The 64,885-nt window shown below is 47.0% G+C and overlaps 4 protein-coding genes across 4 annotated transcripts; 2 read left to right on the top strand and 2 right to left on the bottom strand.

Annotated features, from left to right (window-relative positions):
* Nucleotides 1-21,462: 21,462 nt before the first annotated feature.
* On the bottom strand, nt 21,463-27,796 carry LOC119356308 (probable protein-S-isoprenylcysteine O-methyltransferase). Its single transcript, XM_037623251.1, has 5 exons — nt 27,466-27,796; nt 25,676-25,919; nt 25,341-25,469; nt 25,075-25,183; nt 21,463-21,920 (listed from the first exon to the last, which is right to left on the bottom strand). The coding sequence occupies exons 1-4, from the start codon at nt 27,683-27,685 to the stop codon at nt 25,093-25,095; spliced, it is 684 nt and encodes a 227-aa protein (XP_037479148.1). The 5' UTR covers nt 27,686-27,796; the 3' UTR covers nt 21,463-21,920; nt 25,075-25,092.
* Nucleotides 27,797-32,712: 4,916 nt separating this feature from the next.
* On the top strand, nt 32,713-40,295 carry LOC119356306 (dual specificity protein kinase YAK1 homolog). Its single transcript, XM_037623249.1, has 18 exons — nt 32,713-33,482; nt 34,163-34,362; nt 34,887-35,040; nt 35,117-35,226; nt 35,315-35,384; nt 35,459-35,541; nt 35,640-35,721; nt 35,820-35,860; nt 36,025-36,147; nt 36,360-36,504; nt 36,591-36,690; nt 37,398-37,486; nt 37,740-37,814; nt 38,259-38,333; nt 38,445-39,217; nt 39,294-39,452; nt 39,648-39,892; nt 39,974-40,295. Exons 1-18 carry the CDS (start codon nt 33,303-33,305, stop codon nt 40,051-40,053), a joined length of 2,784 nt encoding a protein of 927 aa, XP_037479146.1. The 5' UTR covers nt 32,713-33,302; the 3' UTR covers nt 40,054-40,295.
* A 385-nt stretch (nt 40,296-40,680) lies between these two features.
* Nucleotides 40,681-43,462, top strand: LOC119356307 (alkylated DNA repair protein ALKBH8 homolog). The gene is made up of 6 exons (XM_037623250.1): nt 40,681-41,191; nt 41,285-41,371; nt 41,920-42,045; nt 42,224-42,508; nt 42,827-42,892; nt 42,983-43,462. The coding sequence occupies exons 1-6, from the start codon at nt 40,769-40,771 to the stop codon at nt 43,040-43,042; spliced, it is 1,047 nt and encodes a 348-aa protein (XP_037479147.1). The 5' UTR covers nt 40,681-40,768; the 3' UTR covers nt 43,043-43,462.
* Nucleotides 43,463-43,727: 265 nt separating this feature from the next.
* On the bottom strand, nt 43,728-46,695 carry LOC119356305 (pentatricopeptide repeat-containing protein At3g22150, chloroplastic-like). The gene has a single exon (XM_037623248.1). The coding sequence runs from the start codon at nt 46,636-46,638 to the stop codon at nt 44,236-44,238; it is 2,403 nt and encodes an 800-aa protein (XP_037479145.1). The 5' UTR covers nt 46,639-46,695; the 3' UTR covers nt 43,728-44,235.
* Between the last annotated feature and the right edge of the window lie 18,190 nt (nt 46,696-64,885).

The raw sequence follows: 64,885 nt of genomic DNA, 5'->3' as shown, positions 1-64,885 counted from the left end.
GAATCTAGTCCTCCGCCGCAGCGGTGGACCTCACACCCTGATGGATCTATCTTCCGCACCTTGGAACCCCCAATTGCCAACTCACCACTTCACCGGAGCCGCTTCAGCGACTGGCTTGTCCACCGCTCCAGATCTCCTTGACCGCCATCATGGTCCACTGCACCAGATCTGCTTAACCGGCACCCTCGTCCACCATAGTGTAGGTGTAACGCCCCGTATGTAACTTGCCATATTTGTATTCCAACTCTTGCCATTTTTGGCTCTAAGTTATGATATTCTCTCGTGGTTGGGTTTTGTCTTCATTTTGCATTTTGTCCATGTCATGCATCTCATATCATGTCATCCTGTGCATCGCATTGGCATACTTGTTCATCTCATGCATCCGATCTTTTTCCCCGTTGTCCGTTTTGCGATCCAGCACTCCTATGTCCTCCGGTGCCCGTTTTGCCTCTTTCTGTGTGCGGGTGTTAAACATTCTTGGAGTGGACCGAGATTTGCCAAGCGGCCTTGGTACACTACCGGTAGACCGCCTGTCAAGTTTCGTGCCATTTGGAGTCCGTTTGATACTCCAACGGTTAACCGAGGAACCGTAAAGGCCTCGTGTGTGTTGCAGCCCAACACCCCTCCAAAGTCGCCCAAAACCCATCCAAACCCCCTCCATCCTCTCGGCAGTTCGATCACGATCGCGTGGCCGAAAACCGCACCTCATTTGGACTCTCCTAGCTCCCTCTATCTATAAATAGGTGCACTCCTCCGAATTTTCGGGTCCAAACCCTAGCCTCTTCTTCCCCGCGCCGCTGGACACGTCCGGATCGGACCGGACGCGTCCGCCCCGCCGCCTCAGCCACTCCCGTGCCGCCACGTAATTGCCGCCGACCCGCGCGCTGCAGAGGCCCGCCGGGCCCAGATCCGGCCCCCGCGGGGCCAGCCACCGCCCGCCTCCACCGCGTCCTCGCTTCGCCGCCTGGTCGCCCGCGCGCGCCGGCCGCCGCCACTCCACGCTGGCGAGCTCGCCGCCCGGCTGCCCCGGCAACCTCCGTCGCCCCGCTCAGCCGAGCCATCACCGGAGCGCACCCGCCGCCTCCGCCGGTCCCGGTCGCCGCGCCGCTGCATCGTCGCCTCCCCACTCCGGCGAGCTCCCGCGACGCCGGCTACCCGCATCCCTCAACTCCGGCGAGAGCTCCGGCTGCCTCAGCTTCCGCGCGCTCACATCCAGATCCAGAAAACCTAGGGTTGACCTCGTATTTTTCCTAAGTGTGCAACATTTTCATGCACTATTCATCATGTCATAACTCCGCATTCATAGCTCTGTTTTGGGTGTGCCATATATCAAAATGTTCGTTAGGATGTCCTCTTCATTTTGTTCCATTGCACCATGCTTGTTTGAGTCCATCTTGATGCCCGAATGTCTGTTGCAAGAGTGCTATTAAATGTTAGTTCATGATTCTTATCAGTTTATGAGCATTTGTCATTTTTGCCATGATTATTGTGTGCCTCCTATGGACTTGAGCCCTATATGTGTTTTGGGCTATGCCATGCCATTTTTACAGGGGTGTATGCCATGTATTTTTTTTATCAATGTGGTGACTAGAACAAGCATGCAAAGTAGCTCTCGTGATGTTGCTGATTTCAGGGACTTAGAATTTCACTAAGTCATTTCTCTGATGTTATTTTTATGCCATGTATTCATGTTGATACAGAGTGATCCATGCCTCTTTTGAGTATATTCAGTAAGGATGATTTGGGCATATGGTTATGCTCTATCCATCCATGCCCTTGTTTTCATTTATGGAGTGCCCTAGCATGACTCAATCTTGCTCTACTTTTGCTATAAAATGTTCCTGGCAGATTGTTTACGTGTTAATCAATTTTGCCAAGGTTGTTGTAGTTGATTCATGCATGCTATGAGATTGTTCTTGCCATATTTAGCTTCTTGATCATGTCTTCTTGCTGGGTGTATGCTTAGTTTGTCATGCAATGCCTTGTGTTGAGTGCATCGAGCTCGCAAACATGCCTACGTAACTCTGTTTTTGCCATGTCCAATTTTCTGCCAAGTCTGAATTTGTTAACGAAACTTGCTATGTTTACATGGGTGTCATCTTATCTTATGATCCTTTTTGGCTTATGGTCAGTAAGGAACTTTTGTTATATGCTTTGAGTAGATTCATGCCATGCCTTTGTTTGCTATGATCTGATCCTGTAGCATGTTGTTATCATGCTCTAAATATTGCTTTCTGATGTTAATTCCTGACATGTTAGTATTTTCACTAAGTCTGTGAAGCTGATATCTTTTGCACTTTTGCGATGCTTGTTTGAACCTGCTATTGTGTGATTTAGCCATAGCTCAGTGTTCATCTTTTGTCAAGCATCTTGAGTAGACCACTGCCATGTGCTTTGTTGCTATGTTAGAGTGCAGTAGCTTAGTTTCTTGTTGCATTTTAAATGGCATCGTGCTGTTAATCGCAAGATAGTGCCATTATTGTTTTGCTTGCCATTTGCAAACCGTGCATCCGATTCCGGTGATCTTTATATCGATTTTGACCGAAATCAACTCATCTTTCCAGCGGCACACTTGGTTTTCCAAGTTGAGGCCTGGTTCAATCTTTTCCTTCCGGAGCACGTATATGCATTGCATATTACATCCCGCATATCATGCCATGTTTTGCATCATGTTGCTTGCGCATTGCACCGTGGTTGATTGTGGTTTCTTTTGCTTGTGTTATTGCCTTGGGTAGAGCTAGGAGACGAGTTCGTGATCGAGGAACCCGTTGAGTACGCTTACGAGGATCAAGCTTACGTCAACTCGGAGAACTTTGCAGGCAAGATGACCATACCCTCGAAATCACTTCTATCTTTGCTTGCTAGTTGCTCGCTCTATTGCTATGCCTATGCCGTGATACCTACCACTTGCTATATCATGCCTCCCATATTGCCATGTCAAGCCTCTAACCCACCTTGTCCTAGCAAACCGTTGTTTGGCTATGTTACCGCTTTGCTCAGCCCCTCTTATAGCGTTGTTAGTTGCAAGTGAAGATTGGAGTTTGTTCCTTGTTGGAACATGTTTATTGTTGGGATATCATTTTTATATCTTGTTTACTTTAATGCACCTATATACTTGGTAAAGGGTGGAAGGCTCGGCCTTATGCCTGGTGTTTTGTTCCACTCTTGCCACCCTAGTTTCCGTCATACCGGCGTTATGTTCCTTGATTTTGCGTTCCTTACACGGTTGGGTTATAATGGGAACCCCTTGACAGTTCGCCTTGAATAAAACTCCTCCAGCAAGGCCCAACCTTGGTTTTACCATTTGCCACCTAAGCCTTTTTCCCTTGGGTTCCGTGGACTCAAGGGTCATCTTTATTTTAAACCCCCGGGCCAGTGCTCCTCTAAGTGTTGGTCCAAACTAGAGCCCCTTGGAGCGCCACCTCGGGGAAACTCGAGGGTTGGTTTTTGTTGTACGGATTGCTTATCCGGTGTGCCCAGAGAACGAGATATGTGCAGCTCCTATCGGGATTTGTCGGCACATTCGGGTGGCTTTGCTGGTCTTGTTTTACCATTGTTGAGATGTCTTGTAACCGGGATTCCGAGTCTGATCGGGCCATCCTGGGAGAAAGAATATCCTTCGTTGACCATGAGAGCTTGTGATGGGCTAAGTGGGGACACCCCTGCAGGGTTTTGAACTTTCGAAAGCCGTGCCCACGGTTATGGGAAGATGGGAATTTGTTAATATCTAGTTGTAGAAAACTTGACACTTAACTTAATTAAAATGAATCAACCGCGTACGTAGCCGTGATGGTCTCTTTTCGGTGAAGTCCAGGAAGAGAACACGGTTTCGTGTTATGCTTGAACATAAGTAGTTCAGGATCACTTATTGATCATGATAGCTTATCGACCGTGCCTTGCTTCTCTTCTCGCTCTCATTTGCGTAAGTTAGCCACCATATATGCTAGTGCTTGCTGCAGCTCCACCTCACTACTTTTGCCTACCCTTAAGCTTAAATAGTCTTGATCGCGAGGGTGTGAGATTGCTGAGTCCCCGTGACTCACGGATTACTTCCAAAACCAGATGTAGGTGCCGATGATGGCATTACAGGGGATGCGACTGAACTCAAGTGGGAGTTTGATGAGGATTCAGGAAGTTACTATGTTTCCTTTCCAGACGATCGGTAGTGGAGCCCAGTTGGGGTGATCGGGGATCTTATGCATTTGGGGTTGTCTTTATTTTGGTTCCGTAGTCGGACCTTGATTGTATTATGGATGATGTAATGCTATATTTATGTATTGTGTGAAGTGGCGATTGTAAGCCAGCTCTTTATCTCTATCTTATTCAGTACATGGGATGTGTAAAGAGTACCCCTCTTGCGACATGCCTACTATGTGGTTATGCCTCTAAGTCGTGCTCCGACACGTGGGAAATATAGCCGCATCATGGGTGTTACAATAGGCCCTTCACTGACTCCCTCGTTCATCCCTTCGATGGCCCTTCATACAAGCCCTCGTCCATCGCAACAGATCTGCCTCACCGAAAGCACTGTACAACACGCCCGCTGAAGCCTTCGTCCACTGCACCGGACCCGCTCGACGGACACCATATTCAACTCCACCGGCCCTGCTTTACCGACGCCGCAGCCTCATCAGGTTATTTTGATTTGTACTCCCTCAGTTTTTCTCTTTATCATGCAACTTTTCACTTACCACAGATGAGCTTTCTTGTATGTCGACGGGCGCCGCAACCATAGCACCGGAGCCGCTTCAGGGATGGCGACAACCGGCCCAAACTCAACCGCAACACGAGCACCATTGACGATCCTTAGCTATCAAGTATGCCAACGATACCCATACGCCACCGAGGATCAGGTACTATTATCCAACGGCCGGCGCCTACGTTCACTTTCTTAGCATAAGCACCGCACCTTTGAATTTCTTCAGGGCATCATTCAGTTTTTCATGATACGCGTTATTCTGCTTGCACCTGTAGGGCCATACTTCTGGCAGTGAACATGTCACATGTGCTAAATTACATACCAGTGCACATATAGTTAATATGCTTTAGTTTTGTCCTAAGTATTACTGTGCTTCCTAGATATTGCTGCCTACTATTTTACTTCTTGCATGCCATATTTATGATAATGGTGTTATTCTGATGCCACATGTTGGTTCCATCAGATTGCTTCATGTTCTCTAAGCTTAATTACACATCAGCAAACTAGCATGTGGTTCCGCTAGTTTTTGTTCATTTTACCCTACATTTTCTGATGCTAGCTATTACATCACTGCTCCGAGCCTCTGTTCATTACTTTTTTGTGTGTTATTGATCTTCCCAAGTTGCATGACTAATTTGATGCTTCTATTAATTATGGAGCTGCCAACTCCATCAAGCAAAATATTTGTTCTTTTGGGGCTGGCACCTCAAACAAGCATAAAAATATAGGGAAGCAGATATATTGTCGTGTATGCACACACCCTTCTTTCATTAGTTTAGATGAACCATTGATGATCAATTCAAACCAGTGCATGTGATTAAAATTAATTTTACCTAAATAGAGGGTGCGGAATAAACTACAACAAGTAGATTTGCAACCACGGGATGCTGACGATATCTTCAAAGAACATTGCAACAGCAGCGAGGCTTCACAGCAACATATGGTAAGCCAGTGTGTTTTAGTACATGTGAAATGTAATGCGTGTGGGCTGCTTTCTTGGCTTGTGCTCTCAACCTATAATCCTACAGAATAACAAATAGTTCAGTTGTCTGCTTTGCTATATTGCTTGATTCGAATGCTTGTTTGTTACTTGTTACGCTATACCTGAGTTGGCCAATATGTCAGCAGTGTATGTTGTACTATCGTAAAGAAATGCTTGCCTAGTTCATTTGAGTCCTTAACTTTTCCTTTGAACTTCATCACAAGACTGTCTTCGTAGTTTATATGAGGCCACACTGTTAAGTGTTTTCTCAGATTATTTCAACTGCTTAGATGCCTTGGCAACGGTGGTACACTCCCTTTCAACTAGGGATGTCAATTGGGTCCCATTTAATCCCGATTAAAGTCCACTAGTGGTATGATAGTTCAAAAGAGTTTTTTGTTTTTTGAGGAAAATGAACCAGAGAGCTAGCAAAAACTAACTAGATGGGACTGGCGGATGTCATTTATTTGCCACTTATATCCCTAGTTTCATCTTACCATTTTAATTTCTTTTCGGCTGATGCTGCTTCAAACCATTTAAATATAGCTTGCCATGCTCGGCAATAATTCGTATGTCGTTTACCATGTAAGCTTACTGCCTGGATCATGCGATAACTATCTCTTACTTATGTCCAGCGAAAACCTTTCAGGATGCCGTTCACACTAGGACACAATGTACAACCCCAGAATCTATTTGTGGAAGCAGTGCACCATCCATGTTACCAGATGGTAGCAGTTCAGAGGCAACACCGCCAGAGAGCAGTCTGAGCACATATATTATAGTTCTCGAGGCTCTACTAGAGGCAGAAAGAGATGGTGTGGCTACCATGAATGAGGTAATCTTTATCTTGAAGCTGGAAATTATGCAATTAGCTACACGCATTATGCAAGCAACCCAAGAATTGGAGGAAGTAAGAATGTTGCATTTGAAGACGAAGGAGGTCCTGCTGCTTCTGCTATCTGAAGCACAGGGTAATCCCAGTTCTTCTTTAGATAGCAGTTGAAATTGTCATTAGATTATTGTAATGATCTGAATTTTTTAGGCGAGGTAATCCTCAGTAGTTGTATGATTGACATAAGGTGAACTATTTTTCATGTGAGCATATTGTATTGGATGAAATAACTGTTTGACTCAAAGTGTATCCAACCTACTAAATTCAAAGATCATGGCATTTCTAAATCATAATCATATATAAAGGTGGAATAAATCTTTGTTGTGGTTTTAAATAAATAAATAACAAAACGTAGAATTATCTGTGGATATTCGTAATCGAATAAAAATTGGATTTGGATTTAGTTGCCAGGGCCCAGGGCAAACATGAATGCTAATTCTCCCAAGTTTTGAACAAAGTGGCTAAACACCCACTATCATTTGTGGGCTGCCCGAAGCAAGTGTTTGCGAGATGGAAATTACTTTCTACCCCTGACACTTGACACCTTATCGACCGAATTTGCACTATTGTCGATAGTGGTAGACTAGTAACTTTAATCAGACGTGACACGGCGGCCTCTGAGCCCATTCAGACATGGTGGGCGCCAAACGTGGGTGGCAAAACACATTTGATTCAAGCTTGTCTGAAAGACATGTGTCTCTCCCTCCATTTCCCCATTCATCCACGGTGGGCGGCAAAACAAACTCTCCTCGTCTGAAATTGATGTAGGCTAATATTTTAAATAGGGGCAGATGTGTAACTTCCCTCAGACGTGACACAACCGCCCTACCTGTCAGCCCCATTCATACACCGTGGGCGCCAACCGTGGGCGGCAAAACACCCTCTCCTCGCCCGAAATCATTACCGGCAAATATTTGGGAGATGCGAGATTACCGTCCTATCCCCAACCGACGTGATGTCCGAAATTTTAAACGGGGGATAAGTTCGTAACTTTCCCACATTTCAGACAAGCACGTCCCAAAGTTTGAGATCCCCCCTCCCCCTCCATTTCCCCATTCATACACCGTCGGTGCCACGACAACCTCCCCACTGCGGCCAGCCTCCTCCGTCCGCCACCCCATCCTCCACCTTGCCGGAGCCGCTACCCCTACCCCGTCGTCCACTGCAAGAGATGGACGTCTCTCATCCACGGCGCCGGACCAGGATCCTTTCATCGCGTCGTCTCGCTTCATCGGCGCCGTCGTCCACCTTGTCGTTGCCGCTCCTATGACCGCCTCGTCCATGGCAACAAGATTTATCCCCCGACCCGGCTGTCTGCCATCTAAAGTCTTCTTCCCCACCGCCGACAGCCATCGCACCTGCAGCACCCTCAACGTATCAGCAAGGGCCTACACGGCGTCACAAGAGAGGTGGTACTCTTCCATATGTGCTTAAGTTATTGATCTCACCCGGAAAATAGATCTTAAATTGTTTACTGTACTTTTCTTGTCCGTACCAAATCGTAGTGGCTAGTTGAATGCAAACATTGGTTGCGAAGTAGCTTTGTCCGGTTTGCACCTTCAGATCCGCCATGTCACGGTCACTATACTTGTAAAGCTTATGGTTTCCTCCCTTTATATTCACTACCATCATCGTAGGTGCTTCACTGCTTCGTGTCGTGCTAGCACTGCTCCTCAAGACCTCAACCCATCAAGCGAAACAACATGCCACTCATAATTCCAAAGCTTACGTGTTGAAATACGAATCTGATATGATGCTCATATTACTAAAACAGAGAACGTTTAATCGCTCACCTAATGTTCCTATATTCGTTTTGAAAAGTATGTGCACCACCCACTGGTCCAGCTAGTTCCACTCTCCTGATTTTACTCTTGATGCTTAGGGTTTTCCCCTTTAATCTACTCTACTATGATGTGTGTAGGTGCTTTCTGTCATACTAACATTACTCCACCCTTCAAGCTAAACAACACAACACTCAAAATTCCAAAGCTTAGTTGTTCAAATATGATTGTGATATGATACTGATATTAGTTAACAGACACATTTAATTGGTTAGCTAAAGGTCCCACTTGAGTTTCCAAATGCATGTCGCGACATATAGAGAGACAGCAGAATTGCATTTCTTTGTCACTTGTTGACTGTACTTTCTTGTCCATACCAAATCTTAGTTGTTATTTCAAAGCAAACATCGGTTGCTAACTACCCTTTGCGCGGTTTGCAGCTTCAGATCTGCCATCCCACTGCCACGGTCAACACTATACTCATCATGCTTACGGTTTCCCCATTTTATGATGACCACGATCAGCTTGTTTTTATGTTTTCATGCATGTCAGGTATTCAACATTATCAAAATGAATATGAGAATGGGCGCACGAGAGGAATATTGCGGAACAATCCACTGGCTAACAAACTTGGCATGGTGGAGGATGGCCTATCTTATTCACCCATCAAGGTGCATGCTCTAACTTGGCAAGGTTGTATTGGTCGCACATATTTTGCATCTGACCTCTTGCATTACTTCTACTTTGTTACACCATCTTCTTAGTTTAAGCATCATATATGAGTATATGCCATACCTATCCATTTTCTGTACCTATTCCATGTGTCGGCATACTATGTTTTTCCAGTCAAATGTTGTTCTTTCGTAATAGATGTCCAAAAGGAAGAGGGTAAGTGCATATCCTCAAGGAGTACAAACTAGGTATTTGGAAAAGGTAGTGATACATGTTAAATTAGATAGATCAGCAGCCACAGAAAACACAGGCCCAACTATACCAGACTTTACCCCTACTCTAGTGGCCAAACCCCTATTAGAACTGCTGAGAGCCCAGCGTCAGGTATTGTCTATGATATCAATTCAAAATTTGAACTCCTAAATTTCTGTATGTGCCTTACCTTCTCTCTTGTATGAAAACTAATTTCAGATGAATCTCCTTGCTCAAAGGATCATAGGATCTCACGACAATACTGGGCTCTGCATTGCTCTTGTCAGTACCTCTTGCCCTTTGTCAGCATACTTACACTCATTGTTGTTTGATTATGTAGCATCACTGTAAATGTTCGCTTCTTTATCCTCCCTTTTCTTGAAATTATAAGATCTATATTTACTCTTAGATAAATGTAGAATTAACACAATGGTTATGAAGTTTTGGATTGCTCATGTAAGTACCTGTTGTCATGTACTCCCTCTGTATCGAATTAATTGTTGATTGATTTGATGTATTTAGAACTTAATAGTGCTAGATACATCCATTTGAGCGACAAGTAATAACGGACGGTGGTGGTATTACTGTACATGCATCACGAGATAGTTGATTGTCTAGCATTACTCTGCATCTTATCTGCTCTGCCCTCCACTTTCTCAAAATTATCATATCTACATTTACTCTTACCAAAATGTTGAATAAAGCCAATGCCACTGCACACGTTGATGTCTGCATTCCTCTTGTCAATACCTTTTGCCTTGTAACGCTGTACTTAATTAATTGCTATTTGATTATGTATCATCAGTCTGCACCTGAGCTTCATTATCCTCTATTTCTTCCAATATTATTTGATCTATATATACTCTTTGCAAAATGTAGAATAATGGCAACGCTTATAAAGAATTTTCTTTGGGGAATTTATTGAATTATCCTTCCATCAACATGGAGAAGGGCTTTGTCCAGCCTGTGTTAACATGTAATGTAAGTTCATCCTTATCAAGCCTTCAAACTTTGTTCTAGTATAGATTTGGATAGGCATCATTTCCTCCACTAGTGTTTACATCTGATTGGATGTTTGCAACAACTATCAGTTTTAAATTGTAGTTGTAAAAACATGTTCCTTATGCAGAACAGATCCATTTATTTGCTTATACAATTGTGAAACCTATTACTTGTCTCCTTGTTTCTCTTTCAGAGTCGTATCTCTTATGCCAGGCAGAACTTTAGGAAAGATAGTGAGCTAAACCATCTTGAGGACAGCGAGATGACCCCAAGGTCATGTATTGATGAAGATAGTGAGTTGAAGCTACTCACCAGCAGGTGTGAGACAACCTCTGTGCAGTTGCTGCCTCAATCAGTTCGACTTCTTCAGTCTCAACTTAAAGTGGAAAGGCTTGCTTCAGCTCAACTCCGACTTGAAGTCAAAGATGTAATGAAGATGTCACGGGACTGCCTTGCGCACTATGGTGCCATACAGCTAGGGATGAAGCATCTATCATTGACACAACTGAGGTCTCATCAGCTTGTTCGGCTGCTTGCGGGGCCCGACCTTGCCAGGTCTATTGCCTTCTGAAGTGCTCTCAGTTTTGCATATTCTTTTGTCGGCGCGTTTATATGCACTGGTGACGACCTTTGATGCCCAGTGTATGTAATCCGTGGTCATGTTGTGCTTTATTATCACCGGTAGCGAACTTTGATTCCCAGTGGATGTAATATGTCGTAATTTCTTTATTGTATAGTCTAGGTTTATTCTTTGGTCGGTATGCTGTAATTTAGGTCGGAAGGTTCAGTGGATCTCAGTGTTGTCGGTCTTCAAGCTGGCCCGTTACTCATATGGGCCAAAACGTGGGCCTATAATCATCTTGGGCCATTAGCAGGTCTAAACCTATATTTACTGTAGTGACACTGGGCCTCCTATGGGCCGTAGAAACAATGGGCCTTCTACGGTCCATAGAAACAATGGGCCTTCTACCAGCCGTAGAAACAATGGGCCTTCTACGGGCCGTATCATCAATGGGACTTATATGGGCCGTATGATCGATTGGCCAAACATGGGCCAAAAACAGACCGCATTATGGCCGTAAACGGGCTAGAGTTGGAGTCGTCCGTTCATGGGCCGACCATAATGGGCCGTCGTTAATAGGCCGTATTTGATGACGCTATGAAAACGGCCCAACATATTAATGGGACACAAACGGGACGACTGTAACCACGAGCTGAATTTGGTCCACAAGTAGAAAATGGCAGTAACCGGCCGTAAGTAACAGAATTCTGGAAATGAGCCCAAGAATAAATGGGCCCTGAGAAGGCCGAAAGATAACATGGGTATAAAGTGATACACCACGGGCCGCTAATGGGCCAAGAGTTACAAAGGGCCTCATATGGGCTGAAAGACGTCATGGGCCATACATGGGCCGGAACTTAAAATGGGCTGGAATCATATTGGACGGCTCAGATGACGCTACTAGGCCTAATTCGGATAGGTCGTAACGGACCCTGCGTTAGCGGGCTATAAATGGGCTATATGCGAACGGGCCGTTAACAGGCTTTCCTTGGGCCGGCCTGCCACCTTTTGACCAAGTCAAACGGGCTGGACTTTTCACAGTGGGCCTCTGTTGGGCCGTGCCACGTGTCGATGTATCATAGGCGCCTTGGGTCCGATGAGTGGATGACATCTGTCCCAACGGTGAGCCAACAGGTGTTTCCTCCAGCCAATGATGATTTTACACATGGAAAATCCCCATTGGTCGGGGCTATTAGCGGGTTATCGGATCCAAAACCGGACCCGATAGCTTAACGGCGTTTCGTTACGGTGGATGCCACGTGTCGGTCACCCTTGACAAAAGCACTTCTGTGATGCGCGATTTATCGTCATGGAAGTGGACACTTCCGTGATGATAATTTTGGTAATGTCATGGAACACTTCTACGACAGCACAGGTATGACTATCTTGATTCTGTCATAAAATCGTCATGGATGTACATGCATGACAAAAAACACGACCTACTGTGACAAACACGTATCATCACGGAAGTATATTTTTTTGTAGTGATGCATATCAAATATACCTTTCACTTTGCCATCCTTCTTATCCGCCAAATACTTGGGGAAGTTCCGCTTACAGTGACCAGTCCCTTTGCAGTAGAAGCACTCAGTTTCAGGCTTAGGTCCAGACTTGGGCTTCTTCACTTGAGCAGCAACTGGCTTGCCATTCTTCTTGAAGTTCCCCTTCTTCCCTTTGCCCTTTTTCTTGAAACTAGTGGTCTTGTTAACCATCAACACTTGATGCTCCTTCTTGGTTTCTACCTCCGCGGCCTTTAGCATTGCGAAGAGCTCGGGGATTGTCTTATCCATCCCTTGCATATTATAGTTCATCACAAAGCTTTTGTAGCTTGGTGGCAGTGATTGAAGAACTTTGTCAATGACACTATCATCAGGAAGATTAACTCCCAGTTGAGTCAAGTGGTTGTGGTACCCAGACATTCTGAGCATATGTTCATTGACAGAACTATTCTCCTCCATCTTGGAGCTGTAGAACTTATTGGAGACTTCATATCTCTCAATACGGGCATTTACTTGAAATATTAACTTCAACTCTTGGGATATCTCATATGCTCCATGACGTTCAAAATGTCGTTGAAGTCCCGATTCTAAGCCATAAAGCATGGCACACTGAACTATCGAGTAGTCATCGGCTTTGCTCCGCCAGACGTTCTTAACATCATCAGTAGCACCTGCAGCAGGCCTAGCACCCAGCGGTGCTTCCAGGACGTAATTCTTCTGTGCAGCAATGAGGATAATCCTCAAGTTACGAACCTAGTCCGTGTAGTTGCTACCATCATCTTTGAACTTAGCTTTCTCTAGGAACGCATTAAAATTTAAAGGAACAATAGCATGGGCCATTTACCTACAATAACATAGACATGAAAATACTATCAGGTACTAAGTTCATGATAAATTAAAATTCAATTAATCATATTACTTAAGAACTCCCACTTAGATAGACATCCCTCTAGTCAACTAAGTGATCACGTGATCCATATCAACTAAACCATGTCGATCATCACGTGAGATGGAGTAGTTTTCAATGGTGAACATCACTATGTTGATCATATCTACTATATGATTCACGCTCGACCTTTCGGTCTCACTGATCTGAGGCCATATCTGCATATGCTAGGCTCGTCAAGTTTAACCTGAGTATTCTGCTTGTGCAAAACTGGCTTGTAGAGCTTATCACACCCGATCATCACGTGGTGTCTTGACACAATGAACTGTAGCAACGGTGCATACTCAGGGAGAACACTTATACCTTGAAATTTAGTGAGAGATCATCTTATAATGCTACCACCGTACTAAGCAAAATAAGATGCATAAAGGATAAACATCACATGTAATCAATATAAGTGATACGATATGGCCATCATCATCTTGTGCCTTTGATCTCCATCTTCAAAGCACCATCATGATCACCATCGTCACCGGCTTGACACCTTGATTTCCATAGTAGCATCGTTGTCGTCTCGCCAACTATTGTTTCCACGACTATCGCTACCGCTTAGTGATAAAGTAAAGCAATTACATGGCGATTGCATTTTATACAATAAAGCGACAACCATATGGCTCCTGCCAGTTGCCGATAACTTTGTTACAAAACATGATCATCTCACACAACAATTTATATAATCACGTCTTGACCATATCACATCACAACATGCCCTGCAAAAACAAGTTAGACATCCTCTACTTTGTTGTTGCAAGTTTTACGTGGCTGCTATGGGCTTAGTAAGAACCATTCTTACCTACGCATCAAAAACCACAATGATTTTTTGTCAAGTGTGTTGTTTTAACCTTCAACAAGGACCGGGCGTAGTCACACTCGATTCAACTAAAGTTGGAGAAACAGACACCCACTAGCCACCTGTGTGCGAAGCACGTCGATAGGACCTGTCTCATGAACGTGATCATGTAATGTCTGTCTGGGCCGCTTCATCCAACAATACCGCTGAATCAAAGTATGACATGCTGGTAAGCAGTATGACTATTATCGCCCACAACTCTGGTGTGTTCTACTCGTGCATATAACATCTACGTATAGACCTGGCTCGGATGCCACGGTTGGGGAACGCAGTATTTCAAAAAAATTCCTACGATCACACAAGATATATCTAGGAGATGCATAGCAACGAGAGGGGAGAGTGTGTATACGTACCCTCATAGATCGAAAGCGGAAGCGTTAAGTAACACAGTTGATGTAGTCGAACGTCTTCGCGATCCAACCGATCAAGTACCGAATGCACGGCACCTCCGCGATTTGCACATGTTCATCTCGGTGACGTCCCTCGTACTCTTGATCCAGCTGAGGCCGAGGGTGATTTCCGTCAGCAGGACTGCGTGTTGATGGTGATGATGAAGTTACCGATGCAGAGTTTCGCCTAAGCACTACGACAATATGACTGAGGTGGAAAACTGTGGAGGGGGCACCGCACACAGCTAAAGATCAACTTGTGTGTCTATGGGTTGCCCCCTCCCCCGTATATAAAGGAGAGAGGAGGGGAGGGCCGGCCGGCCCCTAGGGCGCGCCCCAAGAGGGGAATCCCTACTCCTAGTAGGAGTAGGTTTCCCTCTTTCCTAGTCCAACTAGGAGAAGAAGGAAGGAGAGGGAGAGGCAGAGGGAAAGAGGGGCCGCGCCCCCTCCCCTTGTCCTATTCGGACTCCCCTTGGGGGGCGCCACCTCCTCGCTGCGTCCCTCTCTCTCCCCTAAGGCCCACTAAGGCCCATAACTTCCCGGGGGGTTCCGGTAACCCTCCGGCACTCCGGTTTTATCCGAAACTATCCGGAACACTTACGGTGTCCGAATAACATGGTCCAATATATCAATATTTATGTCTCAACCATTTCGAGACTCCTCGTCATGTCCGTGATCACATCCGGGACTCCGAACAACCTTTGGTACATCAAATCACATAACTCACAATACATATCGTCATCGAACATTAAGCATGCGGACCCTACGGGTTCGAGAACTATGTAGACATGACCGAGACACATCTCCGGTCAATAACCAATAGCGGAACATGGATGCTCATATTGGTTCCTACATATTCTATGAAGATCTCTATCGGTCAAACCGCATAACAACATATGTTGTTCCCTTTGTCATAGGTATGCTACTTGCCCGAGATTCGATCGTCGGTATCATCATACCTAGTTCAATCTCGTCACCGGCAAGTCTCTTTACTCGTTTTGTAATGCATCATCCCATGACTAACTCATTGGTCACATTGCTTGCAAGGCTCATAGTGATGTGCATTACCGAGAGGGCCCAGAGGTACATCTCCGATACACAGAGTGACAAATCCTAATCTCGATCTATGTCAATTCAACAAACACCATCGGAGACACCTGTAGAGCATATTTATAACCACCCAGTTACATTGTGACGTTTGATAGCACACAAAGTGTTCCTCGGTATTCGGGAGTTGCATAATCTCATAGTCATAGGAACATGTATAAGTCATGAAGAAAGCAATAGCAATAAACTAAATGATCATAGTGCTAAGCTAATGGATGGGTCTTGTCCATCACATCATTCTCTAATGATTTGATCCCGTTCATCAAATGACAGCACATGTCCATGGCTAGGAAACTTAACCATCTTTGATTAACGAGCTAGTCAAGTAGAGGCATACTAGGGACACTTTGTTTGTCTATATATTCACATGTACTAAGTTTCCGGTTAATACAATTTTAGCATGAATAATAAACATTTATCATGATATAAGGAAATATAAATAACAACTTTATTATTTCCTCTAGGGCATATTTGCTCAGTCGTACCCTGTTCTTCAATATGCAGAAGGCACTCTCATCGTCCTCTAGCCAAACGCCGATCAATTGCGGTCTCTAAAAGACCTACTTTTACAATTCTCTAGAGCAACGAGTCTACCCATAAATTTACAAAAGAGCACTTTCGCACAACTTTATTATTGCCTCTAAGGCATATTTGCTTCAGTCGTACCCTGTTCTTCAATATGTAGAAGGCACTCTCATTGTCCTCTAGCCAAACCCCGATCAATTGCGGTCTCTAAAAGACCTACTTTTACAATTCTCTAGAGCAACGGGTCTACCCATAAATTTACAAAAGAGCACTTTCGCACCTATACACATGGACGACGACCTATCCAAAAACATTGTTGATATCCTTCGTTGTCCTGTTGCTACCTTCCCACAATCTTACCTTACCCGGGGCTTCCTCTCTCTACAAAAAACTGAACCTCTCAAACTTGTTTTTTCATCATTGACAAGGTTGACCGCAGGCTTGCTAACTAGAGAGGTCTAATGCTTTCTCTTGTTGGCAGGGCAATCTTGGTTAGAGTGGTGCTTCGGGCACCACCAATTTACATGATGAGTGCTCTTCTGTAGCCCACGGGGACGCTGCAAGAGATAGACAAATGTGTTGGGGAACGTAGCAGAATTTTAAAATTTTCTACGCATCACCAAGATCAATCTATGGAGTCATCTAGCAACGAGGGAGAGAGGAGTGCATCTACATACCCTTGTAGATCACGAGCGGAAGCGTTCAAGAGAACGGGGTTGATGGACTCGTACTCGTCGTGATCCAAATCACCGAAGATCCTAGCGCCGAACGGATGGCACCTCCGTGTTCAACACACGTACGGAGCGAGGACGTCTCCCGCGCCTTGATCCAGCAAGGAGGAGGGAGAGGTTGAGGAAGAGGGCTCCAACAACAGCACGACGGCGTGGTGGTGGTGAAGCTGCACTACTCCGGCAGGGCTTCGCCAAGCTCTTACGGAGGATGAGAGGTGTTGGGGAGGGGAGGGGCTGCGCCTTGGATGTTGTATGCAGCCCTCCCCTTACCCCTCTATTTATAGGGGAAGGAGGAAGGGGGCCGGCCCCCTCTAGATGAGATCTAGAGGGGGGGCGGCAGCCAAGGGGAGGGGGCTTGCCCCCCAAGCAAGGGGGGCACCCCCTTTAGGGTTTCCCCCCCAACCCTAGGCGCATGGGCCCAAGGGGGTGGGATGCGGCCAGCCCATGTAGGGTTGGTTCCCTTTCCTCTACAGCCCATTAGGCCCTCCGAGAGATGTGGCCCCTCCCGGTAGACCCCCGAAACCCCTCTGGTGGCCTCGGTACAATACCGATATGCCCCCGAACCTTTCCGGTGACCGTATGTCAACTTCCTACATATAAATCTTCACCTCCGGACCATTCCGGAACTCCTCGTGATGTCCGGGATCTCATCCGGGACTCCGAACAACATTCGGTAATCACATACAAGTCTTCCTAACAACCCTAGCGTCACTGAACCTTAAGTGTGTAGACCTTACGGGTTCGGGAGACATGCAAACATGACCGAGACGACTCTCCGGTCAATAACCAACAGCGGGATCTAGATACCCATGTTGGCTCCCACATGCTCCACGACGATCTCATCGGATGAACCACGATGTCGAGGATTCAATCAATCCGTATACAATTCCCTTTGTCAATCGGTACGTTACTTGCCCGAGACTCGATCGTCGGTGTCCCAATACCTTGTTCAGTCTCGTTACCGGCAAGTCACTTTACTCGTACCGTAATGCATGATCCCGTGATCAACCACTTGATCACATTGAGCTCATTATGATGATGCATTACCGAGTGGGCCCAGAGATACCTCTCCGTCATACGGAGTGACAAATCCCAGTCTCGATTCGTGCCAACCCAACAGACACTTTCAGAGATACCTGTAATGTACCTTTATAGTCACCCAGTTACGTTGTGACGTTTGGCACACCCAAGGCACTCCTACGGTATCCGGGAGTTGCACAATCTCATGGTCTAAGGAAATGATACTTGACATTCAGAAAAGCTACAGCAAACGAACTACACGATCTTTGAGCTAAGCTTAGGATTGGGTCTTGTCCATCACATCATTCTCCTAATGATGTGATCCCGTTATCAATGACATCTAATGTCCATAGTCAGGAAACCATGACTATCCTTTGATCAACGAGCTAGTCAACTAGAAGCTCACTAGGGACATGTTGTGGTCTATGTATTCACACATGTATTACGATTTCCGGATAACACAATTATAGCATGAACAATAGACAATTATTAATTATCATGAACAATGAAATATAATAATAACCATTTTATTATTGCCTCTAGGGCATATTTCCAACAAAACGTTGTAGGGAATTTTTGGGATGGGCAGTAAAAATTTACCCGTGGACGGTGTATAGTGGTTTGGGATTTGGTGTGCGCACCTTTCTCTCATGGGGGTCTATGCTTCTCCTCTCTCAAACACATGAACTTATGCTTACTGCTAAGGCATCTTTCCAAGACTCGCGAGAATGACACTAACTCAAACACATCCTACATTGTCTCTAAATATGGCTGATCCACCGCTCGTGACCTTGGGGCTCCAGACAATTCCCACACTCTTATCTAGCTTGACGTAATTAAGGGGCTGGACTTATTCCGTTCCATCACTACGATTAAGCTTGGGAGTGGTATCACCACCTCCTTCCGGTATGACCTATGGCTTTCGAACTCTATCACTACCTTGGTGCAACAATTTCCAACTCTTCTTTCTCACTCCGACATGCAACATGCTTTAGTTCCCTGGGTGCATGCTAACCCCAACCTCAACCTTAACCTTACCAATAGACTCTCTCACGTCATTGGATGTGAACTAATTGCTATGCACATTACTATGGTCTCGGTTAACTTGAACTTGCGGGTTGCTGATAAAAGAGTTACTATGCAGGGGGCAAATCTCTAAGCACCAAGCTAGCATACAGAGCCGTCTAGAGTTTGCAGCCGCCTGATCGAATGGTCATTGCTATCTAGAAAAACTACGTGCCAAACAAATGCAGAATTTTCATTTGGCTGGCACACAAGGACCGTCTGGACACCAATGAGAGGCGCTTCCGTCGGACTATTGCTATTACATGCCCTCTTTGCAACCAACACGAGAACATCAATCATCTTCTATTCAATTGCCAACTACTAAAACCCTTTTGTGATGAGCTAGGCAGCTTACATGATGGCACCCCTCAAAATCTCCAACATTTGTGGCATGAGTCTATGTTTAAGAAAATTCAATCAATGGTGATCATTTGGAATATTTGGAAACGAAGAAATGAAAATTGTTTTAAAGGCATGCGAATTAATGGCCTACAAACATTGCTAGAGCCGCGCCTGATGATCTGCAATTGTGGGCCGGCCGATGCAAAAATACTCAGAAGCAGATCCTGCTCCGTGACTAGGGTATAAATGTTATTCCACTTAGCCGCGAGATTGTAATGTAATGGCTAATTACCCCCCCCCCCCCTTATGCAACTCTAATTCATCGCTGTATTGATCGGATTGAATGGGTAATAAAGTGGTTTAGGTCGGCATAAGCCCGCCGTTGGTGCATAAAAAACATTCATTGCCTTGGACTTCTTATAGGGAATTGAATAGGAGGTCGGAGCTCATGTTTGGTAACTCCCACGCATGGAGAAAAACACTCATTGTGTTGGACTTCTTAAAGGAAATTGAATGTGAGATTGGAGCTCATGTCTAGAAACCTCCAATTCTTGGGGAAAAGGGGGTTCCTAAATTCCTAAATCATTTTATGGTATGTTCCTACTGTCCAAATGGCATCCATGGGAAATTCCTATGCAATCTCAGTTATATGCAATTATATTTGTTTTAACGTAGGTCTAAAGGGAACTCTAGTTATTCAAATCCAAGATATAACACTACAATAGTTTCATTAACTCTAATCATTCTAAGATACGACACCAAATTAGTTTCCCTAGCTCCAACCATTCTAAGATACAACACCAAATTAGTTTCCCTAGCTACAATCATTCTAAGATACAATCATACAACACCAAATTAGTTTCACTAGATTCATCATAGAATGTATATTTCATACTATGTATATTTGATGTTGTATATATTAGAATATGTTCTATATATTGGGTCAAACTTAAAGAAGTTTGACTGAGCGCAAGGCTATAACTTCAAGTAATCTAGAACAGAGAGAGTATTTTGTATTTATTTCATACATGATGTTGGAGCTATGTATGTCTAGTGTGTGCGTGCAATGTATAATGTTCAGTGCAGAACTATTTTTAGCCTAAAGTAATTTGTGTTTTCTTCCAATCGTTTCTAGTAGAAAATAATTTGTACTATTTTCTTTCAGCAGATTCCACTCAAACAATATACCTTTTGAGGACTAGATATAGAGCCATCTAGGAATCTTTGTGGGCAAACTTGGTTCACTTAAGTTTCCGACCCATTGCTGAAACCCGACCCCCCCCCACCCACCTACCCCGGTCTGTCCAGCCACCCACATACAAAAAAGAGTGCCTAGAGCGCAGATGCCTGAATACTTAAAAATTGTAGTTGACTCCAACCGACCGTTGGATTGTCAATCCTATGGATGCTTGTTTTCTTCAACCTTCAGCCAACCGCCGCCCCGTCGATACCCAACCTTCACCACCGCTCATCCTATCGTCACCCCACCCATACTCTCCGGTGACGAAACCGCCCACCCCCAAACTATAACCACCCGCAACATGAAGCTCTGTCCTCGGTTCTGCTCCGTGGCCTCGGTCTCCGCATTTGAGGAACGTGAATCACAAACAATTTGCACGGTCTACAAATCGATGAAGACTCCATGAATTTGCAGTCGCCTAACTCTTAGCACAACTGGAAAAAGAACTATAGGTTGGGTGGTTGAAAGTTGAAAAGTCAAAAGTAGAGCCGAACAAAGCATCCACTAGATCGGAGTGATAAGATGTGCACGGGTGCTTTTGGACCGACCATGGCCCTCCCAGCTACGCACACCTGATGTGGACGTCGTTTAAGTCGATAGCAAAAGAGTTTATCCCAAATCAGCATCATCTGATTGCTACCGGTGCGGCGGATAGAATACACCTTTTTTTGTCCGTGATGAGGTAACTTCTATTGGCAGAAAAATAATAACTTGGATGAATAAAGGCATATCCACTTCCAGGTTGTCCGGCACCAGTAACTTCAAGGAGTTTCTATTTGGAGAATCAAGACATTTTTATCCGCCTTGTTCGCATTCCAGAGCTGTGCAAAGCAGAATGACAGATTATTCCAGAACTGTTTCTTGCTAAAAATGACTGATTATTCTAAGCTAGCTGTGCACCAGAGGCAAAAGAACTGCAGCTCTGCAGTGAATTTCAGATTCCATGGAACAAACCGGGGGTTTCTTTTCTTCTGCACACTTGATACAGTTGTACAGTTGTAGCATATATGTTTAGGCACACTTGATACAGTTGTACTACAAAGGCTTTCACACAGCGAACCTACTGGAAATGTTCGATGTCCTCCAGAAAAAGCGGAAACTATTCTGTTCGAATCTAATGAATGGCAGAGCTTCCAGAAAAACTAGCTGTAAGCGAACCCATTTACATCAGCAACAGTTCTTAGCATTCGCCCCAGATTGACGAGCTGAGGAATGACTCTTCAGCTTGATGAAATTCCAGATTTGTGTTGTATTGTGTATAAAATCCATGACATAGCTTGCTCGTTTGGCATCTCTCAAGTCCATGTTGTAAAGTGCTTTTCTTAGACATATCAATGATGAGGACAGCAGGGGGTAAGCGTTGCCTATAATAAAAAATTAAGACAATCAGTACTCAGTTTCCAGGTTCATATTTACATTAGAAGGGAGAAAAACTGTCTGTATCGCTGGTGACCCCAAAACATACATGTTGCAATGCATGTTCAATGATTTTGTGATAATGCCACATGCGCACAACCTTTAAATACTGGTTGGTTCAAGATAAGCCAATGAGCTCATGGATTGGCGACGTGAGCAATCCATATCTTGGAATCTACTCCCTCCGTTCCTAAATATAAGTCTTTTTAGACATTTCAAATGGACTACAACATACGGATGTATGTAGACATATTTTAGAGTGTAAATTCACTCATTTTGCTCCGTCTAGTCACTTGTTGGAATCTCTAAAAAGACTTATATTTGGAAACGGAGGGAGTATTTGTCTTTTTAGAGATTTCAAATGGACTACCACATACGGATGTATATAGACATATTTTAGAGTGTAGATTCACTCATTTTGCTCCGTATGTAGTCACTTGTTGAAATCTCTAGAAAGACAAATATTTAGGAACGGAGGGAGTAATCAGCAGCTAGAACAACACATATTTCTTACCTTGTGCAGTTTGTAACATAGTAATTCTTTTAAATTTCTTACAAATTACAAATTTGCAATTCCAGGGTATCTATGACATATATATTTGTATGGTCTTTCTAATGTAGTGAAAGGCCCCACCTATAGAAGCACAATATCTTTAAACAAAAAAAACTGTACCTCCTGAATATATCTGTCACGATTTGAATTTTTTTGCTATTTACAAAGTATACATATGTTAGAGTACGTAATGGGCCTAATGGCCTGGGCTGGCGGTATAGCCCGTTAGTCTTAGGGTTAATTAGAGATAAGGGTCGCTTTCTTAGGGGTCAAGTAAGCCTTGCTTGGGAGTCAAGTAAACCTCTCTATATAAAGAGAGGAGATGTATCAATCTAATCAAGCAAGAATTAAGAAGGAAATCCCTTCCATCTTGCCCGGCCGTGGGCAAAAGGCCCCCGGCAGGCCCTCTCGCGCCCTCCTTCTAGCAGCGCCATAACAATTTGATATCAGCTAGCTTCGGTTCGATCATGTCTTCACTGCCGCCCAACCCGTCTCTTCCGCTGCCGGTCACGACCGATCGCCCCGCTCCTGCCCGCGCCGGGATCCTCCGTCGCGCCCGCCCCCGTCGTCCTCACCCCGGAGGTGTCCGGGGTGCTGCGGGACCTAACACAGGCGGTCCAGGAGATCCATCTGTTCTTGGCCAGGTCCTATGGGCCGCACCCAGCTGCGCCGCCCATCACCGCCACCACGCCGCCGTGGCAGCCGCCGCACTCGCCGGGCTGCTGCAGCAGCCGCTGCAGCTGCCATCCATCGCCCCGTCCTGGCTGCCGTGCCAGGCGGCATCCGCCGCGCTCGTCGGGCTGCTGCAGCAGCCGCTGCAACTGCCATCCACCGCCACCACCGCCCCGTCCTGGCTGTCGTGGCAGCCGCCGCGCTCATCAGGCCGCTGCAGCAGCTTCCATCCACCGCCCCGCCCTGGCTGCAGTGGCAGCCACCGCTCCTGGTGACCTCCGCCGCGCCCGGCGCTCCGCCGCAGCTGCCACTGCAACTGCAGCAGCCATCACCGGTCAGCTCCGGCCCCGCATCGACCGCGCCGACGGGAGTCCCGATCCACCAGATCAAGTTCCCGCCGTCGCCATCACCGCTTCCCCAGGGCGTCCCCATCCAGCAGATCAAGCTTCCGCCGTCGCCGTCACCGCTTCCAGCTTGGATCACTACCCGCCACGTGTCGGCGACGGTGAGGCTGCAGGCTGCTGCACGCGGCCTCCTAGCGCGTCGGCGTGTGCGGGAGTTGCGTGGTCTGCAGCTGCCGCTCCTCCCAGTTGCGCTTCGCTGCGCAAAGGACCTCGATCTCGTCCGCTGCGTCGGGGATCTTGGGCATGCTGTTTTCCCCACGGACAACGCCCTCAAAGTCTGCGACATCGGCGATTGGGGAGGCGCACCCCTCCTCGCCATTGTCCATCGACAACCCTCCACTCTTCTATGTGCGGTGCCGACCAACAGCCGTCCGGCGGGGAGAAGGCATGGTGTCACCGACAAGAGCGCACCGCGTAGCACCACTGCATTCCGCCGCCGGCCGCCGCGAGGGCGCCTCTGCTGGTCGCTCTTGCGACCACTTCCAGGTGGCCATACATATGCACTGTTTTTGTCCAGATGGTGTCCATGGGATCCAGGTGGCTGTACACGTGCACGTCCGACGTGCGGATGGTATCCACTTTTTGTTAAGAGGTCCAAAATAAATCATCCCAGTCCATTTCAGGTTGAGAGTAATAAAACAAGCCGAGATGTAAAAGGCTTGTTTTTAGGTGTTAGGTTGGTGTTGCCTCGAGTCATGGTTATAAGTTGGTTAGGCTGCAGCTTGAGGACAAGCTGCATGTCCAGGTGGGGTGTAGTGTTAGAGTACGTAATGGGCCTAATGGCCTGGGCTGGCGGTATAGCCAGTTAGTCTTAGGGTTAATTAGAGATAAGGGTCGCTTTCTTAGGGGTCAAGTAAGCCTTGCTTGGGAGTCAAGTAAACCTCTCTATATAAAGAGAGGAGATGTATCAATCTAATCAAGCAAGAATTAAGAAGGAAATCCCTTCCATCTTGCCCGGCCGTGGGCAAAAGGCCCCCGGCAGGCCCTCTCGCGCCCTCCTTCTAGCAGCGCCATAACAACATAAGCAATAGATGACACTAAAATACATGAAAGTTGAGAAAGTCGTGTGTAAGACGTGAGATGCCCACAACATGGTATGGTCGTTGACTCAAAAACAATTCTCAAAACTAGTGTGAAAGTGTGCTTCAAATCTGAAACTGCAACTGTTGGAGGTTATTACGTACAAACAGGTGGTAAGACGGACTTGTATAATACAAACTTTAGATTCTGGTAGACTAGATCAATCACTCAAACTACTAAAAGTTACTCATATTCTTTAAAGACAAACTATACAGAATGATGACACATAAATATCCAACTTTTCTTACTTATAGAGCATGTATCTACCAGTGTACACTGACAAAACTTTATGGTTGGAGCATTAAAAATAATGTAACAAAGCAGTCTGTTAACTTGATAATCCAAACACATGGTGTGAACAGAACGCTGGAAAGCGAGGACTCAATAACTTACTTTGCAAGTTTGAAACACTCAGTTTATAAATGGTAACCCCGAGTGCACTTTCCGTGCATATTCTTCATATTGAGAGCCAAAAAATTGCCTCAAGAAAAATTCTTCATATCTGCTCTCGAGTGAAGGGGTCACAATAAAAACTGTAGAAGAAGCACACAAAATAATATACTTAACTCTTATATGAAATATTCACATTAATTGGGCACATTCTGACAATGGGGAGCCTAGGATATAGAGGTAGAAATATGGTTCTTTTAGAAGGATACGGTATCCGCTTTGCAAAGAAACGCCACAACACCAATGCAAATACAACTGTAGATACTGGATTGCACAGCATAACCTGCGTTCCAACTGCCCATAGAAGAAAGCCTGAATACCCAGGATGCCGCATAAATCTGTACAATTAAGAACATACTTTAGCAGCTATAACCAGTTAGTTTTCTGTTCCTATGATAATCATATCCTATGAACCAAAGGTCTTATGCAGAACTATCACCATGTTTTTTATGTTGCAACGAAAAAAATGCTTAAGTTGGAGCACATGCAGAGGAAGGCAACAACATTACTCAAGACTATAAATGTTGAATTGTGATGCAAGTACCTATAAATTCCATGAGTTACCAACTGATGCTGGTCTTCATACTGAATCCGTATAACATGTGTAAAGGCACGTCCAGCTGTTACAACAGCAATTTTACGAATAATTTCACCAACAAGCACCATCAGAAGGCCAATATTACTGACAAACAGATACCCTTTTATTTCTGGGAAGAAAAGACTTTCTGTCAGGTGTTCCACCATTGCAAAACTCATTGCCAAAACATACTGCTTGCTGATAAGAAGTGCTGCATCAGAAGCACCTTAATTAGCTCACAACATGGTCACGCAGTTACATAATGCAAATTACAATTAAATGGTAAAGAAAGAAGATAAATGAAATAAAGAAGCGGATGCCAATCTATGCATGGTAGTGTTCTTTCAGGGGCTCTTTGGATTTGAGCCAACAGCTGCCAGCAAAAAAGTTGGCGTTGACTGAATGTTGGGCATATGTTTGGATGAGCACCAATTATTTGGCTCGCCAACGCTGCATGGCCTTCCTCAGTTCACTTTCACGCCAAACCATGGGTGAGACGCCGGCGAGCAAATAGCTAGCCAATTTTTTGGCGTGCCCGTGATTTGGCTGGGCTAGTATGGGCAACATCCAAACAGCCCCTCATATTCTTTTTGACCATCTTATGTGTCAAGTTGATAACCTATGATTATGAATTTTCTGATTGTGCTAGTATCCAATCAAATAGAGATCTGAAGGACTGGAGTATCACCAAAGAACTAGCCATGGATAGGGGTGCATGGAAGCTTGCTATCACCAGAACCATGAGTTGGTTGCGAGATACTATGGGTTTCAGATCTAGCCTCCCCCGACTTGTTTGGGACTAAAGGCTTTCTTGTTGTTGTTGAACTAAAAGAGTTTAGAGCCAGAGTTAAGTGAACTAAAAAATGCAAGTTGAACAAATCAAGTTTGAATAACTATTTTTAATCATCCCCAATTTGTACTATATATGAAGATAAATACTTATGATGGCTTATGAAGCACTTAATTAGGAAATTAATTCATCAGGCATATTAAAACTTAATTGGTAAAATACTACTCTGTAGAGGCACTCAAATTGTACTTTCTGATTTTGGAGTTTGACCTCAACCTTCATGTCAGCCCATTGGTACTCATTCTTTCTGAGAAACGAGTGGTGCTCGGTTGGCTAGAGCACACGTCTGTAAGCTTACTCACCCGCGTTCAAGGCGCAGACTCTGCATGATGCCTTGTTTCTTCTAAAAGGCCGACATGGGAGCTAGTCTCCATGGGTCAAAAAAAAAAGATGCTTGCTCTTTCTTATCCCCTAAATTTATCACAGTATAGTACTCGGTAGCTTCGTTCTGTTGAGTTCTTAAGCTAAACAGAAAAATTCTTACAATTGCATATAGATCGGACAGCGCAGGTATACCATGGTTGTTTTTCAGTTAAATGCTAGGTAAGAAGAAATTGCCGAGACCATGACACCGATAATTATGCAAATAGGGGAACTGCCAAAGCATGCATTCTGCCAATTCCTCTCAAGTCATCTCAACTATCTAAACAAAATCAAACCACACCAGCAGCAATCCAATTGGATCAGACGAAACGACACATATTGACATCCTCATGGCCCCACATATGTGCTTCACATAACCACATGTTAACCAGGGCGCTGTAATCTAAGCATATAGGAGTACTATACAAGAATCATGTGCATCGGTAGCACCTTCTCTACTCTCTACCAGTAGTAGCATCTAGACAATCTCACGAGCACCGTCTCAGGACGGCAAAGATGGGGGCCGAAGAGGCGATTCACTCACAGGTGGCGGTGACGTTGCTGTGGCCGTGGAAGGCGGCGGCGAGGACGTACTCGGAGCCGTGGAAGAAGGCCAAGGCGGCCGCGAACTGCCACGCCTGCGTCCGCGCCGCCATGGGCACAGCGGGGATCTGGGGACCGGAGCTTGCGCTGGGGCTCAGGGCTTGGGCAGCGGGAAGAGATGCTTGGCGTTGGAGAGGTGCCGGGAGGGGGAGATGCCGCATGCGGAAGCTTTTACTGAGGACCTGGACGGGGACCGGAAAAGCTCGGGGCGGCCACGGCGTCGGCGAGGCGAAGCTGTCGGGCCGCCGGGATGGATAGAGAAAGGGGCGACTCCTATTCCCCGACCCACGCGGTGGAAAGCAAGGTAAACGCACGGGACTTTGGGCCGGCCCATGTAGGGGCGGGGCGCCCCTGCTTTTATATCCTTTCGTTTTTTTATGTTTTTTTTTGCTTCATTAAAAATGTTCGGAATTTCAAACAAAACTCGTATCTCAAAATCTTCACGAATTTTAAAAATGTTCGTGATTTTGATGAATATGATCATGGATTTTAAAATGTTTGTAAATTCAAAAAATGTTCATGCTTTTGAAAATAATTCATGAATTCAAAAAATGTTTTCGAATTTGGAAAACATTCGTGAATTCAAAAAACGTTCATGGGTTCTGAGAAAATGTTCACAAATTTAAAAAAGTGTTCTAAAATTTATAAAAATGTTTGCGAAATAAAAAATTGTTCATAATTTCAGAAACTATTCATGAATTTGTAAAAACAAATTGAATTCAACAAAATGTTCACGACTTCAAAAAATGACCGCGGATCTGTAAAACTGTTCACAAAATGTAACGAATTTGTAAAAAAAATTACGTGTTTTTTCTTTCAGCTCGGGTTTTTTCTTCTAAATTTTACAGTTGTGTTTCTCGCGGAAGCAAAATTGTACCTCTGTGGAGGAAAAACAAACACGTTTTCCCTTTTCAAGTTGTGCTTCTCGCAAAAGAAGCATGCGCCTCCATGAAAAAATTGTGCCTCTCGCAACAGAAAGAAAAAACATGTTTTATCTCTCTTTTGATAGGCAAATCTGTGCCTCTCGCGGTTCCCTTTCCGAGTGTGCCTCTCGTGGAAGTGAACCTGTGCCCTCACGAGAAGCAAATTTGTACCTCTCGTGTAAGAGAAAAAAATATGTTTTCATGCAAAAAAAAGGATGTTCAAAACCTAGGGAAAAACTAGGCAAAAATCAAGAAGTCATAAAAACAAAAACAAAATAAAAAACCCGAAAACGCGTATAGAAAAATAAAAAATCCAGAAAAATGCCCAGTAGGCGACATGTGGCGGCGGCGCTCTCCCTATGCGATGCCCAATCCTATTTGCCACCAGCGGTCGACAAATAGATTTTTTAGGTGAGGTCGACAAATAGTTATCGCTTTGCTGAAGCAAGCTTTCAGTTGGGCTGGCCCAAGTATGGATTTGCGTGATGTTTTCTTCGATGTTTCTTGCGTTTTTCGTTTTTCTTATGTGGTTTTTGCTTCCGTTTTCTTCACTATTTTGTTTGGTTTTCAGTGGTTTCATTCCCTTTTTTTGATTTTTGTGTTTTGGCTCCTTTTTTATTTTTTTCGTTTTGGTTCCTTTTTTCGGTTTCTTCACTGTTTTTGTTTTGTTTTCAGTGGTTTCTTTGTATGGCGCTGAGTGTTGATCGACTAAAAGGCGACATGTTCAGCGGTTAGGTGTCGCGGAGATGTGCATGTTAAGATGGATGTGTGGCCACACAAGAAAGGGCATATAGTTCGGAATAGCGATATACGAGATAGAGTTGGGGTAACACCGACTGAAGAGAAGCTTGGCCAACATCGTCTCATATGGTTTGGGCATATTCAGCGCAGACCTCCAGAAGCTCTAGTGCATAGCAGACGGCTAAAGCGTGCACATGATGTCAAAAAGGCTAGGGTAACCCGTACTTGACATGGGAGGAGTACGTAAAAGAGAGATCTGAAGGACTGGAGTATCACGAGAGGACTAGCCATGGACAGGGGTACGCTTCTAATATCGAGGCACATAGCCTCGCTAAGCATACTTTAGGACTTTCTTTCAGACGCCATTTATGGCTCCTCGATACTCCGGACCTAAGTTGTATCTCAATGTATTTGGACTATGGTTAATAAATAAAGTGTGTTTAGAATAAAAAAATATTGGTTACAACGCTTGATCGGCTCATGCCATCGCCAATTTTGAAGAAAAAATATCGCTTGCCTGACTACTATGTCAAAAACTAGGCGGTTTTCTTTTGTTAATTATTTCTTAAAAATGTTTGTGTATTTTTAAAAGGTGAGAATGTCAAAAAATGTTCATCTATTCAAAATTGATTGCGGGTTTGAAAATGTTGGCGAATTCGATAAATGTTCATGGATGTGAAAAAGAAACAGGATTAAAAAATCCATTGATTTGAAAAGGTGTTCACAAATTTGGAAAATATCCATTCATTCAAAATATGTTCACAGATTTGAAAAAAAAATCATGAATTTGAAAAAATTTGTGAGTTTAAAAAGTTCATGTATTTAATAAATATTCAAAAAATTGTGGAAGAGTTTGCATAAAAAAATCACGTATTTAAAAAAATGTTCGGAGATCTGAAAAATGTTCAGATATTTGAAAATAAAATCACAGGTGGAAAATGTTCACGAAATTTTAATGAGGCAAACAATAAAAGGAAAATAGAGTAAAAAATGAAAAAAGGAATGTAAACTGAAAAACCTGAACAAAGCCCAATCCAAAAGAAACCAGAAAACTCAACCCTAAAACTGAAAGGCCAAAACCATTGAGGGAAAAATAAAGAACATGAGTCGACCCCGTTAGAACTGACAAATGAATGGTTGTGTGAGCTCCATGTACCGAAGAGCCCAAAATCGGCGCTTTAAGCACTAAATAGGGCTTTTCTTCCCTCGGCCTTCAAAAAAAGCATATAGAGTCTTAGGATAGCATGGATTTGATATCACATAAATAGGTAAAATGTAATTCTTGAAAAAAAGAAAGAAATAAGATTGAGGAGAACTATGAATTCTTATGTGATTTTAAAACAATGAAAACATTGTGAGATGTGCCTTTTGAGAGTGCGTAGGAAATAAACACAAGTAGTATTGGTAATCGAGGAGAGACTGTAGAGTGAGATAGAGTAAAAGTGCATTGGATTTCCCCGGGGAGAAACAAAATGAGGTTTAAGCTCATATTGAGATTCCTATGGAACGGAGGTCATATAAATAGATTTCACAATAATTTAGTAGTCCCAATCCGCTAACGGTCTATGAAAATCCTACAATTCAAAGATCCCCATAATGTTCGCTTCATGGGACACCTACAAACCTGTGTGTTCTTCATTAAAAAAGTTAGGTTGTGTTTTATAGAAAAACCTACACAACCGTGACATCACCAATAAACAATCCCCTTACCTAGGAGCAAGATACTTATGATAATAGGGAGGAAATGGCTCTTGCTCAGGAGTCTAACTCTAGGTCTAGCGTAATTTCTAGAATCAACATCATTTTCTCTATACGTTTTTAGTCGTATCTTCATATAAAATCAATTTATGAGACTCATAATCATCTGTGTTACTCAATTGTTAGCCATAAACAAATTAGATAAGCGGATGATCATAACTACTTCTATATTTTTGGATGCCATGCTTCTCTTTCGACAATCTATTGACCATTTTTGAGGAGCAGTGAAATTGTAACATGGTTCTTATCATGGTCCAGCTTGACACATGAGAAGTTTGCCATGTTCCCAGGGCTATCATCATGGTCAAGACTCACAAGGAAATAAATAGCAGCAACAGCTCATCATGAAGTGTGTGAGCAAGTTTTTCCGCATCATATAGGTCTAGGAAGTCACAAGTCAGCAACAACAGGGTATTTCCTTAATATTCTACTCCCTCCGTTCCTAAATATAAGTCTTTGTAGAGATTCACTAGATGGACTACATACGGAACAAAATGAATGAATCTAAACTTAAAATGCATCTATATACATCCGTAAATGATTCATAGTGAAATCTCTACAAAGACTTATATTTAAGAACGGAGGGAGTATAATCCAGTCAAATATTCTTTCGTATGACCGTTTCTCGAAGTGCCTCGAACATAAAAACATCAAAGAATATGATAAAAGAGCAATGGAGAGGAGGAAGGTGCATGAGACGCCCATAATTGGATGGCAGTGATGCGCGGTCAACCCACCACGTAACCTGTTTTAACCCATGCGTACAATGCATATCACCCAAACAAAAGTACAGAAGAATCTAGATAAGCAAGGAGACTCGATGCTTAGTGAAGAACAATCTCTTGGCGTGTGGGTGGAGTTATGCGTGCGCACTTGTACTTCCACGTAATTGGCATGGTTATTAGGTTGACCGATTCAACTTTGAACACAGTCGAGTGGACACACGGATACGGTGGCGGCGCCTCACCATCTCGTCTGCGCCCGCTTGTAATAAAAAAAAGGGGGGGAGGAAAAGGACAAACGGTGCATGTGCATGCCACCAGCCACCTGGACCGGGTTCACGGGACAATGCGCCATGTCACCTGGACAGCTTTATCGGCAGAATCCACGACGGGACAGGCAGCCGGCCTACCTCGCACGCCACTGACACGCGGGCTCCACGGGCACACCCACGCGCCCCCTACGTCGCGACGCGCGGGGCCAGCAGGCAGGCAACGCATCCACCCTTCATTGTCAACCACGCGCCCGCCGTTGGATACATCGCGCGCGTCCCCTGAGGCCTGAGCTGACCACTGACACGTATGGCCCACGCGCAGACACGCCCACACCGAGGTCTCACGGCTAAAAACAACGGCCAGCGTAGCGCAGCGCAGTCAGCCGGAATAAAATTAAAAAAAGCCCGAGAGGGGAGACGCCTAGGAGCAGGCGAGTAACAAAAAACGGGAAGGTTGGTTGGTGCTTATCCTCCCATTAACCAGTCGTCGATAATCAAACACCCAATCGCCATCGCCCGCCCACAGTATCCTCTCTCCACACGACGGGAAAACAAAACAAAACAGGGGGCAGAAGAGGGGGATTTGATGATAACCCCCCCAGTTCATGTCACTTTGATCATAACCCCCCCTTTGTTCACTGACATGTGGGACCAGACCCCACATGTCAGTGACACAAAGGGGGGGTTATGATCAAAGTGACATGAACTGGGGGGGTTATCATCAATTATTCCGGCAGAAGAAAAGAAAAGAAAAGAAAAGGCAAGGAAAATAGCCGAGGCGAGGCGGAGGAACACGAGCGGGGAGGGAAGGAAGAAATTTCGGAAGGGAATCCATCCGCCCCCCGTCGAGGAGCCAGCTCGCCTCCCAGGCCGCGTCACCCCCCTTCCATCCTCCCCCCCGAGAGGAATCCCTAGTTTCCGGGCCGACGAATCGGGGATCCAAATCCGGAGCCAGTCCACCCTCTTCCTCCCTCCCTCCCACCCACTGCTCTCTCTCTCTCTCTCTTCATCCCGCGATTATTTCTGTTTCGTTTCATCCGCCGTTGTTGCAGTAATTAACAAACAAACGGGACAAAACCCTACCCCGCCGGGCCCAATCCGATCCCAATTCCGCCGCCGGGGCACGGAATTGCCGCCCGTCGCGTCGCGTCGCGCCGGGGGATCGGGATGGCCGCCGCGGACGCAGCCTAGGATGGAGCTGGACTCCTCCGGCGGCTGCTCGGCTGCTCCCGCGGACGCTGTGATCGTCGCCGCTCGGGCCGGGCTCGGAGTCGGGGGCGCGTGGCGGTGGGCGTCGGCCGCGAGGGCGAGATCTCCCCGCGCGGCCTCGGAGTAGGCTAGCTGCCCCGCCCGCGCGCGCGTATGGAGGGGAGCGGCAGGCAGGGGAAGGACGCGGCGCCGGCGTGGGCGCCCAGCGAGGGCACGGTGTTCCGGCCCTTCGTCGCGGGCGCAGGGGCGGGGGCGGCTGAGCCGTCCCCGTCGGGGTCGGGCAGTGGCGTTGCCGCACGCATAAGCAAGCTTCATGGCGTCAAGAGGAAACCGGTACGCCTCATTCTCCTCCTATTTGCCATGTTCCTTACCACAGGCTGGCTCTTGGATGTTGCTGAATTCAGCTTACCATGTTGATGTAGCTTTTGACTGCTCATCGTAGCACTAGTCCATTACCACTGTTGCTTCCTTGCTCCTTGCTAGCATGTTTAGTCAAATGCTCTTAGTTTCGTCTCTATGAACTAACAGGTTTAGAGTGCTGGAGTTTCATATAAGATGGCGTTGTTGTTTGCCCGTCAAGTTTGTAGTGTCTTGTACTGTACTCATTAAGTGCAACTGAAGGGGGGATCACAAATGGGGAGAAAAATGTACGTACCAAACTATATTTAGCTAGTAAGAATGTTCCGAGGTACAGCACTCATTTGTAGCCACTTCAGCATCCACCCTAAGTCCTAATAGTGCTCACTGTTCAGCTAAGAAATGTTGTAGGTAAAGTTCTCCAAGTTTGATGTGCATTTGGATAAGACACAATCCATGCATTTGAATAAGACACCGTCCATGCACTTTTAAGCGACATTTATGGGCGAACATTCTCACTAGTTTGTTTGTATGCGCTATAAACGATTCGATATTACCATATCGAGACATCGAGATGCTGTCTCACTTGTTCGTTACAACTCTTGTTCCATATGCTTTTGTCCTTCAGCTGCCAGCTGACACTTCTTATCGTGTAGTGCGTTGCAAGGCTAACGGCGGACATCATTAACACTTTTGAAAGATGCCACCCTGAGTTTAAGTACTCAGAGACACTAAACCCAAAGCGCTTTCTCACCCATCCTTCGACCCCGGCCCACAATGATGGAGTTGATAATGCAAATTGGGACCTCATATTGTATGTCAACCTGGAGTTGGTCAACAAGACATCAAATCGGAGGTAAATTTTCCCCAGACTTGGTGTTTGATGTGCTCATTAGCTTTGTTTCATCTTCCTGTCCATCTTTTTAGTGCATCATGCACTGTTACTGTATAAATTAGTAGACTATTATAGGGGATGGTATTACTCTTCCAGAATCAGTTACTCCCTCCGATCTGAATTAATTGACCAAGCCTCTATACAGTGTCCATTTTACATTGTATAGAGGCTGCACCAATTAATTTGGATCAGAGGGAGTATGTGAAAAAGGCTTTATACATCCTGACCAGTGATCAATAAACAAGTATGTTCATCTTGAAATTCGCTAAGGCATGTTTGTTGAGAAGTAATTGAAGATTATGCTTATACATATGCAGTTAAGTTAGATGAACTGGCGTCTCCAATTTTCATGTCATGTCCGGAAGTTCTGTTAATAAATCGGAATTGGCTGTCTCAGCATTTGCTGTTCCGAGAGTCTGGAAAGCTGCGGCTGAGCATGACTAGCATATCGTTGAACTGTACCTCTTTCTCATTTTGATACTCAGGTTCGTTGTCAAGGAAATGCTTGGCCAAGGCACGTTTGGCCAAGTTGTGAAATGCTGGGACACAGAAACCAACAAGTATGTTGCTGTGAAGGTTATAAAAAACCAGCCTGCGTTTTATCAGCAGGCCATAATGGAGGTTTCACTGTTGAGAACGGTATGATAGCCCATTAGGAACTTTTTTCATTAATATATGCGATGGCTCACCATTTTAGTTGTGGCTATGCTTGCAGCTAAATCAGAAATTTGATCCTGATGATAAGCACAACATTGTCCGAATGCTAGATTATCTCTCATTCCAAAATCACCTGTGTATTGCCTTTGAAATGCTTGGTCAAAATCTGTAAGTTTACTTCTGTCGAACCTTTTCGGTTGTAGGTTCATTCCTTTTTAGTTTTGTTCAGACTGCACTATGAACTTCGAGATTATAGGTATGAGCTTTTAAAAAGGAATCATTTAAGAGGATTGAAAGTGCAATTTGTACAGGCCTTCTCAAAACAGGTATGGTCTTAGTATGCATTTCCCATTAACTAGTAACCTAGTACCTGTTACTTGATCTTGTTTTACGTTTTCAGATATTGGATGCCATGATAGTGATGAGAGATGGTGGCATCATTCACTGCGATCTGAAACCAGAAAATATCCTCTTAGCTCCGACGTGAGTAGCCCCTATCAGTATTGAATTTTACACTATTATGTTTTGGATGGTATTTTCCCTGGCTAACTATTGCTTGAGGTTGTACAATGAATTTACAGTGCAAAAACAGCTGCAGCAGTGAAAGTTATTGATTTTGGATCAGCATGCCTGGAGGGTAAAACTGTGTACTCATACATCCAGGTTTCTTTAAACTTCTGTAACATCATAATTAAACCCTTTTTTTATTCAAGTAATGTTTGTTATTTGAAAGTAAGACTTCGACCCTTCCTTTTTGCTAGAGCCGCTATTACAGGTCTCCAGAAGTTCTCCTTGGCTATCCGTATCCTATATACAGGGCAAGTTGTTGCATATCATTCACCATAAGGATCTTGCTCAACATTTTCTGGAATGCTCTTTTATATTTATTATTATTATAAAGAGCAATGCTTTCTTCAATGAAGTTCTTTTTGCCTTTTCAAATTACGTGAGCCTTAACAGTTACAGATATACTACTGCGATTGATATGTGGTCATTCGGTTGCATAGTTGCCGAATTGTTTATAGGTCTACCCTTATTTCCTGGGGCATCAGAATATGATGTGCTTAAGCGTATGCTAAAGATTCTCGGGTAGGTCCTGTACCTATAATTTTCTCTCCTAGTTCTGTATCTACATACTATTAAGTACATGTCAGCATGCTAAAGCAGATGCCTCTGCTGAGTTTACTGTTGTTATAATCTTACCCTTTTAGTTCTTTTGGTCAGTTAAGAAATTTACACAGGCGAGCTTTACCATGTTATAATGCTTGTTTTTTTTGTTCCTTTGAATAAAACATTTATAGGGGGCAACCACCAGATGACTTGCTAAGGGAAGCTAAGAATACTACTAAATTTTTTAAACATGTTGGAAGTAGTTATCTGGGTATTGGGCCACATGATGGCCCTGGCACTGCATACAGAATGTTAAGTGAAGACGAGGTTGAGGGGGTAAGTTTCTTGTGGTTCGACAAAATAACATTGATTTCTGTCGTATTATAGACTATCTTAATGCTCTGCCTTGCTATCTATACCAGAGGGAGACCAAAAGGCCGAAATTAGGGAAATGGTACTTCCCACAGCAAAGGTTGGACCAACTAATATATACCTATCCTTGGGACAATACAAAATTGCCAGGTTTGTCTTTTTGTCGTCTCCTTAGTTCTGTGAATAGATTTTGGCTTCTTAGCTGTTGCCTAGAATAGGCTTCAGATCAGTACCATATGTACCCTCGTTGATATTTCCTCCTGCTCACAACGTGTCACTTTTGACATAGCTGCAGTCAAACTTTTGAGTTTGACTACTGTTATCTTTATAAATATCTTGATCGGATTTTGGAAATCACATGTGTAACTTATATTATCAAATGTGCTTTAGTAAATTGTAGTTTTGTCAGGCTTTTTGGATATTATAATAAAACATGGTAGTCAAAGTTGTGCTTTTTAGACTGCTAGTATCTGAAATGACATTTTTTGGGAACTAGAGGGAGCCCTTTCAATCTGCTCCCTGTCAGTATTGTTTTTTTAATTTGCCGTACATGCTGGTGTCCTCTTGAGTTGTAATTTCGTCTTTGAAAGCAATGCATTGTGCCCCTATAAAGGTTATCTTGTTATAGTTAGGCGTTGTGCTGCTTTCGATCAGTAACACGAATGATAAACTGGTTGCAACTTGACTCAGGGTTAGTGGTCATTAGTATGGACTATGGAGTATAGACATTGTAGGGATATTTGCTTCAATTTGGGCTTGGTATTAGAGTACAACTATCTTGAATCTGCAGAATAGAGCTCTTAGAGTACAGCTTGCAAGTTTGATATCATGTTCTCAGGTGTTGCATTTTGATTCAGAGACAGAAAAAGCAGATCGCGTGCTGTTAGTTGATTTCTTGAGGGGACTTCTTGAATTTGATCCAAATAAGCGATGGTCGCCATTTCAGGTATTCCCATGCTAGTTGTGCAATTGTATTGCCTTGGCCTTTATGTAAAGGTTGAGACTTCAATATTTTCAATCTCATTAGAGTCTATTATGTCAGGTTAAGTTGATGAATCGTCATTTCTTTCTATAACAGTATATATATATTTTTACTAGATTTTACTCATGAAAACACAATTTATTCTTACGTACAAGTTGGTAATTTCATATAATTCAGATCCATGTGCAAGGACATGATTTGTACAATCCTATTTCAGGCGTCAGGCCATCCATTCATTACAGGCGAACCTTTTACTGGTCCATACGAGCCCGTCTCTGAGACTCCAAGAATTGTGAGTACGGTTTTACTTCTAGTGTCTTAACTTCGTATTTATCAAAGAAGGAAATTGAAATTAAGCTAGATGACGTGCTTCTGCTTTGGGGTTTGAAATTATCTATCTTTGGAGGAATGACAAGTATATTTGCATAAAAATAAGATTAGGTTGTGAATTTTTGTTGGCATATTGCCTCGTTGAGGATAATGATCAATGGTCTGCGGATAGTTAACTTAATTTCCTGTCTCTTTCATACAGACATACACCAATCGACAAACCTATCAATATGTAAAATGCTCCCTGTGTACACTAGTGTTGTTCTACAGGTTGCATCGTTGATCTTAGTAGATATAAGATAGCTTTCTACCTTAATTAAAAGACAGTTTAGTTTTAGCTTGTAAACACATTCATTCAATCTTTCTTTCTTTCTCAAACCTATCCTGTTTTTGATTTGTGTTGTAGCCTGTTGCTCATGCTGCAGCAGTTGATCACAATCCAGGAGGAGGTCACTGGTTAGTTGCAGGTCTTTCCCCTCAGGTGATAACCACTCTCTTATGTTGCTCCTGAGTTAAATTTGCAGAATTATAATCCTATGGTATCTTTCTTGTCCATTAAAACTGAAATGTCCCGTGTTCTAATTTTTTTTAGGTTGGAAGTGTGAACAGATGTCTACCTCCTAATAACCCCTATCCTCCAAAAATGCCTTTTTCTTATGGGAGTAGTTATGGAAGTCTTGGTAGCCATGGTAGCTATGCTGGCAATGCTGGTCTTGCTAGCAGCTATGGAAGCTATGGTGATGTTAATAATGGCAACATGTATTACTCACCAGTAGGTCCTTCTGGATTTTCACATGTTAGCTCTAGTCCAGATATTAGGCTGAGACCTCGTCTCTCTTACGATAGAGGCATTCGATTGAGCCCTGGAAGTATGGGGCCTATGTCTCTTGGTGCCAGTCCATCACAATTTACCCCACCAAACTACCAGATGCATACCCCGGCTAATTCTACTGGGAAGCATGGCTCTGGTTCTCCTGCGAGTGGAGGCATTCATGGCTCCCCATTGGGAAAAGCTGGACCAGTAGGCCAATACAGCAAGAGGAAGAACATGCCGATGCCACCACATGAATATGCATCTCAGCATGGACAAGGACGACATGGAGATGGTGTCAGTTTTAGTCATTCGGATGCCTATATTCGCGGACATGCTGGCTACTCTCAGCATTCATTACCTAGTTCTGGTCATTCTAGTTGGAGACCACAAATAGCTTCCAGGAGTGGTTTTTCCGTGGAGGCTTCTTCTAGTCATGGGCCTTCCCAAGCATATAATTCACATAATGCTCCACCTTTGCCCTCATTTGACGTATTACCGGATACATCAGCTCCATCAACACTTGATCCTTCTGATTGGGATCCTAATTATAGGTAAGGAATTGTGTGCTCAAATTGCTTCCTGTAAAGTTAGTCTGAATACAAATGGTTACACTGTTCTATTTTGCAGTGATGAGTCACTATTGCAAGAAGACAATTCATTGTCAGCTGATTTAAGCAGCAGCCTTCATATTAGAGATGCAACTGGTCAGCCAGGCGGATCTGCCAGATCAACCCGTGCCCAAAGCCACAACTTTGCAAGCTCTAACCCTTTACCGACAAGCCAAAGGTATTGTGTTCTAAATTTTTTAAATGAGTTTTTGTCAAAACAAGAACCCACCTGACAGAATATCTTGAGATGTCCCTTTTTTTTGCTTCACAAGATCGGTCTTTTCAGTTCAAGAATCAAGACACAACAATCCATGTTATATGATCTGCTCCTTTCCAAGTTATGCCAACTAATTACTTTTGTTGCGCTTCGTAGCTACGGAGCGGGTCAGCAACTTCACTCAGGCTCCCATGGGAGGGGCACCCGTCCTACTGTTCCAATCAATTACGGTGGTTTCAACCCTCCGAACTATCCTCAGCAAAGTCTCCGAGGTCGCCATCAATTTCTTCAACCGAGATACAACCAGCCAACTAACAGTCATATGCGGCCACCGATGGGGAGTCACCAAAGCGGGCAGCCTGCATGGCCTCCCTATGGCATGGGTGAGGGAGTGCCCTGGGGTAATTTCCGAACCCTTTTAGCGGATTCGAGAAGCACCTTTTCTTTTGGTATTCTTAAGTAAGTTGTCCTAATTTGCGCAGGAGGATCAGGCGTGCATCCGTTTACGACGGGCGGGCTACCCTCGTCCCTTCCCAGAAAAGATTATGGGAGCATATTTTAGCGTGGACTCGGAGGAATGCCATTCATTGCCGGGATAAATTATTTGTACTGGCGAAACCGGAGTTGCGATGGTTCTGGCTATTGGTTTCCTTTTTCTTTCCTGCAATGTTGCTGCATTTGCGTTGCTCCATTGGGTCCCTGATTGTCAAGACAGTCTCGAACTCTATGATATATAATAGAATCGATCGTTACAGCATTATCTGGTTGTGTTCACTTGGTGAAGCTTTTCGAGCCTTTGGAATCCGGACTCAGCGCTGTCTTAGAGTTACAACTATCCCAGATTCTACATTGTTTTTTAACTGTTCATTGCTCTCACTGTTGCAATGCCATTGCCTTGGTGCTCGCATACGCTTGGGGTCCGGAAACCTTGGGAGTTTTTCCTTGATACCTGCAGAAACTGAAAGGTTTCCAGTGATATTCATGGGCTCCAATCCAAATAGAGCCGAAATTCCCCTTCTGAAGCATTTTGTCGAAGTTCCGTGGTTGTGTTTGGAATGTGGGAACTATCCCTGTTCTCTAGTCATTTGCGAACTTATGAGGTTCTGTATGAAATTCCCGTTTATGTAACACCCTGAGCAAAAACGGCCGAAACTGGGCCGTCGCGCGGGGAAAAGGAAAGCCGCGACACGACTGCCCGCCGCGCCGCCACTGCCGCTCGCGTGCTCGTTCCCCTCTCCCTCTACTCGATCTCCGGCTGCCGCGACGCGACACCGCAGATGGCCAAGTCTGGGTACACGCGCCCGCCGCCCACGGCCGAGGACGCCGCCGCGCTCCCCGCTCCCAGCGCCGTCCTGTACGTGGCCAACTGCGGGCCGGTGGTGGGGCTGACCCACGACGACGTCGCCGCGGCCTTCGGCGCCTTCGGGGAGGTCGAGGCGGTCAGCGCCGCCGACGACAGCGGCGCGCGCGTCATCGTCCGGTTCCGCGAGCCCGCCGCCGCGGGGGCCGCGATGGCCGCGCTCCACGGGCGCCCCTGCGCCCGCCTCGCGGGCCGCGTGCTGCACATGCGCTACTCGGTGCCCGCCCCGCCCAAGGCCCCCGTCGCCGTCTCCGCTCCCCCGGTGGCCCTCTCGTCGTCGGAGCTCGGCATCCCGGGCGTTCACTTGGTCCAGGAGTTCGTCACTGCCGCCGAGGAACAGGTCCGTGAACTGGAGTCTCAGCGTCCATTGGCGGCTTGCTTGCTGCTAATAAATTTGGGTTGAGCAGCGTCTGTAATTTTGCTCCTTCTGCAGGAGCTTCTTGCAGCCGTGGACAGTAGGCCGTGGAAAAGGTTGGCGAAAAGGCGAGTTCAGCATTACGGTTATGAATTTCTGTATGAAGTAAGTTCGATCTTGTAAGTATATGATCGTCCGGATTGTTCTTCCCTCTGTGACTACGCTTGCCTTTTTGCAATTAGTTAGTTCTATCTATCTATTGGTTACCTTGTTTTGTCTAATAAGTTTGTACTGTTTTATTTGGTACAATAAGTTCATGTACTGTCTAAGGATATAGTAATTCTTTCTTCAGTACAAAATGAAAAAGGTTCCCACTAAAAGAAATGTCAATTGCATTTTGCCTGCCATTGTTAACTCCGTAGCATCAGTGCTCGCCTGCCATTTTGGCAAATTCTTATCCTTAGCCTTGTGTACAAAATGGAAATTGGACAAAAGAATAGGGATTGTTTATGTAACAAGAACTACTTTCCATAGTTTCACCGTGAAATGATATGCAGTCAACTTAACTTCTTCTGTACAAAAGGATGGTTTATGTACCATGAACAATTTTCCATAGTTCCTATCTCCTTTGCCACTCCTTACCTTTAATCATCAAACCTTGATGTGAAGGCTGCTCAAAGTTACATTGTAACGAGGTTTTGTTGACTTTACAGACCAGGAATGTTGATTCGAAGCAGTTTTTGGGTGAATTGCCATCTTTTGTTTCAAAAATCCTTGACAAAATTGTGACATTCCCTGGTGTGAAGAATTGTACTGGAAAACTGGTGGATCAATTGACGGTAAGTTTCCATGTTCCTACCACTGTTTTGGTTTCCACTGAACGTGGCAACTGTAGCTTAAATTTCCTGTTGTTGGTTTGGTCACGGTCTAATTACGGATTTCTTTTCTTACTTATCTATCACTAACAGTATTAGCGGTTGACAACTGATGATAGAATTAACCTGATTGTGCTTACAGGTAAATGAATATCCTTGTGGTGTAGGTTTGTCTCCACACATAGACACACACTCAGCATTCGAAGAAATGATTTTTAGTCTTTCTTTGGCTGGACCTTGCATTATGGAGTTCAGACAATACCCGAAAGGCAGTTGGCGTGCTCCAAGTGTGGTCAGTGGAACTGATGAAGGTAGCATCCAAGATCCACAATGCATACGGAAATCTGTATTTCTACCTCCTCGGTCAATGTTACTCATGTCTGGAGAAGGTCGATATGCTTGGCATCACTATATACCACACCATAAGGTATTTAAGTCAGTATTTTGTTCCTCCTTTAAGCATAACATTGAACATACAGTAATACGAATACACAAGTTAGCTAGTAATCTCTGTAAGTGCCAAATAGTTAACTTGTCGTACTCCAGCTCTAAACATACCATTTCTCATACAGTAATTCAACCGCCAAGGTACATAAATTAACGACTGAACTTCATTTTTATTCACAGGAATCATGTATATGTTGGATAAAAAATCAACCTTATAAATAAGTCTTTGCCAATTCTTCTCTTGTATTTAATACCAAATGATGCAACATTGTATAATGTTGTAATGTGATCCTTGTAGATTGATGACGTGGCTGGTCAAGTCATTAAAAGAAATTCGCGACGGGTTTCCTTCACTTTACGAAAGGTCTGCTGTCAATTTGCATCACTATATACCACACCATAAGGTATTTGATGTGGCTGGTTTACTCACCCCCTTTCTGAATTAAAATTTCAGGCGAGGATGGGTCTTTGCGAATGTGAATATGGGCAATTTTGTGATTCACAGAGCAAGTAAGATATCAACATAGGATTAAGGATAAAATCTTGAACATTACCTGCTACACCATTGGCGAATTCATCATCACCAATCACAGGCTGGTGATCTGGTGGGTGATGTTTCATAGGACAACCACTCCAACTAAGTAAAGTCAGCTGAAGCATACTTGAGCAAACCAATAGATAATGTCACCATTCCAGCAAGTTTTGTATCTTGTAGCGAACTAAGTTTGAGACTGAAATTCTCAAATGAGGCATGTAATTTGCCACCCGGAGGCCCGATTTATCCAATTGAGATATTTTTGTTGTATTTGTATAACTACAGTGATCACCTTTATTCTCATATTGTTAATTCTTGTCGTGGTTTCAACTAAAACCACGGCAAGAATTATGGAATAGAGGGAGTATGATTCTTTCACTGCTGGGTTCTTTTGCTCAATGTTTCATTTGAACTTTAGTGCTTTGGTGTATCCCTGGCGTTTCAGTTCTTTTGCTGGTTTTGTTGACAGATTCGAGCTACTGTTCTGCAGCTATATCATGGGGATGCTTCAGGCTGTACGTTTGAGGCTTGTAGTAATTTGCTACCTTGATCTGAGTGATTCCAAATATTTTAGTACAGAGTGCAGAGTGCAAGCTGGGTAATCATGTGATCTTAATTTAAGATATTACATTCATATCTAGAATGCTGAAGAAACATCATTAAATTGGCTGTATAAGTATAACCTTGTGATACTTTTCTTTAATTGACATTTTACATGAATGTTTACAGCGTCTCGGTAGCAACAAGTATGAACAAAAATTTGATGTACACTTCATTCACAGTGGCGTACTCACATGTCAGGTCTCAGAATTAATGCTGTCCACGCTGCAGCTGGTTCTTCACCCAGTGGTTCATGGTCTCGATCTCAACATCTTGTTTCATCTCTGATGGATGCCTATATTGATCTCAACTTGTTTCATTTCCGATGGAAGCATGCGATGTTGTCTCGGCACACTTGCTCCCCTTTTCACCATGGCGGCCTCGCCTGCAGGCTGGGGTTTCATGTTTCATCCAGTCAAAGACTCCAAAGGAGTTGTATTCTGGGAGAAGGCAAATCATGACAACTGCAGGCAGCAGGAGTTCGATCCGTGACAGTATGAGCTAATCGACACTTGCTAATCTCCAGGTATCAACAAATCTGCAATCTATCCGTGCCATAAGTACTTAAACTGTTAAATGATTGCGTCTGTACTGCAAGTATCCCCATCCAGCATCGAGAACACATGCTCATTTTCGGGGAAATTTTGCTTTTGGTTCCTCTCCACAGATCTGTCCTGCAATGCTGCAGTCTGGACTTTGATCCAACTAGAACCCACCTCTTTCCTCGCCCCCCTCAATCTCATCTCCTTTCTCAGACTATCAGCGCTACTCCAGTTACCTTCAGCAGCAAATAGCTGCGACAGCAAAACATTGTAGCCTGCATGACCATACTGCTTCTCAATGTTGAGCACCTTCTCAGTCGCCCATGCTGCCAACTCCATCTTGCCTTGCGCTTTGCAGGATGCCAGAAGCGATCCCCAGATGGCGATGAAGTTCCCATCCTCAGCCAGGCTTTCTACAAAGTCGTATGCTTCATCCACCCTCCCGGCTTTAGCCAACAAGTCCACGATACAGCAGTGGTGCTGAGGGGTAGCTAAAAGCCCAAATGTTTCCATTGACCTGTACAAAGAAAGACCTTCATCGACGAGTCCAGAGTAATTACATGCTGAAATGGTTGCCAGGAAGGTCACGGCGTCAGGCTTTAACCCCTTGTCTCGCATCAAGTAGAAGAGGGATAGTGCTCTCTCACCGAAACCGTGCTGGCCAAGACCAGAGATCATTGTCGTGTAGGTGACAGTGCTCTTGTCAGTCATGCCACCAAAGACATTCTCTGCTGCAGAAATCTCCCCGCACTTGGAGTACATATCAACAAGAGCTGTGCCTACAAAGACATTGGTATCCAAGGAGTGGCGCAGAGCAAAACAATGTATCTGCTTCCCTGCACATACACCCCCTCCAACGGGGTCACAAGCAGGAAGCACTGAAGCAAGTGTCACTGAAGTAGGTTCCACACCTGCCTCGATCATCGCCCGGAATGCTAAGACTGCCTGTTCAGGCTGGCCACTCTGCGTGTACCCTGCTATCATGGCATTCCAAGTGACTTCATCTCTGTTATTCCCATAGCCATCAAACACTCTCTGAGCCATGTCTATGCGGCCAGACTTGGAGTACATGTCTATTAGATAGCTCTCCAAGCCCTCGCCCTCAATGCCATGTCTGATGAGATACCCATGCGACTGTTTACCAATCTGAAGGTCTCCTGTATTTGATGCTGCAGACAGCACTGCAGTCAATGTCACCGTATCAGGAATGAAACCTGATTTCTGCATCTGATAAACGAGCAACAGGCCCTCCAAGTCAAAATCATTTTGCACAAAAGCAGTGATCATGGTGTTCCAGGAAACAATGTCCTTCTCTGGCAACCGATCGAACAGTTCAAATGCAGTCTGAACATTGCCGCATCTCGAGTACATCACGACAAGCGCATTACCCAGTATCACAGGCAGTGTGCTGTGCATTCCTTTCATCAAGTAGCCATGCAGTTGCTGACCCAACCTGACATCTTGTGACTGCGACGCCGCTGTGACGGCTGACAAGAAAGTCACAACATCCGATGGAACCTCTTTAGACCCCAGTATCTGGATAAAGAGATCCATGGCTTCAGAAAACTGCCCATTCTGCACGTACCCAGTGATCATCGTGTTCCAAACCTCAATGTTCTTCTTGGCAGCACGGTCAAACACCATCCGAGCTGTCTGCACATCGCCAATCTCAGAGAACATGCCGATCGCCGAGCTGACAACAAAGAGATCATTGACATACTCCACCCCATGCTTTATCAGCAAACCATAGAGCAAGAATGGCCAGCTGGGATCGCCGCTCCCCGCCGCCGGGAAGACGTTCACGAAGCTGACCGGCGTGGGCCTAACGCCGTCCTCCAGCATGCGCACGAACATCTCCAGGGCTTCATCGGGACGCCCCGTCTTGACGTACCAGCCAAAGAGGGTGTTCCACGAAACGACGTTCTTCTTGGGCATTGCGTCGAACAGCCTGCGGACGACGTCGACGCCGCCGTGGCGGTACCTCGCGCAGGAGGCGTAGAGGTTGAGCAGCGAGTTGCGGAGGACGGCGGTGTCCGGGAGCGAGCGGGCGCGGCGGAGGAGGTGCGCGTGGACGGACCTCCCGAGGCGCAGGCGGCGGGAGCGGGCGCAGGCGGTGAGCGCGCACGAGTAGGTGTAGTGGTCGGAGCGGGGCGCGGGGCGCGCGGCGTGGTTGAGGAGCGCGTAGAGGCGGAGCGCGTGGTCCGGGAGCGCGGCGGCGACGTAGGCGATGAGGAGCACGTTGCAGAGCAGCGTCGGCGGCGGGCGCGGCAGCGCGTCCAGCAGCAGCCGCCGCGCCTGCTCGAGCCGCCCCTGCTTGCAGAGCTTCTTCACCTGCGCCACCGCCAGCTGCGTCCTGCCCTTGCCTCCGCCGGCGGCATTGGCGGCATTGGTGGGGGCGGGCGGCGACGAGACGGCGCACTGAGGAGGAGCCATGGGGTGGTGTCGCTCCTCCTAGCAGCTCTCGCTCATCTCCTCATCCCCTGTGACTGTGACTGTGAGCTGTGCCTCGTGCCGGGTCGAGCGGCGAGGAGGGCCAGCCACAGACGCATCGACGGCAGAAGCGTACTCGCAAAACCCGCTTTCTTTTTTTGACAGTCCATGCATGGTGCATCTGCTCCCTCCGTCACAAGATGTAAGGCGTTTTTTGACTTAAAAAAAGATTTTACATTATGAGACTGAGGGAGTATATTCTTTCCTTCTTTAATTTCATTAGGGCATCTTCAATGTTGATCCGTAAATTTGCTATGGCATCCGTTCACGAACATGAGACCAGTACACGGACACGAGGGAGCTGGCCATTGGCCATCGAATGCTGCACGCAAACATTTCAAGCCGGATTCAACTAACTGGACGAAATTCATGCAAACACAGTGGGTTTCATCAATGTTTGGATAAAAAATAGCACAGATTATCCGTACATAGCATGCAAATAAGTCAAGTAAAACAATAGTTCAAATTTAACAAAACAGCCGAATGTTCAAAAGTTTTTCATGAACGATCATGTCGTCTCACACATACTGCCCCTAGAATTTCATCCAACAGTCTATGTGCGTAAAATGACCATCCCTGTATCATGTTGTACATAACGATAGCGTGTGCGGGCTACACAATATGTAGAACAACATTGAATGAATGAATGAACCTATCAACAAGTTGAGCAAGAAGAAGCAAAACTTACGATCTCCTCGGCTGCCGCACGCAATGGCCACCTTGCCTCCAACATATCAACTGTGTCATAGAACTTGGTGACTGTGGTCTGGATGGCGTACCATCGATACGATAACGACATCACATTGCAATCATGGATGATGTGCATATTGTACGGCGCAATGTGCTTCGCGCGTGAAACGAATCATGCACGCGCTGCCAGAAGAGCCCTTCTCTGCTCCTGCCTACGAAATCCGCGGATACGGCCAACCACACATCGCACAAAAACTCATCCGCCATGGTCGAGTATCCCTCCATCATTCGTACTCTAAAACAATGACTTGGAGTTCGAAAATAAGTTCAATGTCATTTGACCGAACACCTACCGTGTGTGGTGTCTGCCATGGATGACGGCGACAAGGGGGGCAGAGTGTACTTGCCCACGGACGGGTCCTGGGTGAAGGGTGTCGTCTTAAAAGGCGAGAGGGTGCTGGTTGCGGAGGTCCGCGATGCCTGTGTGCCGACCGAAGAGGTATAGCTGCGACATCAGAGGAGGGGCGTGCTGATGCAAAGCAGGGGCGGATTGGAAGAAAATGAGACCGAAGGGGGGATTTAGTGGGCCGGGGTTGTCGGAGTCCTACGTAGCTGTTGTTCGGACTCCCGCAAAGCCCTCCAACTCTGCTTTCATTTTGCGGGAGAAAGTGCGTCCGGGCCACTCAGCAAACCGACACCGGCCCGCTTTGGATGACACAATACGTCCAGACCATGCGGTCCAGACGTATGTGAACAGTTTAAGGATCAGTGTTGGGGATGCCCTTATAGGATGGGATTCATGGGAAGCCACGTTATCACATACAAAAAGTTTTGGACCCTTTTAGAACGTCCATTGGGAAGGGGTACACTTTGAATGATTTCATTGGCAGCTTCAGTTGTGAGGGGATAACAACTTCTCCAGAACATCATGGCAGTTTTTTCATAAAAATACATTTTTTGTTTAAAACAATCAGTTTGATCTTACGAAGCAACTAAAACTATCAGGAAAAAGCATTCATTTGCCATCCTCGTCCCAGCTGACATTCGTCAGATAACATTACCGAAAGTTCTATTCTTTTGACACTAATTTTTTTTTGCTGAAGTAGTACTCCCTCTGTTTCAAAATAAATGTCTCAACTTTAGTCCAACTTGTACTAAAGTTAGCATAAAATTAAGACATTTATTTTGGGATGGAGGGAGTATATTCTTGCTAGTATAAAGGATGTTGATTTTTTAGGTGGAATGCTCAGATTCTGTCGATTTCATGTTTGTGCTGCTTCAATTTCTTCTCTCCTCCCAAGGGAAAAGACAACTAGGGTTCTAGTCTCCCGTCGATGGTATCTCTGATCTGCCTCATTTCTTTGGCCTTAGGATCATGGGGGAGCGATGGATCTCGAGCCTTTTCGGTGGGAGGGCCCCCTTTTACGTGTTTTTCAGTTTTGGTAGAGTTTGTGTCTTGTTCTAAAAAACGAGACGATGGTGGCTCATTGAAGATGGAATAAGGATCTCCTCGCCTAGGCCTCTTCCCCATGGTGCGTTTAGCATCGCCAGAGGGCGTGAGGAGGTGTGTCTCCGGCGGATCTCGCGGGATTTGATCGGTGGTTGACTTTGGTGGATCTGCTTGTCGGATTTCGGGTTCCGGCAGACCCTTGAGGTTCGAACACTGGGATGCGCGCGGAGATTTCGCCTCCTACCTACCTGCACCCCTCCGCCTCGCTGAGATCTAAGCTATGGAAAGAACAACACAAGAGACACAGGGTTTATACTGGTTCGGGCCACCGTTGTGGTGTAATACCCTACTCCAGTGTGTGATGTGGTGGATTGCCTCTTGGGCTGATGATGATGAATAATACAAGGAAGAACAGCCTAGCGAGGGCCTGTTCTTGGCTGGGGCGATGAACTGCTGGGAGGAGTTCAGTCACCCTTCTCTCTCTCTCTCTTCTCGATTGTTTATCTCGATCTCCTTCCACCTCTATCCTCTAACCTCTCACCTCCTCCAACCTTGTGGGTGGCTGGTCCTATTTATAGAGGCCCTGGTCCTCTTCCCAAATATCGAGCGGGAAGGGAGCCAACAATGGCGGGCTAATTTGAAGGAGGACAGCTAGTACCAGCTATCCTGACAAAAGTAGTCTTCGCCTGCACAAAGCTCTGGTGGTGACGCCGTCTTGGGCTCCACGATGACCTCCGTCTTGCAGTCCTCCTGGACTTGGTCTCGTTGCACCGAAATGGCAACCTTTGCCTGATGCCTCGGTACTCCGCGGCTGCGCTTGCCCCCTTTGCACCAAAGGGGAAAGGAGGACACTGCGCGGGCTGGCACCCGCCTGGCGCCCTTGGTCGTCATGGCTTGCGTCACGGGCACCTCGTGAGGTACCCCGCCTTGATCTCTCCGCCTCCTCGCGAGCCAGCCTGATGAGGCCGTGCCTGAGGAAGCTCCGTGTCGTCCGCCCCGCGAGGCTTGGCCCCTCGCGAGAGTCTTGGGTCTGTGTTGGTGAAGATGAGCCATGCTGGGCCCCCCTTTGAGCCACGCCGCAGGCCGCAGGCAGGCAAGTCTGGGGACCCCCGTTCCCAGAACGCCGACAGTAGCCCCCGGGCCCAAGGCGCGCCCAGACTTGGCCGTGCAGGGAGGCGGAAGGGCAAGAGCGAAGCGCCACGGGCCCTAACAGCCTGCGGCCTTGGGCGCCGCGTGGCGGTTGATTGTACGTGGGTGCCTCCACTTCCCCATGACGCCTCGGCAACTGCACGGATTGGACAAGTTCCTGCATGCAAAGTGGGTCATGATTACCTGCGATCATGGAGGTCGGCGGTTGGCCTTCGCCGGCCATAAGTACGGAACGGCGCACGCCCTTCCAGTCCATCCCTCCTTGCTTCTCCTTCTTCCCGGTCCTTGCTCCGTCCTGCTGCGATGGCTCCGATCCGCCGGTTCTCGACGGCAGAGAAGGGAAAGGCTCCCCGAGAGGAACCAGACCCACTTCCGCCGAAGAAACGGCTCGTCCTCCGTGGCCCGGATGAGGGGCCCATCAGGTGGTGTCGAGGCCTTGGTGCGACCGGGCACCGCCGGGGTTCCCGCTTCCCTTGTACGCCCACATCGAAGGCCCTGAAGGAGCTGATGCTGATCGCCACGGGTGGCGCCGCCGTCGGCGCCGACGGGTCACAAAGGTGTGGGTCGTCCCTCCTGGGGTCCACACCGAGGGCTCCTCCCGAGAGTTCGTGCTCCACGTCGCCATGCCTCCTCAGTCTTGGATTCGCCTTCCTCCCTTCTTCGCCTCCATCATCCCGCAGGGAGAACTCCTGGAGCTTTGGCTACAGCACGCCGGCTGCAGCACCCTCGCGAGGTCGTTGCCCCGGGCGAGGTCTTCATGACTCGGGGCTGGAGCAAAATTGCCCGGGTTTGCAGGACAAGAGGCGCCTTCGCGATCCACTTGAAGTACGACGGTGCTTCGGTGATGTTCTTCAAGGTCTTCGATGCGAACGAGCGCCGACTGGAGTGTTGCCCCGGGAGAGGTGGCCGGGACCCTGCTGTGGTGAGACTGGGCCCGCCGACCGCTCCCTTGGCGGCTCCTCAGGCGGTGGAGGCGTCGGAGGTTCCAGCGACTCCGGCGAGCTCTTCGCGACTCCGGAGACGAGCGACGACAGCTACGAGCCCCCGAGCCGGCGCCGCTCCTGGAGCAGGGCGGGCTCGTCAAGTCACCGCCGACTCTGATCTGGATGGGGTTGGCGCCGGTGCTTGACGGCCCACTGTTGATGATGGCGTCTTTTGCAGGGGCGCGCGTAGTTAGTGTCCCTTTAGGATCTGTTCCCTGCGAGGAATCAAAGACGCGTCCCGTGGGGGCTTGTAAGGTGCCTGTGATCCTGTTTTGTTAATATAACCCTTGTCATAGAATTGTGCGAGTTGCTCATTCCGTCTTAGCTCAGTCCTCCCTTTCGAACCTCACGAGGGCTTGGTGCTCTGCGCCGACAGGTCCCAGTCCCAAGGCGGCTTCAGCCGTCGCTGGTATGCCAGGTCGCGATGTCGTGGTCAAGGCCAGGAGGTGAGCGACCCGGAGTCCGGTAAGAGCCCCTGAGTCGCGATGCTCAGGAGGTCCCCTTTGGTGCTCAAGCAGCCGTCGTTCGGTGAGAAAGGAGAGCGGCGTCGCTAACACGGGATTGCATTAGGTGCGGGGATGGTGCCACGGTAGGTGGCGCTTCCGGGTGGTGACTTATCTCGAGAATCAGGGGCCGCTCTCTGGTGTGTCGCTGGGTCCGTGCATCGGCAGGCGCGAGGTTGCTCGGCGAGGTCCTTGTGTGTCCCTCCCCTCTCGCCCTTGCTCCCCTTTCTGCTCTACGTCCTCGGGTCCCGACCCTTGAGCGAGTCTCAGCCGTCGCTGGTATGCCAGGTCGCGATGCCGTGGACAAGGCCAGAGGGTGAGGGCTGGAGAGCCAGTAAGAGCCCTGAGTCGCGATGCTCAGGTACCCCCCCTTTAACGTGCAAGCGCTTCGCACGGATGAGAGTGAAGGAGACACCGCAAGGGCCTCGCCTGACGCAGCTCCTTTAAGAGATCCTGTAGACCCATCAGAGAAAGAATGAGGGGTTGCCATGACAATTGACAGTCAGTCGTTGGTTGCTTCCGAGGGGTAATGAGGCACTGAAGGCTTGACGAGGTGGCGCCATGAGGGGCTGCCGCGGCCAGAGCTCAGCCATTCAGGTTTGTCGGCGTTGCAGGGACGGACCCATGCGCAAGCGTCGTGCCGTTTGGGAGCAGTTCCGTCAGTTGAGCGGGCAACTAGGTCAAGCACATTAGCCGCGAAGGAGTGGATTCATTTAAATAGATGCTGGGAAGGCGGACATCACTGGGTCAGGCCCGAGCGACTTGGGGATCATGCAGCCCGAGGGGCGCCCCCAACAAGGTAAGCTAACAACATGAAATAAAAGAGATACACGCCGCAGGGGCGGACCCACGTGGCCTGGGAATAATGCAGCCCTGGGGGGCGCTCCCAGCTGGAAGTGAAACTTGAAAGATGTCACCTGATGACGTTGAGGACGAAGGGGTGTTGGTGTAGCAGACTCGGTGGGCTGCGGAAGCCGATCCTCACGAGCCCCCAGGCCCAGGGGCCTCGGGAGGCTCTGGAGGCGCTGGCGGCTCCTCGCGGACCATCTCCATCTCCGCTAGGGCTGCGGAACGCCTAGCCTCTTGTGCCTCCGTGATGCCCCTCATGAGGCACTGGTACATGGCAGCCGCGTTCGGCAAGCCGTAAGGCATGCGAACATAGCTGTGGGGTGGACCTCCGCAGCGCCCCACTCGCGAGGGCCAGAGGCGCTCCGGAGAGGCGACTCGGCTGAGCCCTGGTATGTCGATGCAGACACGCAGCCCACCATCCTCGCCTGGATGGGGAGCCACTGCTGGTAGGCAGTGGCCGCCTTTCATGACTCTTGACTCCTGTAGCTCCTGAATAGCCTTGCTGGCGAACTCCTGAGGGTCTGGCTCTCCTTGCCTTGCTCCTTCTTGAGGGAAACGTGCTTCGAAACACGCCTCCATGTGGTGCCCAAGCGCCTCCCTCATGACCCTGGCTAGGTCGGTGGCCCTCCAGGGGAGAGCCCCCGAGCCCTGCCTGAGGAGGGCGCCGGGCGCGCTTTCCTACGCGATGGAAGGAGGTTCCCCCTGGGCAAGCACGGGCCCAGAGGGGCCTGCCTCCTGAGGGGCCGGGCCGGACGATGTCTTCTTCTTCTTGGGGGCGGTCTCGGGAAGCCTCCTGCTTCCGCGATCCAGGTCTTCCAGTGATGCAGCCTAAAAGGCTCGTTCCAGGGAACACACCGCGTCCTTCTCTTCACAGGGCACCGTGATGACTCCGCCACTTCCTAGCATCTTGAGAACGTTGTAGCCGTGGTGAGTTACGGCCATGAACTTGGCTAGCGCTGGGTACCCAAGGATGGCGTTGTACGGCAGGCGAATGTGAGCGATGTCGAAGTCGATGAGCTCGATGCGGTAGTTATCGCATGCCCCGAAGGTGACAGGGAGGCGGACCTGCCCAATCGGGACCGTGGAGCCGTCGGTGATTCCGGAGAAAGGCTTGGTTGGCTGAAGCTGGCTGTAGGGCACTTGGAGATTGTTGAATGTTTCCACGGACAGGACGTTGAGTCCTGCCCCTCCATCATGAGGGTCCTGGTGACCACCACGTTGCTGATGATTGGGGAACAAAGCATCGGGAGGACTCCGGCTGTAGCCGCACACTTGAGCTGATCTGCTGAGCTGAACTTGATGGCGCACGCCGACCGCCTGAGAGGGCGCGTGGCTTCGAGCCTGGGGAGGACTGCATTCACTTCACGGGCGAACTGCTTGAAGATGCGTTGAGAGGCTGGGGCTTGAGCCCCTCCCAGGATGCAGGCGATCACGCGCGGCTCCTGGAAGCCCCCAGCCCCCTCGTCCTAGTGGCGGTCCTCGTTTCTCCTTCGCTGCGGCGGCAGCGGAGGGAGGCCTGCGTTGCCTTGCGGGCGATCCTCGCGAGGCTGATCCCTCCAGTCTCCCTCGCAAGGCGGGTCTTGCCAGCGATCCTCACGAGGTTGATTGCGCCACCCTTGGCGCGGGCCACGGTCTTCCCAGCATCCTGCGTTCCTTCCTCCTCCTCGACCGTAGCCCCGGTCACCGCGGTCGGGGCGACGGCCGATCCTTCCTTCTCGCACGGCTCGAAGCTCTTGATATTCGTTGGTGTTGTGGGTGTGGAGGTCGTGGTACACACAGTACCGGCTGCCCTTCGAAGGTTCGGGTTGATCTCTGCCCCGCTTGGTGTCTGGTTCTGTCGCGAGCACGGCAGCCCCCTTGCGCTTCACATCCTTGGCCTTGGGCTTCTTCTCTTCTCGGTCTGCGGCAGGCAGCTCGAGGAGGGAGAGACGCCCTTCATCAGCCCTGGCGCACTTGGTTGCCAAGTTGAACAGCTCCAAGGAAGTGCACATGTCTTCATGCATCGCCAGCTCCTCCTTCATCTTGACATCGCACACGCCGTCAGAGAAGGCTGAGATGATGGCCTCCTCAGTCACCTTGGGAATCTTGAGGCATGCGTTGTTGAAGCGCTGGATGTACTTCTGCAGGGTCTCCCCGGGTTGTTGCTTGATGCGGCGCATGTCGCTCACGGTGGGTGGCCGGTCGCGAGTACCTTGGAAGTTGGCGATGAAGCGGGTGCGCATCTCGTCCCAGAAGGAGATCGTGCCTGGAGCCAAGTTCAGGAGCCAGGTGCGGGCCCCGTCCTTGAGCGCCATGGGAAACCAGTTCGCCATGACCTTCTCGTCTCCGTTGGCAGCTTCGATGCCCAGCTCATAGAGCTGGAGGAACTCCGCAGGGTCAGCCGTGCCGTCGTAACAAGGAGGCAGGTCTGGCTTGAACTTGCCGGGCCACGCGACGCTGCGTAGCTCGGTGGTGAAGGCACGATAGCCTGCTGTAGCCACGGGAGGCCTTGGGTGACGGAGAGCTTGGTCTTGCATGTCCCCTCGCGCTGCAGCTGGGAGCAGAGCGGGGTCTTGACGTGCGGGAGCAGGAGCATGGTCGCGACGTGCTGGAGCACGGAGCGCCCGGGCAGCTTCTTGCGGGCGAGGGACTTCTTGACAGCTCTGCTCTTGCCGCGCTGGCACCTGTCGGAGCGGGTTCCGCCCAGGGACCACGCGCCTTGGAGCCATGGCGCCTTCCTGAGGAGGAGGAGGCCGGGGCTCCGCCGGAGCTTCGTCGCCCGCGCGGGGCGGGGTGCGGTGCAGCGGAACGGACGGCGCAGGAGAGCCCCCCGTGGCGCGGACGAGCTCGGCAACGCGGTCGAGCCATTCTTCGTAGACGTCGTCGACGGGACGATAGCGCAGGAGCTCGTTTGCCGCGATGAGCGCAGCTCGAGCCTCCATGGGTGCGCGGAGCGCGCGGGACGAAGAACCAGCTGGGGTGAGCGAGGGAGTTGCGGTGCGGCCGTCTTGCCGCACGGATGGATGCTGAGACGATGCTTGCTGCTCGTCCCCTGCCGGGCCGGTGGCGGCGTTGACGGCAGGTGACGGGGAACGACGAGGACGCCCACCGACAGGAGCCGTCTGGGCGGCGCGGGAAGCGAGGGCGGCCCGACGCTCGGCACGGGCCCGACGAGCGTCAGACATGGGCGCGATGGTCGGAGGAGAATGGGGTGGTGGAAGATGAATTCCGGCGCACCCCTACCTGGCGCGCCAAATGTCGGATTTCGGGTTCCGGCAGACCCTTGAGGTTCGAACACTGGGATGCGCGTGGAGATTTCGCCTCCTACCTATCTGCACCCCTCCGCCTCGCTGAGATCTAAGTTATGGAAAGAACAACACAAGAGACACAGGGTTTATACTGGTTCGGGCCACCGTTGTGGTGTAATATCCTACTCCAGTGTGTGGTGTGGTGGATTGCCTCTTGGGCTGATGATGATGAACAATACAAGGAAGAACAGCCTCGCGAGGGCCTATTCTTGGCTGGGGCGATGAACTGCTGGGAGGAGTTCAGTCACCCTTCTCTCTCTCTCTCTTCTCGATTGTTTATCTCGATCTCCTTCCACCTCTCTCCTCTAACCTCTCACCTCCTCCAACCTTGTGGGTGGCTGGTCCTATTTATAGAGGCCCTGGTCCTCTTCCCAAATATCGAGCGGGAAGGGAGCCAACAATGGCGGGCTAATTTGAAGGGGGACAGCTAGTACCAGCTATCCTGACAAAAGTAGTCTTCGCCTGACGCCGTCTTGGGCTCCACGATGACCTCCGTCTTGTAGTCCTCCTGGCTTTGGTCTCGTTGCACCGAAATGGCAACCTTTGCCTGATGCCTCGGTACTCCGCGGCTGCGCTTGTCCCCTTTGCACCAAAGAGGAAAGGAGGACACTGCGCGGGCTGGCACCCGCCTGGCGCCCTTGGTCGTCATGGCTTGCGTCACGGGCACCTCGTGAGGTACCTCGCCTTGATCTCTCCGCCTCCTCGCGATCCAGTCTGATGAGGCCGTGCCTGAGGAAGCTCCGTGTCGTCCGCCCCACGAGGCTTGGCCCCTCGCGAGGGTCTTGGGTCTGTGTTGGTAAAGATGGGCCGTGCTGGCCCGCCCTTTGAGCCACGCCGCAGGCCGCAGGCAGGCAAGTCTGGGGACCCCCGTTCCCAGAACGCCAACACTGCTCGGATTCGGTCTTCATTCGTCTATGTTTGTGTGTTTTTAGGTTGGATCCTTTCTATATACAATTCTCTTCATTGGTGGCAATTACTATTCTGGTGCGCTGGTTCTATAGGGCCTTAGAACGATGACTTTTTGACCGTCAACTATAACAAGTTTTGCCCGGCTCCGGTGAGAAAGGGGTGATGACTGCGGCGCCTTTGGCTCGCTTTAGTGCTTGTAGTCTTCGCTAAGTGGTCTACGAGTCTGGATGCATTTCTTTTATTTATTTTTTAATATTTGTACTGTCATGATTGAAGATGAATAGATTTGAAGTTTCCCAAACAAAAATTAAAGATTTCTCCTGTCGCAGAAAACCAACCAGTGGTTGGATAGTCAGCAGAGAGGTGGCATCCGAGACACCATTGATCAAATCTCAAATTTGACGTTTTGGTGTCTTATTAATTCAAAATATTATTTTAGTGAAAGGTGATTTTCCCGTCAATAGTAAGGCGTCCAGGGTGTAAACGTCGTGTGGGTGTGTGTGGTGCTGTCTGCTGAGAGTTGTAATCGGTGTTAGAAATAAAAAAGTTTTCATGCATTGCGGGAGCTTGTAGGTTTGATTTGGCTTCTTTGATAGCTGCCTCCCGGTTTCTTGGGTCACTGATGGTTGATTTTGTTGTGACATGTTAAAAAGCAGAAAACCCTATGGAAAACCAATTGTTTTGAAGTCTAGTTAGACTATAGGCTCGACTAAATTATTGGTCACTAACACATGTACAAGGTTTGGCGAAGATTCCTTGATGCCCAAGAGGACATTGTTTTTGTGCCGTGCTTAGATGAATGTCTTGCTTGATGCCTTGGTTGGTACTTATCAAATGAAGGAGAAATTTTGGAGTAGGACTGAAGACTACTACTCCAACATTGTGACCATTCATTCCTGCCACACTCAACGAGGCAAGGCTCTGTTGCTCACCGGTGGGGTGTGATACAAGAGCAATGCAACCGATGGTCCAGTTGTGTTGATAAAGTCAACATTGCATCAGTGAGTGGTGTGCAAATAACAGACTATGTGCCTATCATCCAAGAGCTATACACGCAACACAACAAGAAGGGTGGAGACAAGCCATTTGTGTTGCACCATTACTAGGGCTTGGTCCACTACATATTTTTGGATAAACTTGGTCGATTTGGTGGCTCCTGGATGAAATATATGCATGTTTTAATTTGAATTGTTCGATTGGATGAACCATATGTGTGTTTGTAGTTGAATTGTTGCATATTATGCATTTAAATCATTAGAATAATTATTCAACTACCGTGCAATTGTTTGAAATATATGTCACAAAAGATGAAAGAATTACTAAAACAATATTAGAAAGTCAAATATAGGCGTTCGATTAGGTCCGGACACTTTCTATTTTTCTCATTTTGAGGAGTTAAGGGAGGAGCATTTGAGAAGTTATAGGGCATATTTGATTAGAGATGTCCTTATAGGGCGACTTATCTCCTAGCGACTCCACTCGCTTTCTCTCTTTTCCCCTTTCTTCCTAGTTTGTCACTAGCAAAGCAGAGGCCGTCAAACCCATGGCGAGCACCACCAACCACCACAATTGGGAACCGGGAGGACCGTCGCCGACGCCGCATGATGCTACTCTGCCGCATCGGCAACCCTGCTATTGCAATCCCGCCATGGCTGCGGCTGCATTGATGCAAGCAGGAAGGGATCACACCATCAACACCCACGCAGGAACACATCTCTGATTATCTCTGATTCGCAGCATCGGGCGAGCAACGCGTTGCTGAAAGTGCGTTATATCGACTAGAGGGGGGTGAATAGGCGATTTTTACGAAATTCTTCACTGAGGAATTGCTGGTGAGGAAATTTCTTAGCGAAGAACTACTAGCAGCGGAATAAGTACTCAAAAGTAAACACAACAGAATACAAGCATAGTCATCATGATGAAATGAAGACAGACACAGAGTACAAGAAGCGTAATCACAGGATAACACAGGATGAAGACAAACAGACTGAAGAAATTGAACCGAGGAAATTGAGAAAGTCTTCAGTCAAAGTCTTCAAACACAGATATGAACAAACATACAACACAATTATAAGGAAATGAAAGAGTTGAGGAAATAGAACCAGTAAGCTCGGTGAATACAATGATTTGGTAGAGCAGTTCCAACTGCTGTCTCAGTTGTACGTCTGGTTGGAGCGGCTAAGTATTTAAACTCGAGGACACACAGTCCCGGACACCCAGTCAAGGACACTTAGTCCAAGACACCCAGTCCTCACCGTATTCTCCTTGAACTAAGGTCACACAGACCTCGTCCAATCACTCGTGGTAAGTCTTCAGGCGACTTCCAAACCTTCACAAACTTGGTCACTCGATGATCCACAATTCCTCTTGGATGCTCTAGACCATGACGCCTAACCGTCTGGAAGAAGCACAGTCTTCAAAGGTAACAAGCGTCGGATCCACTCAGGATCAATCTCTTCAGTGATGCTCAATCACTTGGGGTTTGTAGGTGTTTGGGTTTTGGGTTTTTGGTTTTTCCTCACTTGATGATTTTCGCTCAAAGTCCTCGGAGGATGGGTTGCTCTCAAATGACAAGTGTCATTTCTCTCGGAGCAGCCAACCAGCTAGTGGTTGTAGGGGGCGGCTATTTATAGCCTAGGGAGCAGCCCGACATGATAAGACATAAATGCCCTTAAATGATATGACCGTTAGGTGGATAGATATTTTGGGACAGTTGGCGCATAGCACAACAACGGTCGGAATTTTGAGTAGCAAAATCCTTAGGGCTATCATGTTCCTCACTGTGTAGGCAATCCGCACTGGCGAATTCCTAACTCCTCAGTCAGGACAAATTCCTCAGAGACCAGAAGAACTTCGTCTCTGTCACTGAAGAAATTGACTGAACTATATGAGATTTTCAATGGCTTCACTCGAAGGGATTGGTAGGTGTAGGATTTTGAGTTGAGCATCACATGGAAATTTTTCCTTAGTATTTCCTCGACCCCCTTTAACAGTACGGTGTTTCCTATGACTCAAGAAAGAGAAAAACAAAACTATGAACACGAAAGTCTTCAAGCTTCATATTTCTCGCATGAATATCAAGTCTTCACGAACACACCAATTTCTTCACTTTCAAAGTCTTCATGAAAGTCTTCAGAAATACCAAAATCTTCAGTCGAAGATATTCATTTTTAGGGGTCGACTTTTCCTGTAAATATCAAACTCCTCATAGAATTATAGAGCTGTGTACACTCACACACACATTAGTCCCTTAACCTATAAGTCTTGAATACACCAAAATCACTAAGAGGCACTAGATGCACTTATAATCTCCCCCTTTTTGGTGATTGATGACAATATAGGTTAAGTTTTCAACGGGGATAAACATATGAAGTGTAAATACTGATATTGAGGAATTTGATTGCAAGATATAGAAGAATTCCCCATGAAGATGTGCATAGTGAGGAATTTGCTTTTGAAGCAATGCACACTTGAAGAGTTGAATCATGGAGATCTCCCCCTATATCTTGTAATTCATACACGCATTTAACATATAATATGAAGAATTGGAAATGCATGATGAAATATGGTGCCTGATGAAATTCAGCATGCGTGCAATAATATTAAACGAGGAATAAGCATGCAAAATAGTGCATCAAGAGTATCAGAGCATAATGCATCAAAAGTATCAGAGCACCATCGGGTTTAAGATTACAACTCGATCCAATAAAGTTTCAGAAGAACGAGAGTTGTAACTTAGCAAAAAAAAATCCCATATAGTAGACCCGCTTGAAGACTAACTCATATTTCTCCCCCTTTGTCATCGAATGACCAAAAGGATCGAAAATGAGGACTAACGCCCCTGAAGATAATCATGTTGATGAAGGAGCGCCAGCGTTGTTGGGGTCGTTGGTTGATGTAGGGCCTGCCGCAGTGTCTCCAAATCTTCATGTTCATCAGTGTCGCGCGATGAAGAATATGAGCTGGCCACCAGAGAAGGAACCTTGACCTTCTTGAATTTCTTCGGTGGAGGTGCATACCAGTCAAAATCTTCATTAAGACCCATGTTCTTCAGATCTTCTTCACCATACAGATGTGACAAGATTGCCCAGGTGCGACCGAAGACTTGATGGAGGTAGTAGTGATTTTTCTTCACTGCATTGTGTGTGGCAGTCATGTTGTGAAGAAGTGAACCAAACTGACGCTTAACCCATTTGTGATTTCGATCCACCTTCTGGTGAAGACTAAGCAGAAGTTCACGGTCAGTCATCACGCGCGGAGCAGTGGCTTGAGGAGTGGACTTGGGTGCATTGGTAGAGTCATGTGTGGCAGAGTCATCATTGGTGGAATAAGATGCAGCTTTGCGAAACTGACCATCCAATGGACGAATGCCTTCATTAATTACAGCTGGTGCCTTGCCCTTTCCATCAACTGAGGAATATGTCTGCTTGAGGACTTCAATTGGGGGCAAGTAGCTGAGATGATTCTGGAAATCAGCTTTGTAGTTAAGTGAAGACCTTGTCCTGAGGAATCTCATGATCCAAGGTGCATAAGGCTTCAGCTCAAACGGAGACAGTGCAACATTGGCCATAGTCCTCATGAAGAAATCGTGATAATTGACAGGAATGCCATGAACGATGTTGAATACCAGATTCTTCATGATGCCAACAATTTCCTCATCAGATGAGTCGTGACCTTTGATAGGACTGATTGTCCTCGTAAGAATACGATAAACAGTTCTGGGCACGTACAACAATTCCTTCATGAGGAATTTGGTTCTTGGTGCTTGAGCTGGCTTCAAAGGTTTCATCAGCACCTGCATGTAATGATGTGTGAGCTCAGGTTCACTATAGATGCATCGAGCTTCTTCAAGGGGAGGACTGAGTGATAGAGCACGAAGCAATTCAGAGGCTGGTGCAGTATAGTGAGTGTTTTCAGACATCCAGTCCAGCACCCATGAATTCACATCTTCAGCATCTCCGGTGATGTGCAGCGTTGCATAAAATTGAAGAATTAGTTTTTCATTTCAATCGCAGATGTTAGAGCAGAAGTTGAGCAGTCCAGCGTCGTGAAGAACACTGAGGACTGGTGCGAAGCACGGCAGAGATTCCATATCCACATGAGGAATATGCTCATGGTAGAAAATCTTCTCCTTGTTGAACATCACTGAGGAACAGAAATTGGCTTGACTAGCAGTCCAGAAATGCCTCTTCCTAATGCGAGCAGAGTCATATGGGTTGTAATCTTCGAAGAATACGTGCTCACCGAAGAAATCATCAGCCTTGAACTTTTGCTTGCGTGAGAATGGATCCTTTGGCTTCGGCAGAGGAGTGTCAGTGAGTTGCATCACGACCTCAGGAATCTCAATCGCAGGTTCTTCAGGCTGAGGAATTTCTGGTTCCTCCTCAGGGGCAGTCTGCACCGTTGGTTGTTCAGCAGCAGCAGTTTCTTCAGTGCTAGTGGCTGGAATTTCCTCATGGACAGATGCAGTGGGATGAGTTTCTTCAGAGCCCATGTGAACAGTTTGTGTGGGGGACTGAGGAATTTGCTGTAGAGGGGTGAACATTGGAGAGTTTGGATGCTGACTTTGCCAGAATTCATCACTGATTACGGGTGTGGAGCAGCCAATGTCCACATCTTCATCTTCCATTTCTTCAACGCCAGCCTCTTCAGCTGTGAACTGAGGCATAGGCGAGGAGATGATAGGTGTTGAAGGGATCGCATCCACTTCAATTTCTTCATCCAATGGTTCAGACGAAGCAGCAGAATGAGTTTCTTCATCAGATCCACTGGGGATCACATATTCTTCATCAAAAGGAACAAGGTCCTTTGATGGCTTGGTTGAGATGGGAACATCATCAATCGGATGTGCAAATGAACTTGTCATAGGCTTCATTTTCTTCGGAGCTGAAGAATCTGAAGCAGCTGATGCTTTCCTTTTCTTCACTGCAGCACGCTCTGCAGCCTTGGTCTTCTTCACATCTGATGAAGATGGAAGGATCGGAGTTGGTGTTGGCGCGGAAGGAGCAGAGAAATATGGTTGATTTTCTTAAGGCACAACTGATGCAGTTGCCCTGATTTCTTCAGTTTCTTAAGGCGCACCACTAGTGGATGCCCTGACAATTTCTTCAGCAGCTGGAGTGCAGTCATCAGCCCTGGAACTCACATTTTCTTCAGCAGCCTGATTTTCATCAGCGGTGCTGGCATGTTCTTCAGTCGGCTGAGCAGATGCTTCAGCCTAAGGAATTTCCTGTTGCGTTGGGGCAGCAACATTTGAAGTGAACTGTTCAGTTATCTTTACAAATCGAACTTTGGCTCATTGCCAATCAGCATAGTAGGCTTTGAAGTCATCGCTGAGGGTTTTGATTTCAGATTGGATTTTTACAAGTTCATCAGTTGTCATAGTGACAACGTTGTTCTTCAGAAATATCTCCTTCTTATACTACGCTTTCTTGATCTGCTTGGCCTTCTCAAATTTCCACTTTTCTTCTTGAATGAAGTGGGTCAGCATGTGACTCTGGCCAGGAGTCAGCTTGAAGTCAGGCAAGAGAGTGTTGGGGTCCTTGTGCCAATCATCAATGTAGTCGAGGATCAGCTTGAGATCCAAAAGTAGTGGCACCTCTGATCCTTTGGCTCTAGCGGCCCTAACTTGCCTGTCTCTGATGATTTCTGCAAGTTCATCATCATCAGCTTCGTCTTTATCAGACGACACTTGGAAAGTGACTTGCTTCTTTTGAGGACTTGGGCGTGGACCTCGTCCAGCAATGGCCTTTGTCTTCAGCAGTGAGGGGCCAACTGAGGAACTTGGTGCAGCTGAGGAACTAGCTGAGACACCTGAGGCAATGGAGATGCCGGCAGTCCTTTGGCACGAAGCGAGATGCACAGGTGCTGAGGATTTGGTCGGAACAGCTGAAGGCTTTGGCGAAGGAGCTGAGGACTTTGGAGGAACAGGAGCAGCATGAGGAATTGACCGTGAGGGCTTTGATGATTCTGGCCGTGAGGGCATTGTTGATGAAGCACTTGGCTTGCGCGCAGGCTTCTTTGACATAGCCTTCTTTGGCTTGACAGCAAAGCCCTCAGCAGAGGCAGCAGCAGCGGCAGAGTCTTCATTGAATCTCCTCACTGCTTCTTTGGCTTGCTTAGCCAACTTGCCTTGGCGCTTGGCCCATTCATCAGGATAGTCCTCACCTCGCTTGAGGCTGGTGGGATCAGCAATTTGGCCAGGTGCCAGTGGTGCTCTTGGGCATGGAGGATTGAGTGTGAATTTCTTCATATACTTAGGAGTGACATATCTGTACTCCCTCCATTCTCTTGCCCATCTCCTCTCTATCTTCTGAATGCGCACTTTGCGCTCATTCTTGGTTTCCTCAGTAGGTGTGCAGTACCCAGCATATATGTCATCAGAGATCTCAAACGCTGTATTTACCTCATGCCTCTTTCCTCCCTTCTGTGGCCTTTTACCATCAGCCAGTTTCTTCAGTTGAGGAATTTGAACAATCAAATTCTCTGAAGAAGTATGCAACTTTTCTTCGAGGAACGCTGCAAATGAGTTAAGTTGATGAGAACAATTGAGAAATCTTGAAGAAAAATGATGCTTAGAGAAACGAATCAAGAACAGATGACTTTGTGAGGTGTTCAGTGTGTGAAGATATGAAGAAAAACACTTTTGAAGATTTTGTATATAATCATTCGAATCAACGAGGGCAGTAAAAGTAACTTTTATTTACCCTGGACGAAGAACACGACGAACTGGAGTGAGGAGATGTGAGTTTCGTCTGTGCAGATCTTCCACGCCCTAACTTGGCGGAGGAAGACGGCTACGGCGGGGCGGAGTGAAGATGTCCGCGGTCGGCGCGAGTACGTCGGTGATGAGGTCGAGGCAGTGAAGCTCTTCCTCACCGGCAACGATGAAGTAGCGGCGGCGCTAGGGTTTGAGAAGCTCGAGCTGGAGAGAGAGGTCGAGCAGAGTAAAAGAAGTGAGGAAAGGAAGGAAGGGTATTTATAGCCACGGTGAAAAACTGCTCGCCTGAAGAAATTGGAAGAACGTGCCCCTGACCCTTCTCATTCGCATGACATGTGTCACCCACGTAGTGAGAGGTGGAGATCGTGTTAGATCGTGGGTGAGTGGATAAGTGTATCGAGGGATGCGGAACGGTTTGAGCGGCAAGACAAAAAAATTCGATAAGATAGGTTTTAAATTTTCGTTTGCAATTTCTTCAGCTGACAAGGACACAATGAAGATTTTGAACGAGTTTCAAATAAAACGCACATGAAGAATTTGTGAACAGATTAGGTTGAGTATAGCATAGAGGGGAAGGATCCGATCACATTCACTTAGCAGAAAACCAACTTGAAGAAATAGCAATAAGTGAATATTGTAGAGGACAAAAA

Source organism: Triticum dicoccoides, chromosome 2A (assembly GCF_002162155.2).
Source record: "Triticum dicoccoides isolate Atlit2015 ecotype Zavitan chromosome 2A, WEW_v2.0, whole genome shotgun sequence".
NCBI classification, from domain to species: domain Eukaryota; kingdom Viridiplantae; phylum Streptophyta; class Magnoliopsida; order Poales; family Poaceae; genus Triticum; species Triticum dicoccoides.
This window is presented reverse-complemented; position numbering and strand designations above follow the sequence as displayed.

What these genes read in the sequence shown, in the direction of transcription:
- LOC119356308 (XM_037623251.1), bottom strand. Translation starts at nt 27,685, where the DNA reads ATGCGGCATCTCCCCCTCCCGGCACCTCTCCAACGCCAAGCATCTCTT. An exon ending in GTAACTCATGGAATTTATAG is followed by an intron (nt 25,470 to 25,675) that starts GTACTTGCATCA and finishes TTAATTGTACAG; the next exon opens with ATTTATGCGGCATCCTGGGT. An exon ending in TTCTTTGCAAAGCGGATACC is followed by an intron (nt 25,184 to 25,340) that starts GTATCCTTCTAA and finishes ACTCGAGAGCAG; the next exon opens with ATATGAAGAATTTTTCTTGA.
- LOC119356306 (XM_037623249.1), top strand. Translation starts at nt 33,303, where the DNA reads ATGGAGGGGAGCGGCAGGCAGGGGAAGGACGCGGCGCCGGCGTGGGCG. An exon ending in AGGTTTCACTGTTGAGAACG is followed by an intron (nt 35,041 to 35,116) that starts GTATGATAGCCC and finishes CTATGCTTGCAG; the next exon opens with CTAAATCAGAAATTTGATCC. An exon ending in GTGAAGACGAGGTTGAGGGG is followed by an intron (nt 36,505 to 36,590) that starts GTAAGTTTCTTG and finishes TATCTATACCAG; the next exon opens with AGGGAGACCAAAAGGCCGAA.
- LOC119356307 (XM_037623250.1), top strand. Translation starts at nt 40,769, where the DNA reads ATGGCCAAGTCTGGGTACACGCGCCCGCCGCCCACGGCCGAGGACGCC. An exon ending in TCACTGCCGCCGAGGAACAG is followed by an intron (nt 41,192 to 41,284) that starts GTCCGTGAACTG and finishes CTCCTTCTGCAG; the next exon opens with GAGCTTCTTGCAGCCGTGGA. An exon ending in AACTGGTGGATCAATTGACG is followed by an intron (nt 42,046 to 42,223) that starts GTAAGTTTCCAT and finishes TTGTGCTTACAG; the next exon opens with GTAAATGAATATCCTTGTGG.
- LOC119356305 (XM_037623248.1), bottom strand. Translation starts at nt 46,638, where the DNA reads ATGGCTCCTCCTCAGTGCGCCGTCTCGTCGCCGCCCGCCCCCACCAAT.